This window comes from Haliotis rubra, unplaced genomic scaffold (genome assembly GCF_003918875.1).
Source record: "Haliotis rubra isolate DU_JTF1 unplaced genomic scaffold, ASM391887v1 Scf218, whole genome shotgun sequence".
NCBI lineage: Eukaryota > Metazoa > Mollusca > Gastropoda > Lepetellida > Haliotidae > Haliotis > Haliotis rubra.
Genome location: NW_025766203.1, coordinates 519,269 through 591,357, shown reverse-complemented (window position 1 = coordinate 591,357; position 72,089 = coordinate 519,269). Strand labels below are relative to the sequence as shown.

Here is a 72,089-nt window from a genome sequence, read left to right as displayed (position 1 = left end):
CGTCGTAAGATCCCCTAGTGATTTCCTGGGTTGACGTCAATCGTTGCAGATATTGTTCAGCGTTCGTGATACCTTTAACGGAGGTCCGTAGATGGCTACCGCTTATAGAGTTACTGCATCGTTTCGTCGTTTAACGTGTTGTATTCCGGATTCACCGGAGGCATTTTCTGTGTTGCGCGGTTTTAACATGTGGCTGGTATATTGTAATGATGCGAGATGAGCTCGAGGTGAGTGAGTTTAGTTTTACGGCATCGCTCAGCCGTATTCCGGCTAAGCATTGGCGGCGGTATGTAATCCGGTGATCGGCTGCGCATGAGGCATCGATCTGGCGCAATTGGGAATCGATGACATGTGTCAATCCAAGTCAGCGAGCCTGATCTGCCGATTCCGTTAGTCGTCTTTGCGACGAAGCTATGGTCTTTGTAAGCATGCATGTGTGAGCGAAATATGATGTTCACATTATTGGTGTTTTGGTGAACAGATGTTTACAGTCGGCAGGGACGACAGCATACCTTGGAGAAGTTGTTTGCGATATGATATTATCTCACAGTTCTTTCAATCTATTGTCAGATGATTCTTCCAATGTCAATATATTCAAAAATCTGCTTTACAGTTAGTCATATTGATGTATCGGTATCAGGGTATTGTGTATGACAAATAACCTTATGGTGCCAGTTGAAATCATTTGGTATAGTGTTGTAAATACAAATGCCATCAAATTGTGACGCTTTGTCACTGTACAGTGAAATAATTCTCTACTCACGGTGACATTTTGTAGCCTCTGTATCCTGTGTGCACCGCACAAACTGGCGTTGAATGCGATGTCTTAATACAGCGTCCATTGTCGCAGGGCATCGACCGACATATAAATGCTGTAAAGTCCATGATGATGCAAATTAAAACATTGAATTGTAAAATGCTAACCAACATTTCTTAATGACTTAAAATAGTGAAACGTTCGGATGAGCGTGATACAACAACTGCTGACAAATTGAAGGAAAACCAAGTTCTATGGATAGTCAACTTCTTTATTGCAATGAGTGCGACGTTTCGGCGTAGGTACTATTATGTGGTATGCAGTCTAGTAAAGGTTATGCGAGTTATGCCCTTTGACTGATGTGAACTACGACACAGTTGTTGTCCTCCGCCATGTCAATCAGGAGAAAGAAGCTCAAACGATAGAACATTGTTTTGTTCTATTGTACTGAAATAACTAGGTTGTGTCGAGGTACCATACACACATACAAACACGTAACTCGTACTAACACCGTTATCACTTGCTTGTACCTGCGCCGAAACGTCCACCCCATTGCAATAAAGAAGCTGACTATCCAAAGAACCTGGTTTTTCCTTAATCTTTACAACTTCTAAGATGCCTCTCAAGGAGTGAGTTAGTTAGTTTTACGCCGCACTAAAGCAATATTCAGCTTATGGCGGCGGTCTGTAAATAATCGAGTCCTGGACCAGACAATCCAGTGATCGACAGCATGAGCATCGATCAGCTCAATTGGGAACAAGATGGCAATAATGTCAACCAAGTCTGTGACCCCTGACCACCCCGGTCCCGTTAGTTGCCTGTTTCGACGAGCATTGGATTTACTGAAGGCCAATATTCTAGCGGACCTTCTGCGTGGGTCAGCCTCTCAAGGAAGGAACTTAGGGCGCTGACAAGTTGGTTGTCGAAAAAAATAGCTGGAATATAAACCGGAGTGCGGCGTAAAAGACTGCCCAACCGGTCGAATTAACCAACCAACATCCAGTGTCTACTTGGCATTTTCGGGACTGTCCCAACCAAGATTCGAAATTCTTATTTGTTCGCATTGATGAAGCATCAGCAGATAATACTTGACGTGTTTGTGGAAGTCACTTGACTAGTAAAGTCGCAATGCACAGTCTCCTCCATGTCTATTTATACTTTGTGACATTAATTCTAAACTCGCTCTCCTCACTCTATTTATGCTTTACAACAGGCATGAAAGTGGACGTAAAATAGGCCCCAAATGTTTCAATACGTCCATGTATGTATAAGGGTTTCTATTTTGTGATGGAACTTCCTGGAAGAATAAAAATATAGACAATATATAATATACAATATGGACAAATAATTTACAACTACAATGTACAACCAACCTTTACTAAATATGAGACAAATTCTCTTGTATATTACACGTTACTTTCATCATTGATAAAAGTATGACGTCTGCCAGGATTCACCGATATATATTTCATTTACTCTTGGTAATATACATTTCTCTTCCCACAGAGGTTACTTGTCATATCTTCGACGAACCTCTGTTTCTAATACGGCCCGCTTTCATGGTGCGAGTGTTCAGGATTCGTGATTGGTTGCAATCAGATTTAGTTATTGCAATCAGCGACGTTATTGCAAGGCCTCGGTAATTTCCGTATGCTTCTGAGAAAACTAAACCTCTTCCCTGCGCGATGCGCAAACGTTTCTAGACAGAACTCAGTCATGTTATAGCCGGATCGAGTGGCGTCCCTATAGCCCCTCGTTGACAACGGACAGAGCTAGACATTAAACGTCTTGTGTGTAACATCAACACAAGTCCCCGGCAGGTGGGGATATCTGTGGCCCCACATTTGCTTGTGTTAGTCAAAGTTGAATCTAAGTCGATGTAACACGTGTTCTGATTGGATAGAAAGAAGGGAGATAATTCGTGTTGCGATCTTTTTGCCGCTAGGGAGTTTTACGAGAACTAGGAAATATGGCCGTATTAGAACAGAGGTTCGTAGGAGAAGATATGACAAGTAACCTCTGTAGGAAGAAGGAATGGAGTAATATATTGTTTTCCAAAATTACTATGTATATGGCAAGAACATATCTCACCATAACTGAAGTTCGGCAGGGATTGAAATAGCGATAACGTGATGATGGCGACAGCCACATTCTGTTCAACAACAAACAAAGAAGAGGACATTACAGAAACAAATACTGAACAAAGCCATTGAATGAGATTAGATTAACAGAACGTTTGAAAGCAAATCAAATACTGCGTACTCCTAAGTCCCAAAGATCCCTAGTAATGTGATCTTGCCTTAGACATTGGTCTATTTATTGTAATTGCTATGCTAAACATGGTACCAATAAAAGTCGTGACCCGTGATGATCCAACTGTAAAGAGGAAAATCATCCTACAAGATATCACAAACTGTTGTTTTAGACAACTATTTCACGGGTGGCAGGTATCTAGAACTTTACCGAGGAAAATATGCAGCTCATTTCGAAGAAAATCGTTACAAGAGTTTATTTCTATTCCTGGTGATATTTATGCCATTGGGGAACATGATTTCTTTAAGAAGAATGTTCAAGAGGGAATCGATAAATGTCATTGCTGATAACCATCCACATGTATTAGTGGGGCAGCGACTTTTTCGAAAATTGGCTAAATTAAAGAGTTTAAATGCCCCTGTCTCTTGCAGTCTTTGGACAGATTGTAGCGGCTCATTGGAAAGGTTATTGTACCTACTTTATTATAGGTCCTGATGTGGTGATCAGATATGGTCCAGGTTTTAAAATGTCATGTCGCGCGACACCACCAAGTCCAAAAATATATAATTACGACGTTTAAAACTAGATATGAAACAAGATGGGATGGGTCCGGACTGTAGCGTCATACGGCGACGTGACTGACAGAGGGATGATCGTGTGATTGATGACGGCAGCCGGTTGTAAGAGGCGAGAGTTAAATTGGCCTGTTTGCCGTGGGTAGCGCCCTATGACAGTGAAAAGGGATGGAAGGTTGCCTAGTGGTAAAAGCGTTCGCTCATCACGCCGAAGACCCGGGTTCGATACTCACACATGGATTAATGAGCGAAGCTTCCATTTCTGTTGTCCCCTGCCCTCCTATTGCTATAATATTGTTAAAAGCGCCGTCACATCAAACTCAGTCAGCCCTGTGTCGGTGGGCGACGGAGGAGTCTGGTGGTTGAGGGCAAGAGAGGTTTTGGCGCAATAGTGCTTTAGCTCCAACACACGCAAGCTATAACGACCCTTACTAAAAATACAGGTTGGGGAAAGATGTTTTCATCATTCAGCTGGCCAGAATTTGTAGCCTTATTTGAATGTGTTGTTAAATTCTTTTGAAAACCGATTAATGGAATGCAAGGAAAGAAAACAAGCCATCTTAATGTTGATAACACTCGCACACATAGGACCCAAAAGGACACATGTATTGCATGTTCTGACTTCCTGTCAAAATGTGCATTCATTCTCTTTACACGTCATAATCTCATCAGCACAAGGACGCCCCCGAAACCAATAAGTGAAAAGTGACCTTTGCAGACTTCTACTTGTAAAGAAATATAAAGCAGTATGGGGAATTACAATGGCATTGTGCCTTTGAAGGATGGAAATTCCCTGAAATCAAATATATCTAAAAACGTCAAAAGACATGATTCAGAGTTTCAGTAACTGGTAATGAATGTTATCATCACCAGCTGCAATAGCATGAGCTTGCTTGAGGGCGATATGAAACTCATGTAATGATGAAAATACTTCGTTCTAGTCTTCACCGATATTACAGTCAAAAGTAATTTTCATCTTTTTCTTGTCAATTTTTATATTATTTTGAACTTTAAGGACATAATTTGATGATGAGGGGTTTTTGGAAAGCGTTTCACCAATTTTATTTGCAATATCACACTTACCAGATATCAATTTGTCACCTTCTTTAAGATGGTGAACACAAGATTTAAAACCTTTGCCTTTTTTCTGAACCCTATTCCACACATCATCCACACCTTTGACATGGCTTTGATCGAATTTATTGTGGAGACATATTTCCCCCAAGACTGGGGCTTGTTTTGTTCATAAGCACGTCGATGCCTTTGCACTCCAGTAATTTTAACATTCTTTATGTTTCTGCGGAAGTATTTTTCCGCTTTCTTCCCACCACACATTCTTGCTTGTTTGCGATTCAACATTGTAAACCATGGCTTACGAATATAAGCCATTACAGAGGACTTAGGAAATTACTGGTCAGCAATTTCATTCATCTCAACTGAAAAAACTCTATATGATCTAATACATGTTTAAAATTGTCCGGAATTATATTTCCACACACAAGGTTTCATACAAAGACCAATTTACCTTCGTAAAGTTCCACCGTTAGATTTGTATTTGTGATTGTTCTGGGATTGGATTTGTGACTGCGTGACTCTCTGCTTACACTGAGATGTTGAAGGTTATGACGATGTTTGACTCCGGTGAGATCGAGCTTTCGATGACAAGTTACCCATATGTCAACTCAAGTCTGACATGACACAGATGTAGTGGTAGTTGACCGCGTGACCTCCAGCGGAATAATTATGAGGATATCAAACGAGCTCGTGACAAAAGCAAAATTATTTCACTAGGGACATAAAACTTCATATGAAGAGAGGACGAGGTTTGTATCCTATTTATTACCCGTGTTCTGAAAGATTGAAATGTCGTTAAAATAAACTTTGAAACAATATTTTGATTCCCTATATAGAACCGCACAATGCGGATTACTACACATCATATTTATTGATTTGGACCGCTTCCTCTCCAGGAAAATGTATAACGCGTAGAAATGTAATGTTCCTATAACGAAGTCAAGAAAATAAATACATTAAGACAGGATGAGTCGAGGAATCAGATTTAATTCTTTTCAATTGAGGATTTGGTTTTCAAACGCAATAAATGTAATTCATCGAAATGTCAACTTGGAACTGAGGACCGATAGAGTTGCATTCCGGACGGCGTTGGTTGCAAGGTGAGTTTTAAGATGTAGTTGTTTCTGAGACAACATAAACACTCAATGTAGCTGGCTGTATAAAGGAAATAGTTGATGGAAAAGTACGTCATAATTTGCGCGCTCCTGTCCTCTATATTTTCACAGACATTGTTACTATTACCCAGTAGAGCCAAGTCATCTATTTCCCAGAGACGGAATGTTGGGTGTTTTGTTGTGTGAATGTGTGTTGGAGGGATTGGGATAAGGGTAGGCATAGACAAATGAGAACTTGCAACATATGAGTGCGGTGGTGAGGAGAGAGAACACAATTATTAAAACATAATAAAAAATAAGTCATATCAGATAATTATCCACCAGGGACTGGTCCCCCTACCAAGTTAAAATAGAATGTGAATTGTGTGTGTTTGCGTGTGTGTTTTGGGCATGATTAAAATGTTGAATCTCACTCTTTCGCTCTTTAAGGCAATGTACAATAAATAAAATGAAAATAACTGCTCTGCACTGGCATAAAACTAGGTATCTATGGACCCCTTTGTAGAAACATCATGGCAGCTGTATATATATAGGTAACTTTTTAACCCACTTTCAAAATGGGAAATCAGGGAAATATGTTCATTCAGATAACGTATTTCTTTGTGGGTTTGTTTTTGGCAAATGTAAAAATGCTACTTTTGATGCTATTTTTAGGATGTACATGGCAGCATTTCACATAAATGAAAACAACCTAAATACCCTAGAATTGACCAAGACTGGAGAACACAACTGGGCAATCAGCTGCTACCCTAAGCCCTAAACCAAGGGGAGGCCAAGCCAGTGAACGAAAGAAACCAACACATGGTAAATATAATTCCCACACAATCAATAATCTTTGGTTGAACTGATGCACTCCAGTTTGAAAAAACCCACACTGTTCCTATAACTGAATGTTTTTCCCAAGCTAATGAGTCAACACAAAGTCTTGTTTGCAAAGACACTGGTTTTTAATCATCATATCTATTTTCCCTCTCAGCATTTGTTAAAGACAAAAGTATTTACTTTTTTTAGTGCAGATTTCAAAGAAAATTATTATTATGGTTGCCAAAACAAAAATATACTGAAATTGTGTTACAAAATGTCTCTAATTCAATGTAAAATTTATTCACGGGAGTTTGTGGAATTCTACTCAGGGCCATTCTCGAGAGAAGAAACATGTTTCCTTCCACTACAACCTTGCAGGACACAACTTGGCCTATTTTTTTCTGGATATTCTTGGCCAGACCCACTTTCATTTATAACTAGTAAACAGGAACTGGTGGATTCACTGACATCAAGATAAAAATGAAATCGTAGTATATGATGTCTAGGGTGTGAACTGAAACCAGCTGTGCCTGATGTCTCTAAGGTCCCATTGTATTCGTCTGTTTGAATCCTGGGACTTGTTCAGATGGTAAATGTTTCCAAATTGCAGTCACCACTGTGTCACATGGTGTTATTGGAGATCAATCTTGTTTTCTTAGGCTTTACAAGTCCATCCAGTTAATTTACACGCAAGTCTTTGCCTTCATAATGTTGGTGTACACACTGTATTCATTAATTTGTCATAAACAGTTTGTATGCAAATAAATTATTTGGCTTTAATTTTTGTGTACTGGTTTCTTGAGTTTGATCGATGGAATTTTCTTTGGGACTGATCACACTTTACACATTACTACTAGAACAAAATGAAGAATTTTCTTTTTCACTAGCATGACGGTTAAAGAGATAGATAAGGGATTTGTCAGTTCGATTTTTTGCATCTATATTTATATATTATATCCATTATCAGCTGTTAAGGAGGTTACAGGTCTTTATCATTTTTGCATTTTATGTATATTTTGCAGATTTATATGACTAAGTATCACGATAAATAACCGATGCTTTACGTGTGTATGGAAATCGAAAATGTAATAAAACTAATGTTTGATGCACCACATCAGAGACGATACACCGACTTCTCCGAAAACATACACTAACGTACTTCTGTACTGTATACAGTAGTGAGGTCGAACTTATCGACTTCCGTAACGGTACGTATTTCATAGAAAAGATTATCACCATGCCAAACCTTTACACGGACAAATTTAGCAAAAGACGCATTTTTATGAAATGAAGCTGAAAGTACTTAATAACCTTCATGCAAATCATGAACCCTGAACGCAACTATTTCAGTGTTTACCTTCCCATACCGATGTATACCGGAAGACAGGCTCAACACATTGATCGAACATTGCCGTTATCATGAGCTGCAAATTTTACCCGTGACCGCTGAAACTTAATCCAGTATCTAAATTAGTTTTCCATGAACATGTGACTTGCAAGTGGCTTGCATACCAGTGATCTGAAGTAGGTCTATTCAAAACATAGTCATAGTCGGGATCGGGATCGTCCCACGGCCTCTACTTGTTGTCAACTGGTGTAATCGTCGTCAATATTCCTCTCGGTCTTGCCGCTAGAAATACTTTCAAATTGAAAATGTTACCATGTATGTGATATTATCTGTAATTAGTATGCCATCAAAATCCAGGTTTGACTTCTCAGATTGATTTATTTGCTAAACTAGAAGCAGACCTCACTAAGCTTGGAACAGGCTCTATTTTACCACTGTATTTTCCGTGTGTTGATGTAGCGACTCTCGGGTATGACGTCAAGTGACCAGATACCTCATTATCTTGCGTAATCGCGAAATGCTTTCGAGGAGGTGCGTTTTAGATTCCTAATACAAGCTGTATAATGAAATATTACCCTTTTTAACTGTATTTTATTGAATATAATATATACCCAGGGATTCATTAAGAGCGAAACTAAACAATGAAAAGTGACCTTTTAAAATCCTTTAAAAGGATTATTATTAAAGGATTGAAAACCTAGGCTTGCAACCAGACTATAAATAAATTTTATTTAATTTCATAGAAGTGTTCTCGTTTACAATCTCTCAGAAGGTGTGAAAACTTCTGAATGAAAATCATGAATGGCATGAGTGATGAAAGTAAGTACCGGTCATGTCAAAGTTCACGTATTAAATAATAAAAAAATAGCCAATCAAATCACTCAGAAGGTGTTATAACACATACTCTTTGTTATGGAAACCCCTTTTCGAACTACCATGTGGGTTATAATTAAGTATTGATGGAATTGCTGATTGAGAGATTAGGTAATGTTCTTTTCATACTTTAGTTTAGGAATGTTTTATTCTGTTGGCCATATGTTGGCCATCACAATTTACACATTACAATACTTGTTGACAATCAGGATTTTCATGGTTGTCACCACAGTGGTGGCAAAACCATAGAGCTGATTACAGTTTTTGGAGCCATGGCCAAATTTCTGACATCGAAAAGCATCGGGTGGATTGGAGACATACAGCTCCACTCTAATGTTGACATAATTAGCTTTGATATACTGTGGTAACTAAGATCGCGCTAACCCGATCAAGTAAGGTGTATTTTGGTTCAATAGTTCAATCCCGTTTTTCTCTTGAAACGTTTCACTAATGACATGCCTTTGTCAGTTTTAACATATTCTTTAACTCTGCTGCAAGTTCTTATTCGGACATGTCAGACAAGGAAGGGTCCTATCGCGAACAATCGCCAAAATTAAATGTCCGTGTTTAGGAAACAACAACCAAACATTGGCAAATTGACTGATGGATAACAGATTGTCAGATTTGTTGTTTCTTCAAACATTCTACAAAGCAGGGCGCCAGAACGAAGTCGGGTAACATTCCTTCAAAATGGCTGCTCCCCACCTACCATATGGATTATCAGCATGGACGATGTTTTAATTATCCGCGACGCAAACACCAGGGATAAAAGGTTGATATACTCCAAGCGAACATGACGCAAATAGAATTTGTACACCAAATTAAATGCCGGGCTGGTTCTGCCCATGACAGGATATAGTATACATGCACTGAATTTGGAGGTCACCATCACCAGATTGGCCACGAGCCACCGCCTTTTGGCATAGGACTCTAAGCTAAGAAATATATTGATAATTTGTACATTGAAAATTCAAATAACCAAGACCCAATAGTAAAAAAGTGCAATAATAGTAAACTCTATGCACAGAACCAGATTGATTGTGGAGAGATGATAGGGTAAAAATATTCAGCATCTCTGCTCCCCACCCGCCATCGAGAGTGTCAACAAGGACGGCGTTACAGCGGAAGCTAGGCTGTAACACCAGGGTTAGCAGAGTTGCCATACTCCAGTTAATAAAGACATGAATAGCTATGATATCCAAAAGAATTTGTGGCAGGATGGTTCGGCCTATGTCACATTTCTCAAGAAACAGAGTTCAGGGGTCAATATCACCAGATTGGCAAATGAGCCACCGCCTTCTGGCATAGGACTCTTGGCACTTATTATACTGATAACAGAATAAGCACAATATTCAGTGCCAACTACGAGGAAGTTGCGTTTCAGGGTGCCCCCAGAACCTTGACAAAAATCCAGACTTTAGCATTGCAGAAAACGCTGGGCGGAAGGGGAAATAATGTGATTCAGGACTGTGAAACAGGCTGCATGGTGTGATATTAAACTGAATCACATCTTGTTTAGAAGGGTGAGTGAGTTTATTTATTTTTTTTTACGGCGCACTCAGCAATATATGGCGGCGGTCTGTAAATAATCGAGTCTAGACCAGACAATCCAGTGATCAACAGCATGAGCATCTTTCTGCGCAATCAGGAACCGATGACATGTGTCAACAAAGTCAGCGAGCCTGACCACCAGATCCCGACAAGCATAGTCGACTTTTTGTGGCAAACATGGGTTGCTGAAGACTGTTTGCAAGAGTTGAAATAATCTTCTCTCTTTTTACCTACTAACAATTTCCTTGGCACTGTCCAAAATCATATAGTGTGACATACTTATGATTGAAGGAGGAAACAAGAATAAAGATGATGGTTAGCTAGTCATGTTGGAATCACTAGAATCCTCCGTCTTCTTAGTTGCAGTAGTTTTTGTTAATTTCAACTATTTTAACTCTGATAGTCAAGGTGATGTTTTACGTTCCAACTGGTACATGCAATTCGCACAATTGATATATAGGTGATTTATATTTAATTAGTTTTACTAACAATTTATTGCATACCGGTGTTAAATCTTAATTTATGATTTCTAGCTTTCTCGTCAGTCACAATGTGGCTGAAATACTGCCGATGGGACTTCAAATATTAACTCACATTTCTACACCATTTAGATGCTATCATAAGAATGGAATCTACTTTTTATCGTCAGTCACAACGTGTGTGGCTGAAGTACTGCCGATGGGACTTCAATTATTAACTCACATTTCTACACCATTTAGATACCATCATAAGAATGGAATCTACTTTTATCGTCAGTCACAACGTGGCTGAAGTACTGCCGATGGGACTTCAAATATTAACTCACATTTCTACATCATTTAGATGCTATCTTGGAATGGAATCTACTTTTATCGTCAGTCACAACGTGGCTGAAGCACTGCCGATGGGACTTCAAATATTAACTCACATTTCTACACCATCTAAAGTACTATCATTAGAAGTGCAGAAGGATGACACTGGATTTGTAATACACCCTTTGAATACTATATATTGTTATTCAAGCTCGTGATAGGAAGGGAATTATTGTTCGACCTTTGCAGAACCAAGGAGGAACATAACCTGTGTCCACGTGAAAACTCAAGCAGTGAAGTAATGGTCTTTAGAGACAAGGAACAGTTTCCAGAAGAGAATGTGGGTGGTCCTTGCATAGTCAGACTGGTTAGAAGCGATGTGATCCAGTTTAAAAACCGACCAAGAGATCAAGATGTACCCAACAAGGGCACTGAGAACAATGATCCTGACGACAGTGTACTTTGGATGTAAGCGAGAAATTTAAAAAGCTAGGTCCTCAAATATGCCATGCTTTTCCTGGCAAAGGGGATAGAAAATTCAGTTGTATAAATAATTTCACTGGCTTTATCTAAAAGGACAAAATCAGGATTGTTAGCAGGAATTTATCTTGGCTGTATATTGGCCTATATCAAATAAGTTTAAAAGCATCATTTCCCATGACGCCCTATTCATGTTCATGGTCGCGCCATGGATGGACCACGGCACCAAAGCGACAGGCATGTCGAGGACGGTAATAGAAGCAACGCGCCATGACAGCATGTCGTGCAAGATATGTTGTTTGTGCCAAGTACGGCCACCCAGTGACAAGGCGTTGACAGTGTCTGTGAAATCATTGCATAATGGACATTTCATGTTAATGTTTTCTTTAAGACTGACATTATAGAGATTGCAAAAGGGATTTGACTGATCTTGCGCAGCCAATATAAAGCTCTCAGTTTCACTTTTAAGGCAAGCCTCCCGATCTGATGGGAACATATAAATCGTTAAGAGAGGAACAGGGGTGGTGGGCTCTGTTGTCAGAAATGATTATTCTACCAAAGAGTAAAAATATTGCAAGACTCAATATAAAATATATAAAAACGCTACCATTCACTGCCTTTACACATGCACGAGATTTTGCTGGCTCTGTAGGGACACGACGTTCAGGTTTCGTGCACAGAATCTGTCCATGAACTGATGCCTCTTGTATTTAGGAATATCTTTTCAGTTTTCCCGTGTTTTCTCGGAATTTAAGGAAAGGTATTTTTTCGGAGGAAAACAACTTCTAAAATGCCTCTTAAAGAAAGTATTTTGTCGGTTTCCAACACAACAGCCTTCGTGAAGATCAGGTTTATCGTGTGTATGTCTCCAAAGCCCTTCTTCCATGAGCATGCGCGTAAATACCCGTGATAGTTTTAATTTTCAGCCATACACGGGGCATGCTGACTAAGGCGCCAGGCTAGTGATCCAGCTTGCTTATGGAGCCCGGATCGACCCCACCTGTGACCGGGTGTAAATAACCCTGCGCACTTAAAAGAACTCACGACTCCGTTGATAAGTGACCAGATGGTGGACACATGAATACGTGCAATCACCTTGGACAAAGTACTGTGACTATGTGTCCCAGTCCACCAAGCTCTGAATAGGTACCATGTAAGGATGGGAAAACCATATTAACTCGGTGCGCCTAGTGGCTGCAAGAGTTGTATGATCCCCAGGGCGTTGAGATTGAAAATACGATGCGCCTTTGAGATTGACAATGCGCCTTTGAGCAGCTGAGCTGGATATTGGCGCTATACAAATATTAGTACGTATATCGTGACAAAATGAGGTATATTCAACATATAGCAAATTATTGATCGCAAATCTGTAAAATATAAAAATCACAATCTATGTCTAAAACTTACAATTTTAACGAGTGATTTAAAAGTTAAAGTCACATCGGCAGTATTTCAACCATATCGTGATTTAAACAAGTTCTAAATATGTGATGAATATGTGATGAGGACAGTAACAAACATTAGCAAATCACAAGAAATCGAATTTATAACTTGCCTTTATCTCTAATAGTGTATTTTCATCAAAACAATATAATATAAAAGCGGGCCATACGTCATCAACAACTAAAGAAAGATCACAATACAAGGGACCATGGGGACTTTTGCCACGTGTGTGGAAAACAAATCCGGATTTTCATCATCACTTCAGCCGCTAACGATTGTACACAACTTAGCAAAAGATTTACAGAACATATATTCTCCCATACTCGACATTTCAAATATTAAAATATTCTATTTAACACAAACATTACATAGTACATTTAATATTATTACAATAAAGGATGTAGTTCGCCAGCCACTAAAGGTACATCACCATATTATGGGTCATGGGGACTACTTTTTTTTGCTAAGTGCATGGACCATAGCTGAATTTACATCATCGCTTCAGACGCTGGAGATTGTAGTCAAGGTTTTATCCATAATAAAATGTACCATATTTAAAGAATCAGGTAAACTTAATTTGCTTTGAATGTTTGGGATTTACCTACCCCTACAGAAGGACAATAATGACCATAATTTAAACTAAGTATAAAACATTTATCTATTTACAAAACCAAATTAACCTATTTCTATTAAAAATGCAATGATTAAATGAGAATTAACATTAAAAAGATATTCAAGAATACTACCATTGCTTTTCCAGTAGTCATCATCTTCTGATGTTCGAAGCGGTGTTTAATGGTGAGTTGAGGGTATTATCATATTTATAGTTTCCATGTAGCACGTGATGTACAGCTTGGATTGCTCAATATCCTTTCTAACACGTGATGTTCTTTTATGCGCTTAGCGCAATACAAAACGTTTATGGCCATGTTAGTGTGTATATGTATCCTTGGCGTTTGGCCTTGTCCCTGCGGCATATTTAGATCAGTTTCTGTCGAATCGTCAAGGACAATTTACATTTATTAGTGTCACTGAGAACTGAATGTGAGTTGTTGTCATGTGTCGTTGGTGCTGAAGCGAGGAAACATTTAGGTACAGAAAGGTGGAAAAGCGTTTACGAAATACAGTGAATGATTTGGTCGTGATTAGTGTGTTTGTGTGTGTGTGTGCGTGCGTGCGTGCGTGCGTGTGTGTCAGGGGTCAGGGTGGTTTCTATTTATAATAAACACGATCAGACTTAATTATAAATATATTGTAAAGACACCTTTCAACGATGTGTTTGTTTGGGATCATGATTCATTTATGAACGTCAAGTTTATGATATTCTGGGACAATGTTTTGTCTGTCTATCAGTTGGTCGGTTCCTACACAAGGACGTTTTTGTTGTCGTCAGACATTTGCATAAAAGGACTTAATACGGTCAAAATTCTTCACGTTTTATTTCATTTTGTTGCCTGTAACGATATTGATGAAATGCACTCTCATATCGTCTATAAAATTATCATCAAATGTTGTGGCGCATGTCAAATATGTGCTTATCCAAAATAATATGAATGCTATACATTGCCATGAACTAAACATATTTTCATTAATTTGATTAGGTTAATTTGATGCGGCGTTAAACACAAACAAATCCAACCAACAAAAACCGTTTACTACAAAATCGTATCAATTAAATGGCAAATAAATATGCATCCGAAAGCTACAAATCGTCATAAATTGCTGGCTTCTAACATCTGTTCCTGTACAAGCTATATTCGGTCAGTTGTTCAAACCAAATCGTCACTATAATTTCAGACATTTGTCATGATGAAGGAGAAAGTTGTTTAACAAATGATCATGTACATGTTTGTGTTTTAAAGACTGTTGTAACAAGGGGCTATGCAGTGTATGTAGAACAGACCATCGCAAGTGACAGTCGCATATGTATTGTCAACCCGCTTTTCTGCAATAAAAGTCTGTCTGAAGGGGAAAAGTTGTTTAACAAATGATCATGTACATGTTTGTGTTTTAAAGACTGTTGTAACAAGGGGCTATGCAGTGTATGTAGAACAGACCATCGCAAGTGACAGTCGCACATGTATTGTCAACCCGCTTTTCTGCAATAAAAGTCTGTCAAAAGAAATGTCCATAAGAGCATACTCTTTCTGCAGTAGTTATTTAGCGGAATATACAAAGCGAGTATGTAAATTGTTCTCAAAGCAATGCTGGGAATGTTCTTGGTCTTGTTATTCAGATAATTATACTACTGGAATAAAGTAACCGTGCATTATTTGATGTTATGCCGTTTGAAATGCATCTTTGCATGACATGATCTGTGGTGTTTTTCCTTAATCATTTCTTTGAATGGCATTCTAGAGTGAGTGAGTGAGTTTAGTTTTACGCCGCACTCAGCAATATTCCAGCTATATGGCGGCGGTCTGTAAATAATCGAGTCTGAACCAGACAATCCAGTGATCAACAGCATGAGCATCGATCTGCGCAATTGGGAACCGATGACATGTGGCAACCAAGTCAGCGAGCCTGACCACCCGATCCCGTTAGTCGCCTTTTACGACAAGCATAGTCACCTTTTATGACAAGAATGGGTTGATGAAGACCTATTCTACCCCGGATTTTCACGGGTCGGCATTCTAGAAGTTAGGGAGATGAAGAATGAGGACAATTTTTATGGATATACAACTTCTTTATTGTGTATATACGACGTTTTGAATCTATCAACGACACCAGAATCTATGTTGAAACAGAATAATTAATTATATAAAAAATTACTCATTGCTCCTTAATCACTGTTTAACTGTTGACAGAGTAATACCGAAATAGGTATGATATGACACTAGGCATCGTGATACGCCCTTGAAGAGATGCGGTGTCATGAGCACTCCAAACATTCAAACCACTGCAAAGCGATTGAAGAAAGCTTAGCTAATGTTGTTCATTGTCTGACCCAGTGCTTGTCCAAATTCAGCTAACGTCAATGGCTGATTCTGGGCTTGACGTAAACGTTGCTCCATTTCATACCAAACGTACTCGATGGGGGACAGGTCCGGAAAAGCAGTTGGCCAGGGGAGTACCGGAATATTCTGCTGTCTCGGGAAATCTGTCACAACACGAAGTTACGTCTCTGTCCTTGAGTGAGTGAGTGAGTTAATATTTAACGTCACATCGGCAATATATCAGCCATCTCGTGACGAAAACAATTTATACAATAAAAGTGAAAATATTTTGAAGATTAAAAACCTGTCGACGATGGACAGTAAAAATACTAGATAATCACAGATATAATATAACACTAACGAACGAAGCTAAAACAGTCCAATTAAAGAAGACAATACAATATAAATCACGGGCTACAGATCGTCAACAACTGAATCTCTGTCCTGCACATGAGACTCAACGATCTCATCCCTGTATCGCAGACCTGTCACAGTGACATTGACAATGACAAGTAGTGCCTGACCATGAGGTGTGATGTCTCCCCATGCCATAACGGTCTCGCCACCAAACTGTCAACGTTGAACAACGCACACGTCAGCATACCTTTCACCTCGCTGCCTGTACACCCTTTACCTGCCATCTGAACTGTCCAGATAAAATCACCGTCCCAAACCCGTCTTCTGTACGGTAGATGTTGTCCGCAGTAGGCGAGACGTTCATGTTGCTGACGTTGGAGCAAAACTGGACGTACTGCACGTCGTCGGGGCCGGATGTTGTGTTTCCTCAGTGGGTTCCGTACAGGGTGGAACTGATTGGACGTAGGCCAGGAGTGGTACAAGCAGTCAAACTAGTAGTCTGGAATCGAATCCGTATATGGGTCAGCCGAATGTGGTTGTCTTGCTGACGTGACGTCACGCCTGGACGGCCGGTTCTCCCATGTTTCCAGTTCATGTGCACAATGGGACATATCAGCAAGAAGAGCATACTTGGTGCTTCTTCCTTGCCAACACGTCCTTTCCCGAACACACCACACACACGCACGCGCGCGCAAGTAGGCAGATTCGCAAATCGCGTACTTTCAAAACAATTGTCGAAATGATAGTTTTCATTTGGAACACACTTACTCCAAACTCTAACTGATAGGATTTATAGTATTGCTCAATAATTGCCTTCAATTCCAATAGGTTGGGAGCATCGTAGTGGTTCCAAAGGCTATAGAGTTCACTCGTTATGTCGAAGGCCACTGTTCATGTCTCACCATGGGCACAAAGGATATTATCATGGTTGGTGTAGCTAACCGTGATATTGTTGGACATTTGCTCAAAAAGAGCAACTATGGTCCGTTTGCTGCAAATTCGTACCAATGAAATGTCAAATATATATGCATTCAAAAGTAACAAATCGTCTTAAATGGCTGACTTTAAACATCTCTTCCTATGCAAGCTCTATTCGAGTGAACAATCAGTAGAATACACATATAGAAACACGATATTTAACCTTCAGCCCAATCCAGTGGTGCAACCGCCATTAATAAATCATTTCTGGATTTTGGTCAGCTTCATAAGTTCCGATCACACTGGGGTTGATTTACTGGAATAATTCGATTCAATCGAAATTGTATACTTTGTGAGACCACTTAAGATACACTACTCATGAATACCAGTAAAGATAAAGATCTTTATCCTTATCTAAAATTAAGCCCCATGGATCCGGGGTAGAATGTGTCCACAGCACCCCATTGCTGGTCATAATATGCGATCGAATTGGGCAACCTGTTTGCCGTGGGTTGCACGCGCACCCTGTGTCGGTGGAGGGAGATGGTCTGGTGGTTGAGGGCAGTGGTTCCAGGAATAGCGCTCCTTTGCCCAACACACCACTTCACGCCTTACTTCACCAAGACGGGTGGTAGAATTGGCCCGATTCTATCAATCGGCTGGTCAGCCAGGCCCTGAGCATGGAAGTGTTTTTGTTGACATTATTTTGCTTATATTGTACGTCGACACTGAATATTGTGCTTATTCTATTATCAGTATAATAAGTGCCTAGAGTCCTATGCCAGAAGGCGGTGGCTCAGGTCCTGAGTATGGAAATGTTCATGCTGACATTATCTTTCTTATATTGTACGTTTACACTGAATATTGTGCTTATCTTGTTATCAGTATAATAAGTGCCAGAAGGTGGTGGCTCATGGGCCAATCTGATGATATTGACCTCTGAATTCTATGGTTCTTGAAAAATGTGACATGGGCCGAACTAGCCTGCCACATGTTCTTTTGGATATCATAGCTATTCATGTCTTTATTTACTGGAGTATGGCAACTCTGTAACCCTGGTGTTACAGCGTAGCTTCCGCTGTAACGCCGTCCTTGTTGACACTCGATGGCGGTGGGGAGCAGAGATGCTGAATATATTTATCCTATCATCTCTCCACAATCAATCTGGTTCTTCAAAACCAAACAAACGTCGACATGTTGACTCTGATGATGAAATATCACCAGTGTGATCTGATTCTTGGCCCAGGTTTATCGTTGTTGCTTCTGCTGACGGTATTCCATTGAAACTCAACCCTTGTGCTATCTCCAAGGGCATTGAAGGTGCCTGCGTAGAAGTAAAAAAATACCACCTGCCTCCGAAATGGTTCACTGTTATTTGAATGTGCACGGAAACAACAATTTGTCAATCTGCTTGGTCTTAAGCAGTTTGTTAATACTCAGGTTGTTGTCTTGGTACACGGAACTCAAGTAGAGGAATTGTTAAAGATCGGGCGAAGTGTCTTTCGCTCATGAGTGGAGGGGAAATTGTAGCTGAACTGAGAAGTCATGGTGTTACAGCTGTAAAGCGTGTCACAAAAAAGCAAGAAAACAATCAAATCAAATCAAATACGTACATGTTTACATTTAACTATCCAGCCATTCCAAAGTCTGATGAAGCCGGCTATGTCCACATTGCAGTGGACGTATACATACCTAATCTACTCAGATGTTACAAATGCCAAAGATTTGGACATGGCGCTAAGTCTTGTCATGCAAAGACTACTGTTTGCTACCGTTGCGGTGGCACTCATGAGAGTTCCTATAGTCCGTTTGATTTCATTTTCGACCGATGAATTGCTCACTAACACATATTCTAATAATTGCAACAAAACCAAATTGTGCACAGTCCCATGAAATCGACAGACTCTGATGATTAGTATCATAATTTTGGACACCCGAATAACAAACGATCATTATTTTGTTGTCACTTTTCACTATTTCTTACGAGTGGGACCACTTGCGGGTAGGACAGACAGGTAATCAACAAGCGTGTGTAGTGAAATTTCAATTTCACACTTGCACCTCGCTCACCTAGCTGTCTTTTTTATAATGTTAATTGCCATTGAATATTTAAAAGAGACAGAATTGACAAATTTTAATTAATATATTTTGTAAAAAGATGTTCTTTAATAACTGGTAGTTTGGATTAGTAACTGAAATTGTTAGTGGCTGTATCCACGAAGGGGTTAAAGTACTGTACAATTATTGTCCTCCGGAGAGGATCAGTCCCAAAACAGTCCAAACAGTAAATTCAAACCTACCACATTCTTTAATCGTGGAATACATGTTATTTCAATGTATGGCTAGATTTGTCTACAAACGCTAACAGGGATGGTGTAAATCCAACTAGGGTCCATGCAAGTAGCAAAAGCACTGGAAGTCCCCATGGTCCCTAGTATGTAGTACAACAGGCTATGTATCACAGCAACTGAAGGTAGATCACCATACTATGGACCATGGGGACATTTGCTCCCTGCATGCACCCTAGCTGGATTTACACCATCAATTCAGCTGTTGCATTAAACGGGCAAAAATCAATAAGTACATGAAACAGGAAGGTCAGTCCTGCATTTAAAACCACTAACTTCAAACTCACAATACAACACCTGTGGATCTCGCATTCTTCTACAAGATGACATGCCCATTAAACTGCCTAGGTTTTATCAATATCTGGTACACATTTCTCATAAAGACATCCTACCACCATGTCACCATGTAGTTTTCCATGGTGCCATTGTAGACGTTGTGATACTGCAAGGTGAAGGTCTTAATGAAAGTAACTGGCAGCTCTCAGTAGTGTTGTACATTCGGCTGTTGAATATACATTAGAATGGCCACCAGGTGGGGCTTGGAATGTCGTACCTCGCAACAAGGCTTGGTATCGTTGGCAGCAAGACACCAGGCACCATTCGTTTCACCTGAAGGAGAAAATATATAAAACTTGCCTTTGTGTTAAATAAGTGATAAAGGTATTTGCTGTGCATTTATGCTTCTCTTTTCGCGAAGACATTGTGCCCTCGCTTATTTTCTCTGATCTATTCATAATATTGTCACTGCTGTTTCAGCGGTTAATCAAGGCTGATTAGTCATCCGTCTAACCCACTCAGCCACCTCGGCTTCCATAAAAATAGAAGTCGGACAACTGGTAAACTAGACCAAATGTAAATTGGCACGGCACGACCGAAAACTATGAATGCACAATGCCATTCAGAAAGTGGCCAAAAGTCACACGTTATATTTGGGGTTACACTTTTCCAGTATGGGAGCCGTAATTGGGAGCACTGCCAATTTACACTTATCAGAAGGGTGCACACAGTCTGTGGTCTAAACCACCATTCGACCCACTTCCATCTTTCGGAAAATGCGATGGCTGAGTGGGTTTGACGGCTGAGATTTTGTGCTTGCTCGTGAGCGAGTGTCAGTGAGTGAGTAAGATTCAGCCATATCAATACTAAAACAAGTGATATATTCATAATACATAAAGTTGAAATATATAACCCTGCCATCAAAGCACAGTTCAAAGAACTAGAATATCACTAATACAAATTTAAAACTTGTATAAACATCTAAAACATTTTAACAATCGAAGTCAATATAATAACAGTCTAGACATTGCAACAAGTTAAAATAGAGGGACCATACTAAGGACCATAGGACGTACAGTACTACGTACGGGAAATGTCTTTTGTTTTACAATACACTGAAAGAAATGATGTTGAAAATCACTAATATATCAGTTAAGTATCACATTCAAGAGTACAAAACGCGCTTTTTTCATGGCGTGGCTGTATGTTGATGCATTTTGGAATTAAGAGTCATACTGTGGACAGGAATTTGTTTCTAAAGCACTTTTTTCAACTGGACATGCACTTCGACTTCATGTTAGTTATATTCATTGATTATTGTCATGCTGAAATCCATCTTGATGAAAATATGGACAATTTTAGACTGGTGCGTTTTCAATGATGTTCAGTATATATAAAACATGCCTTTGTGTTAAAGAAGTGATAAAGATATTTGTTGTGCATTTATGCTTCTCTTTTCGTGAACACATTCTGCACTCACTGATTGTCTCCGATCCTTTCATAATATTGTCACTACTGTTTCAGCAGTTAATCAAGACTAATTAGTCACCCATCTAACCCTCTCAGCCTCCTCTGCTTCTATAAAAATGGAAGTCGGACAACTGGTAGTCTGGACCAAGTGTAAATTGGCACGGCACGACCAAAAGCTATGACTACACAATGCCTTTCAGTGGTCAAAAATCACACATGTTATATTTGGGATTACACTTTCTCAGTAGGGAGCCGTAATTGAGAGCCATGCCAATTTATTCTTATCAGAAGGGTGCACAAAGTCCGTAGTCTAAACTACCATTTGACCGAATTCCATCTTGCGGAATCCGCGTTGGCTGAGTTGGTTAGACGGCTGACAGTTTGCGCTAGCGATTGGTGCCAGATTCGTGAGCGAGTGTCAGTGAGTGAGTGAGATTCAGCCATATCGTGACTATAACAAGTTATAGATTCATAATACATAGAGTTAAATTATAAAACCCTGTCAACAAAGCATATTACAAAGAACTAGAATATCAGTAAAGAGGAATGTGTATACGAAATCGTGTAATCACAACCTCATTCCCAGCGACATTGCAGTTACGGATATAAGTACCGTTGGTTTGCAAAAAAGATTAAATTTACAATCAGAAATTTGTCATAAATGGATCTCTCAATCAATATTGCTCGAGTAAAGTTGTGGTCTTTCGCAACGGCGATAAATTACGCTCATGTGAAAGGGTTTGGTTGAGTGGCTCTCTTTAAACGTTCAGTCATTATAATTCCGTTATGGTTTGGGTGAAGTATGGCTACAACAAGGTATAGGAAATAGTGTTCTATTTATTTCTCAGTTTAAGGAAAGATGTATCGATATTTAGCAGCAATGCTGGAGTGCAGATGAAGAGCCTTTAGCGAAGTTGGATTTCTATAGAACTCTTAATAATCAGTTTAGTTACTCAAATATACTTGAAACTGTAACAGGAACAGTTTTTATTACTAATTTCATCCGATTTTGTTGTTCACATCATGAGCTATTGGGGTGGTTGGGTAGCCTAGTGGTTAAAGCGTTGGCTCGTCACGCCGAAGACTCGGGTTCGATTCCCCACATGGGCACAATGTGTCCCCCGCCGTGATATTGCTGGAATATTGCTAAAAGCGGCGTAAAACTAAACTCAGTCAGTCAGTCAGTCATGAGCTATTAATAGAATATTCCTAGATCAGAAGGATTGTGTCAATTCTGTATTGTCCCAAACATTGAATCCGAGTACCATTTTTGTTTAAAGGGCCCATTTTATCATAATTTAAGATATACTTCTTCAAAAATATTACTTGGAATATCCAACTTCGGACAAGATGCGAGCATGATTTTTCTCAAAAGGTGTATTCTTAAGAAATGTCAGTAAATTCCTTTTTTAGCAGCCTAGAAAAGACAAATGTTCTCTAAAGATGTCCCTCTTAGATAAGATTTCTAATACATGTATTTTGGAAACGTTGTTATTCTTGTATGCGTACATTATTATAATTGTTAGCCATTATTTCAAACTCTTTGTATGTCACACATACCTGTAATGCAATATCTGTATCATGGGCATGTGGCCCCATTGCGAATTAAACACATTGTATCACAATCACAACCTCATCTTGACGATTTAGTCCGAGAAATGGATTCCGTCCAATATTTGGATTAATGGAATGAAGCTTATTCGAAGCTTATCAATCCAAACCCTGCTGCCAGTGATCTGTTACATATTGTCGAATAGCAGGTTTAAGGTCAGTGAAAGGGAATTTAGTGTTGGACCCCAGACCCCTGCAAAACGTATTCGGACACTTGACGTGATTTCCATATTCTTACATGCTATTTCAGTGTAGCATAAATAATTTTCATGATGTGAGTTTGGGATGGATCTTTGTAAAATTTGACAGGAAAATTTGAAATCATCTCTGCTCTGCGCACATAATTTCGGTTCAATTTTCCGTCCACTATTTCACTAATCACATCACATTTATCAACTTATGTATGGTTCCACAATGCACAAACTCATAGGCCGCCTCATTAAAGGAGTTCACGGCACTGTACACTGTTGATTAAATTGGCGCCATTCGATAAATAAGCAACGGAAAATTAAACAGAAATTATGTGATTGTAGGTAAGATGGTTCCTCACAAGTGCGCAAAATTTGACTTGGATCTTACAAAAATTAAATTCATGAAAATTATTTATGCTATACCAAATTAACATTTAAGTCTATGGAAATTACGTCAAGTGTCCGAATACTTTTTGCACACACTATCGGTAAATGATCCGACTCTGTGTACTGTGTAACTCACATATCTAAAATAGTTGGAAACAACTCGGTAGGCACAATGCAATAATCAACACTACTGCATCCGGTGCTGGAGATAAAGGTAAAATCACCATAATTATTCATCTTGGAGCTCCCACTGAGAATAAATATCCCATATAGATCACAGATGTCCAAACTAAAGTTCAACTAAAGTCCCATGGTCCCTAGTATGGTGATCTACCTTCAGCAGTTGGCAATCTATTACCTGTTTTTATATTGTGTTGTCATATATACAGTGAATACATGACACTTTTATGGATAACAACTTCTTTTTTTATTCTTTACACGACGTTCCAGATCTAATTCTTGCTCCTTCACCTGATCCATAAAAGTGTCATGTATTCATGTTCGTCAAACTTCTAAAAACATTTCAAAAACTTCATATATACATTTAGTTAAAATGTTTTATAGTTCATTACTAGTTTTAATTTGAAATCAGTGATAAACTAGTTATTTTACTGTCCTTGGTTGACAGGGTTTTATAATTTACCTGTTTTTATTATGAAATTATAACTTGTTTTTAGTCACGATATGGCTGAAATATTGCCGATGTGACTTAAAATTTCACTCACTCACTTCAACTAAAGTTAAAACTAAACTAAAATCACCCGTTTGTAAATAACCAACACCATCATTTAAAATACAGTCCTGTTTACACCCAGTTCTACCATTAAAGTCACCACATATGATAGATTTACGTGTTTCCCCGTAGTCATGAATGAGGTGCATCAGCAGTTGTTCTAAATACTCAACACCATTTTCTTCACGAAGAACTGTATATGTAAAAGAAACACCAGCGAGATGGTAAAAGGAGACAACTTATCCTTTAGAGTGAAACATATGTTGGTAGAAGACTCATTGGAAAAAATGCGCCAATGAATTCCGTATACAAACTGCTAGTCCTCCAAAATATCTCCCACGACTGGAATAAAAACGCCAACGAAAGTATCAAAGGTACCAAACATTTCGTTTAAATTACATTGTATCTTGGCTACATTACGTACACGTACACGAGAAAATAACACAGAATTACCACTGGAAACTTAAGTATTTTGGCGCACAAGTTACCAATACTCATTGGAAAGAAAACACTTGCAGACACCAGTGTAATCACTGTTGGCATCGTCCACAATGCTACCGTTTGAAATTAAGTCAAGCATTGCATATTCTGGTACAGTGTTTGCATGGCGGTTGTGATCAGCCACATGCAAAAAGGATTTAACACATTCAAAATTCTGTAAACATTTATTTCATTTTGTTGCCAATAACAAAATTGATGAAATGTACACTCAGAGCGTCTATAGCATCATCATCAAATGTTGTGTAACATAAATGTTATAAATTGCCATCAACTACAATATATTTTTGTGAATTTGATTAGATGGAGCTTATCAAAGCATAACAGGCTATTGACGGATCATCTTGTCTTTGCCAAGTGCTTTTCACATGACAACGTGTCTCAGTTTGCAGGTGGTCTCTTTAGGCTGTACCTAATTTCTCTTCTTTTCCTGCCAAGTACATTTGAATCGGGAAGAACAGCTCCTGCCGGACCCTCTGAAACACGACACACAAAACAACATGGAAGAGTGGTAATTATTTGTATATTTTTTAACATATTAACTGATAGATACATTTTTCATGTTTGAGTAGATCCTTGTAAGGAAACGGAACCGTTAAGAATGAATCTTATACATGTTACAGTCAATGTCTAAACTGTCCAGGCATTGTGTACATTGCCTGATTAATTAACCCAATTATGGTACAGATTGACTGATAGTTGAACAGGTATTATTGAGAAGACAAGATTAGCATGGGTTTCGTTCTGTTTGATGTACACAAGAATGGGAATTTCAAGTCCGAGTGGGTTCTACCCTGTCTGATCATTATAATCAGGATCAGGGTGTCCCGCAAGGCAGTATTTTGTCTGTCACTTTATTTAGTATCAAGATCAACAGTTTATCCAAGGTTTTAAACGATTCAATTGATGGATCACTTCTTGTGGATGATTTTAATATTTCTTGTCGTGGTAAAAATATGCATACTATTGAACGGTAACTACAGTTGTGTTTAAACAAGATAAATAAATGGTGTCTTGAAAACGGCTTTAAATTTTCACAGTGGGGAACACCAGAAATAGGCTTCACACAATGTACCCATGGCATATTGCTGAGGGCGATGTCACAATGGGTAACACCAGAAATAGGCTTCACACAATGTACCCATGGCATATTGCTGAGGGCGATGTCACAATGGGTAACACCAGAAAAAGGCTCCACACAATGTACCCATGGCATATTGCTGAGGGCGATGTCACAATGGGTAACACCAGAAATAGGCTTCACACAATGTACCCATGGTATATTGCTGAGGGCGATGTCACAATGGGGAACACCAGAAATAGGCTTCACACAATGTACCCATGGCATATTGCTGAGGGCGATGTCACAATGGGTAACACCAGAAATAGGCTTCACACAATGTACCCATGGCATATTGCTGAGGGCGATGTCACAATGGGGAACACCAGAAATAGGCTTCACACAATGTACCCATGGCATATTGCTGAGGGCGATGTCACAATGGGTAACACCAGAAATAGGCTTCACACAATGTACCCATGGCATATTGCTGAGGGCGATGTCACAATGGGGAACACCAGAAATAGGCTTCACACAGTGTACCCATGGCATATTGCTGAGGGCCAATGTACACAATGGGGAACACCAGATATAGGCTTCACACAATGTACCCATGGCATATTGCTGAGGGCGATGTCACAATGGGTAACACCAGAAATAGGCTTCTCACAATGTACCCATGGCATACTGCTGAGGGCGATGTCACAATGGGTAACACCAGAAATAGGCTTCACACAATGTACCCATGGCATATTGCTGAGGGCAATGTCACAATGGGGAACACCAGAAATAGGCTTCACACAATGACCCATGGCATATTGCTGAGGGCAATGTTAAACAACAAGCAAGAACAGTTTGCTTTGCAGTTCAGTTAATGCATGAACATGTGTTATATACTACCCATCAAAAGTTTAGACTCACTTAAAGCACTCACTATATGTTATGTATATGTATGTGGTTACATCGAAGATGAATTTCTCCACCAACTTGGGGGAACCAACTGAAAACCTTATGCAGATGAATTGCACAAGGATGATGCTTCAAATTGCGAAAGGCATGAGCAAATGTCGTGCATGTGAACAGATTCGTTTTGGTGTAAAGTTTTGTTAAGAATTCGCCAATTTTCACAGATTTTAATCATTTACTGAACTCATGACAATAATCTTTTCAATGTTACGAATATGTTTTACAATACACCAGTTCATAACTAAACAGTACCTTTAAACAGTATGGAATATTTTGCAAAAAGCTAGTTTAGAACAGTGGACAAGTAAGTGGCTACATTTACACTAGTGAGTCTAAACTTTTGATGGGTAGTATATAAACACAATGTCAAGAAAAGTAAAATATTAGTAAAGAGCCAGTACAGACTGGAAATTTCTTTAATTCTCCTTCAAATGTGTGAAAAGATCACAGAAAATATACTCCAGCAATTTCAAGTTTGTACCTTTGTACAGGGTGTGATGATCTCACTCTCCGCCTTCCCTAAGAGTGAGTGAGTTAGTTTAGTTTTATGCCGCACTCAGCAATATTCCAGCTGTATGGCGGCGGTCTGTAAATATTGAGTCTGGACCAGACAATCCAGTGATCAACAGCATGAGCATCGATCTGCGCAATTGGGAACCGATGACATGTGTCAACCAAGTCAGCGAGCCTGACCACCCGATCCCGTTAGTCGCCTTTTACGACAAGCATAGTCGCCTTTTATGACAAGAATGGGTTGCTGAAGACCTATTCTACCCGGATCTTCACGGGTCTCCATACCTCAGAAATGATACAAAAATAAGAATAAGATAAAAGCTAGATGAACAACTTCTTTATTGCAATAGGAAATGTTTGATCACGTGGCCTACCCTATAACTTCCTTCAGTGTAGGTTTCAACACTGTTGTTAACCAAGTGATGAACAGAGTATCGTTGTCTCTCAAAGAAGCAATCTAAACAACATGAAGGCCATATAATGAATATGAAAAAGGCCATCCTTTGCATTCAGAGAGAGCAATATTCTATTGTAATATGTATAACAATTGGTAGTAAAGAAATGTAGGCTAAATAGATGGACATGTAAATAGTATTAATTACAGCAGAGCAAATTTACACACTCCAAATAAACACAGTTCTGAGTTTATACTTTTGGTATGGTCTAAGTTTTCTATCATAATTCATATCAGAGATGATATTATAATATTGTCATTTGGTTTCTGTTTCATATTCAAGAGATTCTTCTTATGGTTAAATTGTAATGAAAGCACCACTTCACTGTTGCGTTTTCATAAGTCAAGAAAAGTACAATTATGTATGTGTAGATGGGCGTGGTAGGTAAGTGTCAAGCCACTTTACCGCTGGTCATAACATAGGATGTTCTTTGATGAAGGCTGAATTTTATTGTGGTGTCATAGTTTGGAGGAAGGCTGGAAAAGAGAACCTCCCTCATATAAGAGTTCATGCAGAATGCACGAGGAGGGCTGGTGAGAAAGGAAGTTTAGAGAAGAGGACCAAAAGGCCAATCAGAATACAGGTAGCATCTGACAGGTGTAAAAGGAAGTCAGATGCTTGACAGTTGTATTTGGTGGTGGAAGTGGCAAAAATTATTATAGTAAAAATAGAGAGGGGAAGTTCAGGTGAAGCTGAAAAAATCAGGGTATTTAAGATTTAAGATGTTAGTGAGTTGATATTCAACTGCAGACAATGAACACAGCATGAAATCATGATGATAGATTGCAATGTGTATATATGTTAGCATCAATAAGGAAACTGTCAGTAGTGTTACTGCCTAGCCAATAAGGTACTGCCTAGTCAGTAGCGCTACTGACTAAAACGACTAGACAGTAAGTTTTCTGACTGAATTATATTTTTAATTTTTCCGCTTATTGCCTATCTCTTTATTTCTCCATTGATGGTATAAGAGTGAAATACAGTGAACAAAAGCATTGTAAAAAGTTAGTACCAACATTCAATGTCACAATGCACAGCACATAGGTTGTTAATTGATAGCTGAATCACTATTTACTCATGATGAGTCAGCTGGTGATTGTCAGTTATGGCCCCTTGAATCCCAATGTGGTGCAAAAGTCGCAAAGAATTTACTGGAAATTTACAGTATTTTTTTAGCCAAGAGGCAGGTTGTAACAAGAAGTACACAAATGGCAAAGCATAGAAAGGTATTTTTAGGGTTACCACAAGCTGGAGATGCAGTGTACATTAAAATTCCAGAGTTCAATCGAGGTAAGGGATGAGAAACTTGATTGGGTACATTCTAGACGTGAACGATGATGATTCATGTAGTATCGCGACTAGACATGGTCAGTTTGAAGGACGATACCAGAGAAATCAGTTTGGTATTGCCAAACAACCGCTTCTTAGTGAATCATGTCTTGAAGTTTTCATGTAATATGAATATGTAATCAATCAATTTACTCTTCTGTGTATGTGAGAGGAGGCAATAAATTTCAACTTCTTAATGTGTATTCTTTGTTGTTTTAAATGTATTAGGGAGTAACGCTACTGCCTACTATAAATTTCAGGCAGTATCCTTACTGACTAGGCAGTACCATATTGACTAGGCTGGTAACGCTACTGACGGATTTTCCTTACTGAAGCTAACATATCTATATAGATTTGTATGATATAACTGTGTGGGTTATGAGAGGGTGGCACTTAGATGGGTTATAACATGCATTAGTGATAACAAATGCAATGCAGACGTTTGAGGGAAAGACATCCTGACATCGCCGGTTGTGGTTTGTTGATATGTGAAGCACATGGTTTAGCCTCACAACATCCGCGAAGTGGCATCCGGTTTTGGAGGAAAATAAACCGTTACTGCAGAAGCAAACACTCAATACCATATGTGATATATGTGATAATTTTACACGGTCTTAGTAAGAATAGTTGATTTATAATAAGACTGTAACAGGGACATACGTGTATATAGCGAAATTTGCAAACGTGACAATATCCTTACTACGCTAATGCACTACTTTCATCATGGCGACTATTGACGACGAAGATATTGTCGATGATGATCAACTGGAGTCTCTGCTGTCTTTTCCAGCAGATGTCCAGGAAGCTATAGATCAAGTTAGACTGAGTTCTTTTTTTTGCTTGATTAAAACACGTTTGAATGACAGTGGAACCCCCTATCGGACTATACTCACAAATATTATTTATCGTGACGGAGAGGGGAGATAACTCTGAATTAGTAATTTCAGTTTCGTGTGGTGGGCGTGACGATTGCTCGTAATTGTTTGTGTTGTTATATGATTAAATACTTGTAACTCTAAAGACCAATTTCATAACACTAAGAACAAAAATAAACGGTATCGCCGCCTTCTGTCTTCCAATCATTATGTACAGCCATTGAAACTTTTCATTAAAAATCAAATATAATTTTTCCAGTAATCATAACCTGTTGTTACGTTAAATCCGTAAAAAGTGGAGATATAATTATTTCATGACGCGAACACTTACTTGTTTGCTATCAGTTGTGTTAGGCTATTACCTACAGATACCATGTTGACATGGAAGGTGTCCAAAATTGATATGTCATGTTCAGGAGGTTTGAAGTCTTTGATGTCAGACAATATCCTCGTGTTATGAGTTGGGAGCATACAGTGTTGTTCTCTTTATCACATGAATAATTGTAAAACATGTCACTAGATCATAAAAGCTATGATTAACACAAGCCATTATGTCTGTTTTGGATTTAAGGTGCTTCCAAGTAATGACCCCCTTGACAGGCCTGACTTCAACCCAGTGGACTATATCAACTCGCTGTTTCCGACTGAACAGTCTCTGGCAAACATAGATGATGTTGTTAATAAAATTAGGTTCAAAATAAGGTTTGTTACACTTTACAACATTGTATAATCTGTTACTATCTATATATGCATATAATTAGTTCTATTGATATTTTCCCATGATGGTCCGGGTTAGAATGAACCTTCAGTAACCCATATTTGTCGTAAGAGGCGACTAACAGGATTGGGTGGTCAGGCTCGCTGGCTTGGTTGACACATGACATCGGTTCCCAATGTGTGGATTGATGCTCATGCTGGTGATCACTGGATTGTCTGGTCCAGACTCGATTATTTACAGACCGCCGCCATATAGCTGGAATATTGCTGAGTGTGGCGTAAAACTAAACTCGCTCACTCTATTGATATTTTGATTACCTCGCTTCATTGACCACCTCCATGGTCCAGTGGATAGGGCATCTTCCTGCAGAGAAGAACGTCAGTAGTTTTATCCCTGGCAACATCATATTAAAACATTAAAAGTTGGTACATATATGCTTCTTGTTACCCTGTCGGGCATTTAGGGTTAAGCAGATAAAACAAGGACTTGGTGGTTTGGAGCCAGTATCATGTGCTTGAGTGGAGTCTCCATGATAAACTCAAGCATGGTATCTCAATGGGCTAGCGCTAGTGCTATAAGGACAGGAAAAGTCAGATCTGGTAGACACAAGTGCTCATATACAAGCATGGTCATTGCAACACAGGGCGGTGGGGTAGCCTAGTGGTTAAAGCATTTGCTGAAGGATGTTTTAAAAATAGAGCATTAGACAAAGACAAATATCTAAACGAAATTTGAAAAACGATCGAAGTATCTGAGGTTTTCGGCAATGGTATTTTAGTTATTAACCCAATGATCTTTATCATGTTACATTACCAAAAACTGTAATATTAACAAGGACCTGTTGACTCACTGTGTTTTACACAGTTAACAACTAATAAGACTTAGTAAGGAAGCTACTGCAAATTTCAGACGCCTTGATGATGAAGTTCGGACAGTTGTCCGAGGTCAGACAAATGTGGGTGAGGAAGGGAGACAGGCTTTGGAAGAGGCACAGAAAGCTATCCAGGATCTGTTCACCAAGATCAAGGATATCAAAGACAAGGCAGAGAAGTCCGAGGAAATGGTCAGTTGGTCATCATGGTTGTCAGTCCTCCCATATTGACAGTATGAAAATTAACTTATTCTGGAACACAATCTGTGACTATAGCAACTGGTATGAAGTCTTTTAAAAACGGTAGTACTGTTTAGTATTCTTGGTAATAGTGCTGGAGCAAGTGATCGAATAATTACGATCAATGTGGAAATTCGAAACCAGTATTGATCTCCTGAAAGGGATGTAATGCACCTGTTCCAAGGTGGCAGCATGGATAATTTCGGCAGGGATTTATCTAGGATTAAACGCAAAGTGTCCTTGACAGGCAAATAGGGATAAAACTATTATTTGTTCTTAAGATCTGAAATGTAGTTAAGAAATACAGTTCGCTCTGGTTTGTCTGGTCCTCGTACTTTAACTATAATAGTTCAGGGCGAAAGTGTGTTTTATTACACTATACATGGTGGTAGAGCGAACTGTATTTCTTTTCTAAGATGCCAAATTTAATACTTTCTAGGGATAATTACGATTAATGTAAGGCAGAAAACAAACGGTGGTGTCGGTGACCTAAATTAAGAATCCTCGCACAGGGCTAACTGGCGAGCTGTTCTATTGATGTGTCTGCCCCCTTACGTTAAGACGAACGTTACCAGAAAAACAAATGATAAACAGTTTGATGACGGTTTACGTTCGGATTAAATATCTTCTCTAAATAATTTTAATTACATTGTGACGTAATGTAAAATGGTTCGATACGAGGGGACACACTAGAATGGAGCAATGACGGGATAACATCATTCAATTGTTACGTCATCACAAAACTATACCTTTATTGTCTGATAATGTATTTTTTTATCGATTGTTCTTACCGCTAGGCATCTTAGAAAGATATTTAATATTGTATTTTAGCATTGCATTTGACACACAAATGGAGATTAAAAGTGACTGCCTATTTCTTTTCATTGCTCCTGTTCACAAAGAAACAGAAGTCATTCACAAAGCCATATTAACTTGATCAGGGACATTTTTTATTTTAATCTGGAAACATTTGCCATGTTTACTGAAATATTTTACAAACTTTGAGCCAAGTACCAGCCACTCAGCATGTTCAGATAAATCACTGTTTTGTGTTAATGTGTGTATGAGCTGCTATCAAAAAGTTTTGAGCCTAAAATACTTCTGATATGTGTATGATAACAATAACTGGATGATATTGAAGAATGGTTTATATCATTCACATAAACATAATACTGACATGCACGTCATGTCGCTAGTTTCTGGTCACGTGACATCTAATCACATGTACACCTATTGAAATGGCAGAAATGGATAAGCTTGAGTACAGAGCAGTCATAAAGTGTTTGGTCCTCGAGGGCCACTAGGAGAAGCACATTGAAGAGCGATTGACAGCAGTACAAGTACCCCATCATAGCTGTCATAGCTTTTCACATGCACATATCAGAAGTATTTTAGGCTCAAAACCTTTTCTTAGCCACATATGTTATATTTGGGATTACACTTTCCCAGTAAAGCACAGATTCTAGTACTTTTTGTGGGGGTTGAGTCCCATCTGGGATTCGAACCCACACCCTCAGAGTCAGGCACCTAATCACCAGCACACAAAGTCAGACGCAGAGACCGCTCAGCCACCCTCGGCATCCCGATGGGACTCAACACGCGCACGCGCACGCGACGCGACGCGACGCGACGCGACGCGACGCGACGCGCGACGCGACGCGACGCACGCACGCACGCACGCACACACACACACACACACACACAAAGTACTAGAATCTGTGCTTCATTGAGAAAGTGTAATCCCAAATATAACATGTGACATTTGACCACTTTCTAAAATGGCATTGTGTATTTCATAACTATTCTTAGCCCCTCATATTTCTGTTTAACCATGACAGTGACTCCATTCTGATCAAGCTGATGGCACTATACTAGACCACTGGAAACAGATAAGTTTGTAGACTTATTAATTATGCTGCAGGTTGGTACTTGTTATGTACTTCTATGGTTTCCATGGTGACAGGTGAAGGAGATAACGCGAGACATCAAACAGCTCGACCATGCCAAGCGACATCTGACCTCTTCAATCACTACACTGAATCATCTTCACATGCTTGTAGGAGGAGTCGATTCACTGACGTAAGTGACGCATACTTTACTAATTACAGGTACAAATTTACTACCAGGACTTTGTTAGACTTAGCCTTTTCTCTGAAGATAGAATAATCATAGAAACAAATAAATCCATTTGAAATGAAAACCAGCCTTAGTGAGGGGATGTGGTTGGTTGGTTGTTGTGTATGCCGCACTCAGCAGTATTCCAGTTATGTCGTAGCAGTCTGTAAATAATCGAGTCAGGACTAGACAATGCAGTGATCAACATACTTGAGCATCGATCTACGCAGTTAGGTGATGGGAGATGGGGACCTGAAAAGCTGAAAACCGAGGAACATCTAGACTTGCTTCATAAAGAGCTTTACTTGACAGTAAAGGTTGTCGTGGTTAAAATGATGTAGTTCAGGGACTGTGAGACAGACTAGGATTTTGTCTAAAGAACGAAATTAAATCCTGACTCTTGAAGCGGTTCTTAGTTCAAATCAATTTTGAAAATACTTTCTCAAAAGTTTCATGTATGTTTTTTTGTCTCATTGCTTATGTTGTCTAAATTCATTAAAAATCTCAGGAAATTTAGAATTATGTTTGTATTGTTTGAGGTAATTCCTGTAATTAGAGGTATGCCTCTTTAGTATGAACAAAATAGAGATTGCTCAAGCCTTTGTCAGCTGAAGAACTGTGAATGAAATAAAGTGTATTTCAACAGTTATATTTATCTTTGTACCATACTCCATGAAGTGGAATGGAATATAATACCAAATAATATTTATGACATGGCCCCTTAATGACATATCCATTGTCAGTACCTAACATGTTTGTACACTCTGAGAGACCCGACTGTCAGGTTGAAGCCATTGATCAGTGCCCCTTTAGCCAATGGGTGTTTAGATTTTACTGCACAAATACCAGTGTTTCCTTTTGTAATGTAATCAGACATGTTATCTTCACATTATAGTCACTGTGTCCGAAGTAAATTTTCTTTCGAAAAATTCAAAATGGCTGCTCATTTTCTTAAATGAGATGGTCTTCGTCCCCTCATATTCTCTCAGGAACTATTAGCCCTAATGTTTTTAAAGGATATTACAGGTGGTGGGGTGCCAAGTGGTTAAATCATCCACTCGTCACACTGAAGACCCGGGTTTGATTGCCCACATGGGTAAAATGTGTGAAGCCCGTTTCTGGTGTCCCCTGCTGTATTGCTGGAATATTGCTAAAAGCAGCACAAAACCATACCCATCCCCTCACTCACTCAAAGGATATTAGTGAAATCATTCTTTATGTGTTTTATGTCCTATATTTATGGTGATTTTACTTTTTAGATCATTAACGCGAAGACGTCAGTACGGAGAGGTGGCTAACTTACTGCAAGGTGTACTCAATGTGCTGGAGCACTTCGACAAATATATGTCCATCCCACAGATCAAACTGCTGGCTGACAAGTAGGTTGGAAGTTTTGTCTTCAGTGTTTCCAAGATTTGCAAATGCATCCAGTAATTTCAAAATAATTGCATGGGTGGATCCAGGAATTTTGAATTTCGAACCCCCTGAACCCCCCACTGGCTCAGCCAACGCAAAAACAAATCTTCAATGTGGTCTTAAGTCATTTTGAAAAGGGATGGGTTCGAATCCCCTGAACTACCCCTCTGGATCCGCCAATGAATTGGTGTTTTAAGGATTAGTCTGAATATAGAACCATGTGATAAAAAGCAAAAGGATATATGTATGAAAAAATATATTATATGCTTTTTCAGTATTGGTTTGATCTTGCATACAGAGTCATTCAAATGCCCTGATAGAATTCTGAGTAAAGTTAACTGTTAAGCTTTTTCTACACTTGTAAATGTTTGTAGATTTTATTTGTCATTTCTAAAGTATGACAAGTATCTTTCCAGTATGTATGTTATGTCAAACTTGTTATACAAAGTATAGTTTTGAATCACACACGTTTAGACATAGACAGTAGTCCACATTTTTGGTTTGTCCCCAAATCTGAGTGTGAGTGTGTTTAGTTTTACGCCACACTCAGCAAAATTTGAGCTATTGGTCTGACCAGACAATCCAGTGATCCATCTAGTTAGTCACCAACCAAGTCAGCGAGCCTGATCACCGATCCCGTTGTACAAGCAGGAGTTACTGAAGATCAATTCTAACCCAGATCTGCACGAGTCTCTCTCCAAATCTACTATGTTCCATTAACTCCCCATACTATGTTCCATTAGCCACTAGTCCCCAGTACTGAAGTGTGAAGACTTTGACAGTGCTGTTGTCTTTGTTCAAGGGTGAAACAAATTCAGTCAGAACTCGGAACACAAATCATTGCAGACTTTGAAGAAGCTTTCCAGGGAGCTGGCGCAAAGGTAGGTTTCATTGTGATCTATATGAGGGATTGGTGTCAGGGACCGTTCATAATTTATGGCTGGGGGTGTGATGATGATTTAAAGGTGGGGTCACCCATTTTGTTCTGGGGAGCTAGGGGGGGTCATCAATTTTGTACACATGTACTAGGGGGATCAGCAATTTGGTACATGAAAATATTTAAAATTATGCTTAGAAATTATGGGAAGGGAGGTGGGGTGTGTCATTGATTTTGTACATGACATGCAGGTGGGGTCACTTATTTTGTACATAAATTTTAAGGGAGGTCATTCACATTGTACATGCTTCTCCATAAAAATCATCATCACCACCGCTAGCCATAAATTATGAACAGTCCCTAAATACTGGCATTATGATGTAGTCATTATAGTAAGGACTGCAATAGCTTCTGAATGCTGTTATATTCTAAACCCTGTCACTGTGTTCAAATACTGGAATTATATTTGTAATACTGGTGTTTTATTCCAAAACTGGTATTATATTCTTGGCACTGGTATTATTTTCGAAATACTGGTATTTTACAAATACATTGTATTGTATTATTCATATTGGTATCATATTCTAAATACTGGTGTTCTAAATACTATTCTAAAACCCTGTTACTGGATTCAAAATACTTTAACTATATTCAAAATTGTAGTGTTACAGAGATGCCAACCACTCCGATTTTGGCGGAGTTACTCCTATTTTCAAATACAAAATCTGCTCTCCGATTTTTCAGAAAAAATTCTGAAGTTATTTTTACGGTATACAATTTTGTAAGTCACGGGTGATTTATTTGAGTGAACGCTGGTAAAAGCATTCGGAAGCTTAGCGTGTGATCCTTTGGGTGTCAATTGTGTATATTGTGTGTGATTGATGATGAAGTTTCTCAAAGTTTTGTCAAATGCATGTCATCGTCCATATGAAAGTGAAACAAAAGGGCAGAGCCAACCATGCACTCACGTTTGGTGCTCAGGCCTGGATTTCAGCCAGTCATGACTCCGTTTTCCTTAGTTTGAGGGTTGGCATCTCTTGTGTTATATTCTGAATATACGCACTGTATGCTTGACGCAAGTATTATTTTTTAAATGCTGGCATTATATTCTGCATATTGATATCATATTCTAAATACCGGTATTATGCTCTAAGTAAAGTTCATGTAAGTAAAGTAATCATTAAACATCACAGTACAGACTACTACATCATTTCATCACTTTAAAGGACCCACATATTTCATGTAAGGACCCTTGAAATTAGTAAGTGAGGGTCCTGGGGACCCCTAATTTGTAGTCAAGGTGAACTTAAGTTTGATGTTGAAGTGAGGGTCCAGAACACCCCCAATTATGGAGGTGTGGTGTGTGGTCCTGTGCATAGAGCTCAGGTCACAATTTAGGTGAAGTTAAGCAACTTTGGGCGCTCGGACAGTCCTTGGATGGGTGACCGTGTTCGGCAGCTTGACTCCTGAGAATTTCTAGGACTTAAGTCCTGTTCCACAACGAAGCACCTTAGGCAAATGAGTTTGTTCAAAATTGCCTCTGTTCACCCAGAAGAAAATGGGTACCCAGTGGGATAAGTCATATGACTATTAACCTTCTAGCGCCTCACAGGCAGCTTGGGTTTTATGGGGCAATATTGTAGCTTTCCTGTTAGCACTTTGAGCATGCAATGCATGGAGTATAAGCACAATACAAGCAGATAATAATATGCTTTGTGCTTCATATGTGTCCTCTACAGGGTTTAACCTGAATGTCTGTCCAGCAAACACAAATGTATAGAATGGATTGCAGAAAATATATACATATACTTGTATAGTGTGTCCCAAGAAATGTACCACATTCACAACAAGAAATATATGGTTCCTGTAATTAAAAAAGTTACTCAATCTTCCATTTCTGCACATTACACCATTTTATTACTTTACAGGACCCTCATATTTCCTGTAATAATCCAGTGAATTCGATTTTAAATTTGCAGTCTAAACTCTATGTTGTTAACTTTGTACCTTTGTCTAAAGTACTGAACTCCAAATAATGATGGTCGATGCATTTTTTTTCTTTCTCCATTTTCCATCAGTACGGGCCAAGCAATCAGAAACAGCTCAGGGAAGCATGCTATGTGGTGAATGTCCTTGACCCCAAAGTGAAGCGGGACCTCCTCAGCTGGTTTGTGAAGCTGCAGCTGTCCGAGTATCTTGTACTGTTTGCCCAGGACCAGGATGTGAGTATCATGTTAACATTAGTCAAGAAAACAAATCAACAATCAAAAGTTGTCTTCTCAAATCTGTAACTGTGATGATGACTGTGTTATGTGTTGGTGACATTACTTGAGATTACTGTTACTTGCTCCTGACAATGCTTGAGATTACTGTGTTACTTGCTGCTGACAATGCTTGAGATGACTGTGTTACTTGCTGCTGACAATGCTTGAGATTACTGTGTTACTTGCTGCTGACAATGCTTGAGATTACTGTGTTACTTGCTGCTGACAATGCTTGAAATTACTGTGTTACTTGCTGCTGACAATGCTTGAGATTACTGTGTTACTTGTTGTGACATTACTTGAGATTACTGTGCTGCTGACAAAGCTTGAGATTACTGTGTTACTTGCTGCTGACAATGCTTGAGATTACTGTGTTACTTGCTGCTGACAAAGCTTGAGATTACTGTGTTACTTGTTGGTGACATTACTTGAGACTACTGTTACTTGTTGGTGACATTACTTGTGATTACTGTTTACATAGTTGGTGACATTACTTGAGACTGCTGTTACTTGTTGGTGACATTACTTGAGACTACTGTTACTTGTTGGTGACATTACTTGTGATTACTGTGTTACTTGTTGGTGACATTACTTGAGACTGCTGTTACTTGTTGGTGACATCACTTGATTACTGTGTTACTTGTTGGTGACATTACTTGAGACTACTGTTACTTGTTGGTGACATTACTTGTGACTTACTGTTGTTACTTGTTGGTGACTTGTTGGTGACATTACTTGTGATTACTGTGTTACTTGTTGGTGACATTACTTGAGACTACTGTTACTTGTTGGTGACATTACTTGTGATTACTGTGTTACTTGTTGGTGACATTACTTGTGATTACTGTGTTACTTGTTGGTGACATTACTTGAGACTACTGTTACTTGTTGGTGACATTACTTGAGACTACTGTTACTACTGTTACTTGTTGGTGACATTACTTGCTTGAGACTTACTGTTACTTGTTGGTGACATTACTTGAGACTGCTGTTACTTGTTGGTGACATTACTTGAGATTACTGTTACTTGTTGGTGACATTACTTGTGATTACTGTGTTACTTGTTGGTGACATTACTTGAGACTACTGTTACTTGTTGGTGACATTACTTGAGACTACTGTTACTTGTTGGTGACATTACTTGTGATTACTGTGTTACTTGTTGGTGACATTACTTGACTACTGTTACTTGTTGGTTGTGACTGTGTTATTGTTGGTGACATTACTTGTGATTACTGTGTTACTTGTTGGTGACATTACTTGAGACTACTGTTACTTGTTGGTGACATTACTACTTGTTGGTGACATACTTGTACTGTTACTTGTTGGTGACATTACTTGAGACTACTGTGGTACTTGTTGGTGACATTACTTGTGACTACTGTTACTTGTTGGTGACATTACTTGAGACTACTGTTACTTGTTGGTGTGATTACTGTGTTACTTGTTGGTGACATTACTTGAGACTACTGTTACTTGTTGGTGACATTACTTGAGACTACTGTTACTTGTTGGTGACATTACTTGAGATTACTGTGTTACTTGTTGGTGACATTACTTGAGATTACTGTTTACTTGTTGGTGACATGACTTGTGATTACTGTGTTACTTGTTGGTGACATTACTTGAGATTTCTGTGTAACTTGCTGCTGACAATGCTTGAGATTACTGTTACTTGTTGGTGACAATGCTTGAGATTTCTGTGTTACTTGTTGGTGACATTACTTGAGATTACTGTGTTACTTGTTGGTGACATGACTTGTGATTACTGTGTTACTTGTTGGTGACATTACTTGAGATTACTGTGTTACTTGTTGGTGACATTACTTGAGATTACTGTGTTACTTGTTGGTGACATTACTTGAGATTACTGTGTTACTTGTTGGTGACATTACTTGAGATTACTGTGTTACTTGATGGTGACATTACTTGAGATTACTGTGTTACTTGTTGGTGACATTACTTGAGATTACTGTGTTACTTGTTGGTGTCATTACTAGAGATTACTGTGTTACTTGTTGGTGACATGACTTGTGATTACTGTGTTACTTGTTGGTGACATTACTTGTGATTACTGTGTTACTTGTTGGTGACATTACTTGAGATTTCTGTGTAACTTGCTGCTGACATTGCTTGAGATTACTGTTACTTGTTGGTGACAATGCTTGAGATTACTGTGCTACTTGTTGGTGACATGACTTGAGGTTAATTATGTGCATCTTCAGGTTGCCTGGCTTGACAAGATAGACCGGCGGTATGCCTGGATCAAGAGGACCCTGGTTGACTTTGAGGAGAAGTTCGGTCACCTGTTCCCCCCTGACTGGGAGGTCAGCGAGAGGATTTGTGTGGAGTTTTGCGATATAACCAGGTGCCTAAACTTGCCCCTCCATTCAGTGTTTTGTTTGTTGTTTGCTACGTCACTATGCCACTGAGACAAGCTCATAATATCAACCATTGGTTTGTCTGGTCCAGACTTTAATGTCTACAGGCTGGAGAGATTGTAAACTACAAACCAAATGTTAGAATGATCATCACACCTTCAAGAGCACATAGAAAACACACATGGGTAATCAATATCAGGAGCAACAAACGAGTGTTACATTAGATTTAATCTGATCATCTTAATATCGTTTCAAGTGCCTCCTGAAAAAATGAGCACAACGTTAAACCCAATTTCACCTCACCTGAAAAAATGTCCCCTAATGTTTGACCTATGTCATACCAGCCTGTGTAGCCATGAAGATCCGGGTTAGAACTGGTCTTCAGCACCCCTTTCTTGTAAGAGGAGACTAACCGGATCGGATGGTCAGGCATGCTGACTTGGCTGACACATGTCATCGTATCCCAGTTGCATAGATTGATGCTCATGCTGTTGATCACTAGATTGTCTGGTCCAGACTCCAATATTTACAGACTGCCACCATTTAGCTGGAACATTGCTAAGTGAGGGGTAATACAACAACCAAACATACCAACCAGTGCCAATAACTATAGTACTGTCGGGAAATGCTAGAAAAATGCTTTTTAGCCTTAATATCTTTATAAAGGTGATACATTTACTATGTTGTCAATATATCAACTCGTCTATTGTCTACCTAATTTTTATTTCAACCGATTTAACATTCCCATGCATTTAAAGGGCAGTTTACAGGAGAGAATTTGGTACCAAAACAGCAACTTAAGATTTTTTCAGAGTTCAACAACAGAATTCTGAAATAGTCTTTACATTTATGCTAATAATACAGGTGGTGTAAAAATATGAATTAACGTTTTTCCTAAACAAATAAACGTTGAATGTTTGTGTTACTTTACTTAATTATCGTTTCTTTATTGAAGAAATATTAATATAAATGTTAAGTCTTGATAAATAAGTTTCCCGTCATGCATGCACATCTTTATCACAGCGTCCACTATGGCCAACGATTTGCAGTCAATTGTTGCAAAGGTTTATAGTTTTTTTCTGTTTAAAAAAGACAGAGGTAAACCTTTCATTAGTTTAGGAAGGGTTTATTACAGAACTTGTAGAGCTGTTGGCATGTCTTACCAACAAGTTTACAATATTGTAAACAAATCAGACAAGAGAGGGACCGTCTCAAATGCAAAACCGGGACGTAAAACCATCCTTGACAACTTTGACAAGGGAGTGCTTAGACGGGCGGTCTACAAACTTTATGAGAAGAAAAATATATATATGCTAAAGAAGCTACACCAATGACTTTGTTAAATCTTTGGCCAATGTTCACAACTAGATGAAACTGACCGAATTATATCCATATTTTTTCAATGAAATATACTGTTGACTTGCAAAACATTTATTAAAACATTGAACATTTCTACGATCAATCGATAAGATAACACAAGTGATGGGATTCTTTCCAGTGTACAGTAATTCGTATGTTTATTTCAAAACAAATACACATACACAAATGATCCCTTACATAACCGATAATGCATACTATATGCACACACACATATTCAACATTTTGCAGAAAACATATATTGAGATGACCCCCGAAGCCCGGCGTGTGCTCAGGGTGTCAATTTCACCTGTCGATACCGTGCATGCTGATGACGTAACACAGGCAGTTAATGTTTGTATCAAATAACGTCCCACTACCCCTTATTTGTCTAAGTTTTTGGTATTTTCATCAGTAAAATCACATTTTAGAGCATGTCTCAAAATTTATTCCCTCGGTCTACATTAGGTAGATGTTTCTTGAAGTGATATTTGTTATTTAAGTAACTGTAATACCTCTGAATTTTAAATAACAGTCAAAAAGCATTTTTCTAGCATTTCCGACAGTACTATAGTGACTAGCTTGAACTAAGCTATCAGCATCCCTTTTAGTTGAATTAGATTTTATTTGATAGTGTGGACTATTGTATGCTGAGCTGTTAGATAGAGACAGTCTCTGTGTCTAGTTTGTTGGTTGTATGCATAATAATCTGTTGTTTTCAGGAAAGAGTTATCTCGCATCATGGGCCTCAGAGCAGTGGAGATTGACGTCAAGTTGCTGTTGTTTGCAATACAACGTACCACCAACTTTGAGACTCTTATATCAAAACGTTTCATGGGCGTGACACTGAATGAGACACAGGTATGACTAAGTACATCATGATTTGGCATGCTTAGATATCTTAGGACTTATAAGAAAGGAAAGATAAGATATATGGATGAACAACTTCTTTATTACAAGAGCAGCAATGTTTCCATGTAGATCTTAACACTGTTATCACTTGCTTAGTTCCCAAGTACCTTATTTCCTAGACCCTATCCGCTAGTCTCCCAAAGACAATTTATTTGTATGGCTGTGTATTGGCTGACATGTAATTGAAATTTGCGGAAATATTCCTGTTTCTTCTTCCACCATCCATGTTTGTGGGTTTCACTAAACTAATAAAATCTGAGGGTGAGTGAGAGAGAATGGTTTTACACATGGGCTTCACACATTGTATCAGGTAGAGAATCGAACATCTTTGGCGTGCCGAGCGAACGCTTCAACCACTAAGCTACCCTACCGCCCTATTAAGATCTGAAGGTCTGCATCATTACATGCTCTCCTACCGTATCAAGCCATAGCTGAAATACTGTAATACACTAGGGGCGGTGGGGTAGCCTAATGGTTAAAGCGTTTGTTCATCACACCGAAGACCCAGGTTCGATTCCTCACATTAATACAGTGTGTGAAGCCAATTTCTGTTGTCCCCCGCCGTGATATTGCTGGAATATTGCTAAAAGCGGTGTAAAGCCATACTCACTCACACACTCACTCACAGAAGACTAAAATCCAACTCATTCACTCTATTCCCCCAGCAATCATGAGATTTGATCATGGAATATTGTACATGTCTCATGTAAAGTTTCTCCATCCCAGGGGAAACCTCCCACTCCAGCCCCAGCAGCTACAACAAACCCATTTGAAGAATCAACAAACCCGTTTGAAAATGAGAGTGATCAGGAAGTCACGTCCCCAGCAGGAGAGGAGTCCAAGGTAGATAACTCTCATGGATTATGACGCTTTTCATTCTGACTTGTCTTGAGGTCGTTCAGAGTATATAACATTTAATCAGAATTTATAAATGTGATTTCCTAATACTATGTTTTGTGACCGCCTCCGTGGTGTAGTGGTTAGAGCATTCTCCTGGAGAGCGGAAGGTCGCGGGTTCGATCCCCGACTGCGTCATACCAAAAGACGTTAAAATATGGTACTTGTTGGTCCCTGCCTGGCGCTCGGCATTAATGGGTACAATAGGGACTGGTCGGCTCGGAGTCAGTATAATGTGTCTGAGTGGGGTATTCATGCTTCACTGTGGCATGTCATCTCAGTGGGCTAGCACTATAAAACCAGCTTAAGTCTGGGCTAGTACAAGCAGCCGCATATACACATACACGTGCATGCACGTCGTCATATGAGCGAAATATTATCAAGCACGACGCTAAACCCAATTTCACCTCACCTCACCTCACCTATGTTTTGTATTTTAGTCAGCTGCAAAGTCTCAAGCTACTCCTTTCACTGGAATCATCTCTCGATGTTTTGAAGCTCATCTCAATATATACATTGATTCACAAGATAGGTAAGCATTCATTTTAAGACAACCGTTATTTGAATGTTTGGGTTAGAATTTGTCTTTAGTCACCTGTCCTGGTCATAGAAGGAGATGGAATGGTTCTGGTTGTCAGACTGTCGCTATGGTAACTGTGTGTCAAGGTATCCTGATGAGGAAGGTACTTTTTCTTGTGTCAATGAGAGGAATGTTTGGCCCAGACTCATTTTTTACCCCAGCGCCTTGCGATTGTAAATGATTGACAAAGCAGGCTAGGGAGACGTAGAGAGATGTATGTGACCAGTGTGCGAAATAGACACTGGCCTGCTAGCCTGTAGCAAGTAATAATCCAGTCAGGCCAGTAATTCTCCAGAGTCAGTGGCCCGACTGGGTAGTGAATTTTCATGGGGTCATTTTGTAAATATATCACTCTCTCCAACTTGTTTAGTTATAATGGACTTTTTTAAATTGTGCAAGATTATGGCCTGATAAAAATGTTCATCATATTAGCAGCTTAATGATGAAACCTGTGTGTACATTCAAATTTCTGGCTAGTGAATTATTTTGTGAGCAAGTAACTTTCAGGTTAGCTAGTCTGACTGGCTAGCAAAATTTGGATAGTATTTTACACATTGTATGTGACTAAAGCGCTGTTACCAGTAAAACAATGACCACGATGACTCGACTACAGCTTGGATGTGTTCAGGTGAAGTGTTTCTTGAAGGTGGAACAAGGTAACGTGTTTTCACTCAGTGATCACAGAAGGAGTAAATCACAGTGAGAAACAGCATAAGAATTTATAAATGTAAAATTTATTGTAAACGTTTCAATATGTATTTGTAATTGGCTGTATTCAGGAATCTGGCTGAGCTTATTGGGCGCTTCCTGGAGGATCTGCGACAGCACGGCACACCCCGTATGGAGACTGACGAGGGAAGCAACGTGCTGCCCAGCTGTGCGGACCTGTTTGTGTTCTACAAGAAGTGTATGGTCCAGTGTTCTCAGCTGTCCACTGGTCAGCCCATGCAGGACCTAACAAAAACATTCCAGAAGTATCTCAAGGAGTACGCCATCAGAGTCCTGCTCAACAATCTGCCCAAGTAAGTTCCTCAACCCTAGGGGTTGTTCATAATTTATGGCAAGGGGGGGTTGATGATGATTTTTATGGAGAAGCGTGTACAATGTCAATACCCCCCCTAAAATTTATGTACAAAGTATGTGACCCCCCTGCATGTCATGTACAAAATCAGTGCCTCCCCCTCCCATAAGTTTTAAGCATAATTATTTAATATTCTTATGCACAAAATTGCTTTCTCCTCCCCCTCCCCCTCCTCCTAGTACATGTGTACAAAATTGATGCCCCCTACCTCCCTGAACAAAATGGGACACCCCCTCCCCTTTAAAATCGGCATCATCATCACCCCCCCATTCCCAACCCTCACCACCCCTAGCTATAAATTATGAACGGTCCCTTATGCGTTCAGACCCATGTATTTCATGTGTACCCTTAAGTTCCAAGTACCTAATTTGTTGCTTTTCATGTTCCTTCTTCCACATATGCCTGTGGTCTAACAGTGAATGGGTACCCGGTGGGATGAGGTGGTAGTGTGACAGGCAGTTTAGATTGTATTCTCCCCAGGAAGCTGAGCTGCGGTAATAATGGGACTATCAATTGTCTCCAGCTTGTATTATCATTGTAAATGACAACTGCTACCTCTGATTCAGACTGAGCAGTCAAAGTAACAGTATCAGCTCAGCGACGGGATTGATCCAGAGCATCCTGAAGGAGGGGGAGGTGACGAAGCTGACGGAGGAGGAACAGTGTCGGACGTGCAGCATCCTGTGTACTGCGGAGTACTGCATGGAGACGACGCAGCAGCTGGAGGAGAAGCTGCGGGAGAAGGTGGACGACCATCTGGCAGCAAACATTGATCTCAATGCAGAGCAGGATATGTTCCACAAGTGAGTACCAGTGGAGAACATTGTGTCAGGGGTGGAAATAACTTTTAAATTGTTCCTGAACTCTGGTACAGTGGCACATGTAAAATCACTTGCCCTGATAATTTTTCCACTATACTGGCCGATTTTCTTGTTGATTTTTTAAATAAACAACATAACTAACATTGGAAAGTCAACCGGACACCGGTACAGTGTGTTATACAAATTTGCTTGCCCGACTGAAAAAAACACTGGACTGGGGCGTCGGGCAATGGATTATTTCCACCCCTGTGTGTCAAAGTATCCAAGTATATATCGGTAGTATGTTCTGATTTCCCATGTTGTATGTGATATCCAGACATGTTTCAGTGTTTTATTATATGACGGGTAGATTTCCGCCCTTCTGATTGGCCCATTTGGTCACATGACAGCTGTGACGCTTCAAGGTTGATATAACAATCCAAGCACCTCCCGTGGTTAAAGATAGATTTGGGATATTCCAGCTGTGAACTCCGCACTGCTGAAATTGAGACTTGAAATATTTCAACTGTGATATCTTAAAGATGTTGAAATGTTATTGACTGTTGAAAGATATCTGAAAGGGTTGTGATAATAAACAAGTTAAAATTTTAAAAAATTGCTTTCATTTACTAATACTGCCTCTGAAAGCTGTAAGCCTATTCCAGCTTATATTGAATCTCTCCTATGTCACAGAAGAACAGGTATTCAGTACTTTTGTCACATAATTAAACAGTTATTGACTTCAGTTCGGTTGATCCAATGATTTATCAGCCTTGGACATGTGATATTTACCTCGGCTTCGCCTCGGTGAATATGACATGTCCAAGGTCGATAAATCTTTGGATCAACCTCACTAGAAGTCAATAATTGTATAATATCAGTGCATTATATATTGATGTTGTATCCAAATATTATGTTTCAGTGTAAAATCCAGGCATAGTATCCACCTGTTTCAATGTTGTATCCAGACATCATGTTTCACTGCTATACCCATACATTGTGTATTAGTGTTATATCCAGACTTATCTTGCCTCACACATAAATGTCGTTTTCTGATTGGCTGAGCACTCTTCTATTATTTTCAATGTACCCCGTTTACAAGCGAGTAACATTATCTATGTACCCCGCTGGGAATGCCGAACTCATTTGGTACTTCATGGTAGTAATTCTTTATCTCGAATAACATTGCATCACGTATGATGTACAGAAATTACCGATGTTTTGCGAATGGAAATCGCTGGAAGGGAGATAACTCTAAATTTGTTTTTCTTGTCGTCTTGTCGTCTGGTACTCCATACTGTGATCTGATACCTATGCTTCAAACAGTTCAAAATTACCATTGAGGTGTTCGGTAAGATAAATACGTTGTTTACTGGTCCCTCGGGGCCCATGGGTTGATGTACCCCTCGAGACCAGTGAACAACTTATAATGTTTCAGTGTTATAACCTAATGTTTCAGTGTTATAACCTAATGTTTCAGTGTTATTACCTAATGTTTCAGTGTTATAACCTCATGTTTCAGTGTTATAACCTCATGTTTCAGTGTTATAACCTCATGTTTCAGTGTTATAACCTCATGTTTCAGTGTTATTACCTAATGTTTCAGTGTTATAACCTCATGTTTCAGTGTTATTACCTAATGTTTCAGTGTTATAACCTCATGTTTCAGTGTTATAACCTCATGTTTCAGTGTTATAACCTAATGTTTCAGTGTTATTACCTAATGTTTCAGTGTTATAACCTCATGTTTCAGTGTTATAACCTCATGTTTCATGTTTATAACCTCATGTTTCAGTGTTATATCCAACTGCATCCAGCTGCTGGTACAGGACCTGGAGACTGCATGTGAGCCGCACTGACAGCCATGAGTAAGGTAAGGCCAAAGATCGTGTCTTGTTTTCTCAGAATTTGACAGTCTTGCTGACACTTTAACTCTTAACTCAGTCAAGAAGCAGTTACCAGACAATTCCAGTTCAGATTAGCCACCATATTGAAAGAAGTACTTACCCCAGGAAATATATTGTTCAATGGATATGCTGGATGTTTAAAAAATGTGTTGTGGGTCAAATAGAACTGTTTGGCTCCCTCCTTCAGAGAAGAAGAGGTACTTATTGAAATGTCACCTGTAAACATAATGCATCTTAATAAAAAGCCCAGTTCCTCCAGACACACCACTCCCTGAATACGAAAAGGGGAGACCCTTAGATGTGCTTGCAGGTTTGTGTAGGTAGACAAAGGACACCCACTTCATCTGCCAGTCTTGTACAACAGTCAGTGAAGCATACTCTGAGAAGTTTTAGCCTGGAACCTAACACACCTGGATCCATCATGGGAATACGAACCTTTCTGCATGTTATTTAATGATAATTGTTTTTTCCTTCATTTTTGGAAATTGATTCATTGCAGAAGAAATGAACTCTCCCAGTATCTAAACATTAATGGTCATGAATACTGATGGTTACTTGGTCAGCCTCTACTGAAGTCATACCTTGTACAACAGTGTTCACGAATGGTGTTTCAAAGTAACAGGACATTGGGTCCTGTAAGTTTCAGATGTCTGTCTGACCCATTGAAAATTCACAGGACCCATAGAATAAAATTAAACACACATTTCAGATTTAACATTTCTTATAATTGGCATTGAAATTATTAACAAACATAAGATTTATAAACAGGAAACAAGTGTCACATGTCACATATAACAACGTCAGTCAAAGTCATTGTGAAATATACAGTCAGACACTGGGGCTGGCAGGTTGTAGACTTCTATCGGACCGTTGGCAAATCTGCCGTATTTGTCAGAGGGTCAGACGCTATTCGTGAACACTGGTACAAATGATATTAGAATGTATTAGATTGTTGTTTTGACTTGTAGATGCCATGGTCCACCATCGAAGCTGTGGGAGACCAGAGCGGCTACGTGACGGCCATCTCGTCCCACCTGAAGACCAACCTGCCGATCATCAGGGACAACCTGGCAGCATCCAGGAAGTACTTCACTCAGTTCTGTGTCAAGTTTGCCAAGTAAGTGTCACACTGGTCTATACTCCGGTATGGTATTCATTGTGTGTCTGATGATGTAACCTTGGCAGTGTGTTCACTTGGATTATGTACTGTGATATTATGTTATATTTGGAGGGGCGGTTGGGTAGACTAGGGGTAAAAGCTGACTGACTCGGATTGTCTTGTGAGGGGGCCATTTGAAAACATTCTGGTGTTATTGGGTGAAGAACCTTGTATACATTATCAGTTTTAACATCTCCTGCTTCCATGATCAAACGGGGCAGTGGGTAGCCTAGAGGTTAAAGCGTTGGCTCGTCACGCCGAAGACCCGGGTTCGAATCCCCACATGGGTACAATGTGTAAAGCCCTTTTCTGGTGTCCCCTGCCGTGATGTTGCTGGAATATTGCCAAAAGCGGCGTAAAACCAAACAGTCAGTCAGTCAGTCAGTCAGTCAGCCAGTCAGTGTCTGATGATGTAACCTTGGCAGTGTGTTCACTTGGATTATGTACTGTGATATTATGCTATATTTGGAGGGGCGGTTGGGTAGACTAGGGGTAAAAGTGTTTGCTCATCCAAGGATTGGGATAGAGAACTTTGACAATGGGCCATTTTCAGGATTTTTAGCCATTTTCTGCATTTAGAATGGGCCACTGCCCTTTGTATTGATAGTAAACTTCAAAATTTTAATGGCCCATTTTTATTCTAATCTGCAAAATGGCCCATGGCCCCTGCCTTTCCCAATCTCTGCTCATCACACCAAAGACCCTGGTTCGATTCCCCACATGGGTACAATGTGTGAAGCCCATTTCTGGTATTCTCCGCTGTGATATTGCTGGAATATTGTCAAAAGCGGCGTAAACCTGAACTCACTCACTCTATTTGGGATTAGACTTTCTCTGTAAAGTACGGATTCTATTACTTTTAGTTTTTTAATCCCATCTGTGATTTGAACCCACACTCTCAAAGTGGGGCAACTAATTACCAGCTCACAGAGCCAGCAGTTGTTTACAGGCCACCATTATGTAGCTATATTTCTGAGAGGTGACTTTACAAAACAAACTGTAAATGGCAAGACACTATTATCATCACAATATTATCTGTTTCTCTTTCAGCTCCTTCATTCCAAAGTTCATCAACCAGTTGTGTAGGTGCAAACCCAGCAGCACAGTGGCAGCAGAACAGGTGAGGTTGGCTGGCTGGTTGCTTGGTTGGTTGGTTTGGTGGGTTGGCTGGTTTGGTGGGTTGGTGGGTTGGGTTGGGTTGGGTTGGTGGGTGGATGGGTTGGTTGGTGGGTGGGTGGGTTGTTTGGTTGGTTGGTTGCTGAAGACCAATTCTAACCTAGATCCTCACGGGTCTTTGTGACCCAGTCATGTATATCATCGCACATAATATCAATAACTAGATAGTCTGGTACAGAGTGGATTATGTGCAGGACAAAACATTATTATGATTATTTTCAACAAAGTATAAAGCATATATAATTAGGAAATAAAGTTCGCTCTACCCCAATGTGTTTTGTAATAAAGTATAGTTTTGCCCTGAACTATTATAATTAAAGCACGAGGACGGTTAATTAATCGTAATTATCCTTAGAAAGTATTAAATTTAGCATCTTAGAAAAGATGTAAAGTTTGCTCTACCCCAATGTGTTTTGTAATAAAGTATAGTTTTGCCCTGAACTATTATAATTAAAGCACGAGGGGCGGTAGTCCGAGTGCTTTGATGTTATAATAGTTCAGGGCAAAACTATACTTTTAAACACATTGGGGTAGAGCAAACTTTACATCTTTTCTCAAGATGCTAAATTTAATACTTTCTAAGGATAATTACGATTAATTTAAGGCAGAAAACAAACGACGTTGTCGGTGTCCTAAATTAAGAATGCTCGCATTAGGGCTAACTGGCGCTGTTCTATTGATATGTCTGCCCCCTACGTTAAGACTAACGTTACCAGAAAAAAACAAATGATAACAGTTTGATGACGGTTTACGTTCGGGATTAAATATCTTCTCTGAATTATTTTAATTACATCTGTCATTAACGTGAACCATATGGGGCAATATGAGCGTCGCATTTCTACTACCAACGTAAGTTTAGATCAGTACATCCAGATGAAGCTGAGTAGTCAGGCTACATTCCACGATTGCATTGTGGGAATGTAAACATTGCTTGAACGCTTACCGTGTCGCTGAAAACTTGTGAGTCGAATTGACACATTTTAACGGGCCGTAAAACATAAACGTAATGTTTCCACCAGTGATGTTAGCTGCGTGAAGCAACTGCAAACCAAGAAACAGGATGCAACAGAGTAGTTTACTGTAGGAGGCCGTACGAGGCGATGACAACTGACATGCATCGTGACGTCGCTTACATTGTGACGTAATGTAAAATGGTTCGATTACGAGGGGGCACACTAGAATGGCGCAGTGACGGGATAACGTCATTCAATTGTTACGTCATCAAAAAACTATACCTTTATTGTCTGATAATGTATTTTTTTTTCGATTGTTCTAACCGCTAGGCATCTTAGAATCACACTCATTACTGCTGGCTTTGACAAAATATCTGACATATAATTCAAACATCTGAAATCAACCATGAACTCATGAACGTCAATGCATGCCTCTCATGGGGATGTAGGACATTCCTCAGAGTGTTTCAAAGGTTGGTAGTAACTCTCCTGTGTAATATCTGTGTGTTTGTTGGACAGTTGCTGTTGGACACTCACAGCCTGAAGACTGTGCTGCTGGATCTCCCATCTCTTGGCTCCCAGCTCAACAGGAAGGCCCCTGCCAGGTGAGACATTTAGAGTCTTGTCTGGTGAGATGCCATACAGCCCACTATTTAAAACACTACTCAATCCACCATGTGAGACACTGTACACCTTATTATGTGAGACACTATTCACCTTACTATGTGAGACACTATGCACCTTACTTTCTGAGACACTGTACACCTTACTATGTGAGTCAACGTACACCTTATTATGTAAGACACTGTACACCTTATTATGTGAGTCAATGTAAACCTTTTCATGTGAGACACTATACACCATACTCTGTGAGACGTGTACACCTTACTATGTGAGATGCTGTACACCTTACTATGTGAGACACGGTACACCTTACCACGTGAGACAATGTCAATCTCAACTCCCCAGGGAGTATAAAAACTCTTGCAGCCACTAGTCGCACGAGTTATTGCAGCTTTCTCACCCTTACGAGGTACCCATTCACAGCTAGGTGGGCTGGGACACATAGTCACAGTACCTTGTTCAAAGTTTACTGCACATCACTGTACATGCAACTACAGTAGAACATGGATATAGCGAACACAGATATAGCATACAAATGAATATAGCGAACAAATTTAAAAGTCCCGTCAATAGTCCTTTATAGTATCATTAAAATTATACGTGAATAACGAACTCGTGAGTAGCGAATTAACGGCTATACAGAACTGATTTACTACCCACAAGACCCAATTAACGACGTGATTAGCGAACTCACTCAGTGTCAGCTCAGCCACTTAGCAGTATACATCAACCTTGTTGGCGGCGAATCAACATTGTTTGATGGTCATTAATTAATTAACAAAACAAACATATCGTGTTTAAAAGCTTGACTGGTATACAGGTCTTCAGTTCACTCTCGTCACTATGGCAGGCAAACGTAAAGCTATCACCTTTGACACCAAGCTCCAGATAATTCAGGCTGTAGATTCAGGTGTAAAATCTAAGACAAACATCGCTTTCGACTTTGGCATTCCAAAATCCACTCTCAGTTCCATTATTAAGAATCGCGAATCTATTCTTGCAAATTCTGTGTCTACTGATTTAAGCCCCGCCCGCTAAAAGTTAAGAGCTGCCAATCACCAAGATGTAGAAGATGCTCTCTACAAATGGTTTCAAGGGGCTAGAAGTGAGAACATTCACTTAAATGGTCCGACGTTGCAGACTAAGGCAAATGAATTGGCATCTAAGTTAGGTCATTTAGATTTTAATTGCAGTAGTGCTTGGATGGACAGATTCAAACAGAGGCGTGGCATCGTATGTAAACGGGGAAAGTGCATCTGTTGACCCTGACCTCGTCAATGATTGGCTGTAAACTCTCCTGCCTGGCTATCTTGAAGAGTACAAGCCTGATAACTTTTTCAATGCTGACGAAACTGGCCTCTTCTACAAAATGAAACCAAACAGAACTCTTCACTTTAAATCTGAAAAATGCAGTGGGGGTAAAAATTCTAAAGAGAGAATAACATTGTTGGTTGCGGCAAACATGACTGGGAGTGAAAAACTTAAGTTGTTAGTCGTAGGGAAGTCAGAAAAGCCTAGATGCTTAAAAAATGTACTCAGTTTGCCAGTAACATACAGATCAAATGCCAAGTCCTGGATGACTGGTGAATTATTCACAGAGTGGATCAAAAACCTGGATAAGAGTATGACAAGACAAAACCGTAAGATCCTGATGTTTGTAGACAATTGTCCTGCCCATCCTGTTGTGAAGCACCTGACACACGTCAAACTGGTCTTCCTTCCACCGAACACTACGTGTAAGATTCAACCCATGGACCATGGTATTATCGCAAACCTGAAACAACTGTACAAGGGCCAGGTAATGAGGAACATACTGACTCCCTATGATCAGAAGAAAGAACATCAGATCACTCTCCTTGATGCCATCCAGATGATTCATGCCGCTTGGAGACAGGTCACATCTAACTGCTACTGGAAGGGAGGCTTTGTCCTTCCTCAGCGAGATGAAGATTCATCAGACGATGAGACAGACAACATGGTTCTTTCCGACCTCAGAGTTAAGAACTGTTATGAACTGTCAGATAAAGCAGAAGAAATCCCGGCAGCTGTCACGTTGGACGACTTCATCAACGCTGACAATGAAGTTGTTTTAGCCGAACGCCCTACTGAAGACGAGATTGTGATGTCAGTAGCCCAGCAGCTTGCCACGCCCACTGTCACATCCACTCCCGACTCTGACAGTGAAGATGATGAACCTCGCCCGAAGCCATCCTTTGCTGAGGCCAATGCAGCATTAGAGACACTATGTCATCTACTTGTTTGTGAAGGTTCAAATAGTCCTACCTTCGACTCTCAGATGCAGTTGACAAAATGAAGTCGGCAAGACGTGGTGTGCAGAGCAAAATTGTGGACTTTGTTAAATGCAGTTAAGTTATATATTGTTGAGATTGTTGTGATTGTTAAACATGTCAATGTACAAGAATAAAGATTCAATACCTCAGTGTTGCCAGATTTTACACAGCATTGCATCTCTTTATCTCTACTGTTTCAGTTTTACGAAGATTGTGGTCAAAGGGATGACTAAAGCTGAGATGATATTGAAGGTATGTAACTTCAATATTGACTGTCTAATATACTTTAATAATCTAAAGTCATCTTAGTCATCACTCAGGTATGCATGATATGTAATTGTTACTGCACAGTCACAAGGACTGTTGCCGTGACGACTGTCTGTTCTGGCTACATGAACATTCATGACAGCTCACAGCTGTTATAATGACACAGCACTTTTTATGAGTCGCTGTTGACGTGCTGTTGTAGCAATGACTCATTCTTGTTGTAATCACTCACTGTTGCAATGACTCTCACTTGTAATGACCCACTGTTGTAATGACTCTCACTTGTAATGACCCACTGTTGTAATGACTCTCACTTGTAATGACTCTCACTTGTAATGACCCACTGTTGTAATGACTCTCACTTGTAATGACTCTCACTTGTAATGACCCACTGTTGTAATGACTCTCACTTGTAATGACCCACTGTTGTAATGACTCTCACTTGTAATGACTCTCACTTGTAATGACCCACTGTTGTAATGACTCTCACTTGTAATGACCCACTGTTGTAATGACTCTCATTATCATCCGCAACACGTTTTGCGGGGGGTATTAAAATCGACTCCGTCCGTCAGTCCGTCCGTCCGTCCGTGCACATTTGTCTTTTCCGGAGCAGAACTCTAAAACCGTTCAATGTTTCTTCACCAAACTTGGCACATACATGGATCTGGTGGTGTACTGGTGCCTTTTGGTAGTTTGGGAATTCTGAATTAAATATTTTTGGCGTTTCCATGGCAACAAGTTCGACTTTGACTGAAATTGGTGGTAGTGCTCTTTTCCAGAGCAGAACTCTAAAACCGTTCACTATTTCATCACAAAACTTGGCACATAGATAGATCTGGTGGTGTACTGGTGCCTTTTGGTAGTATTGGAATTCTGAATAAAATATTTTTGGCGTTTCCATGGCAACAAGTTCGACTTTGACTGAAATTGGTGGTAGTGTCCTTTTCCGGAGCAGAACTCTAAAACCGTTCAATATTTCTTCACCAAACTTGCACATAGATAGATCTGGTGGTGTACTGGTGCCTTTTGGTAGTTTTGGAATTCTGAATAAAATATTTTTGGCATTTCCATGGCAACAAGTTTGACTTAGCCTGAAATTGTGGTAGTGCTCTTTTCCGGAGCAGAACTCTAAAACCGTTCACTATTTCATCACAAAACTTGGCACATAGATAGATATGGTGGTGTACTTGTGCCTTTTGGTAGTATTGGAATTCTGAACAAAATATTTTTGGCGTTTCCATGGCAACAAGTTTGACTTAGACTGAAATTGGTGGTAGTGTCCTTTTCCGGAGCAGAACTCTAAAACCGTTCAATATTTCTTCACCAAACTTGCACATAGATAGATCTGGTGGTGTACTGGTGCCTTTTGGTAGTTTTGAATTCTGAATAAGATATTTTTAGCATTTCCATGGCAACAAGTTTGACTTAGCCTGAAATTGGTGGTAGTGCTCTTTTCAGAGCAGAACTCTAAAACTGTTCACTATTTCTTCACCAAACTGGCACATAGATAGATCTGGTGGTGTACTCATGGTGTGCAGATTTTGGTAGTGATCATTGGAATTTGAATAAAATATTTTTGGCGTTTCCATGGCAACAAGTTTGACTTAAAACTGAAATTAGTGGTAGTGTCTTTTTCGGAGAGCAGAACTCTAAAACCGTTCAATATTCTTCTTCACCAAACTTGGCATATACAGATAGATCTGGTGGTGTACTGGTGCCTTTGGTAGTTTTGGAATTCTGAATAAAATATTTTGGCGTTTCCATGGCAACAAGTTTGACTTAGCCTGAAATTGTGGTAGTGCTCTTTTCGGAGCAGAACTCTAAAACCGTTCACTATTTCTTCACCAAACTTGGCACATAGATAGATCTGGTGGTGTACTGGTGCCTTTTGGTAGTTTTGGAATTCTGAATAAAATATTTTGGCGTTTCCATGGCAACAAGTTTGACTTAAGACTGAAATTGGTGGTAGTGCTCTTTTCGAGCAGAACTCTAAAACCGTTCAATATTTCTTCACCAAACTTGCACATAGATAGATCTGGTGGTGTACTGGTGCCTTTTGGTAGTTTTGGAATTCTGAATAAGATATTTTTGGCATTTCCATGGCAACAAGTTTGACTTAGCCTGAAATTGTGGTAGTGCTCTTTTCCGGAGCAGAACTCTAAAACTGTTCACTATTTCTTCACCAAACTTGGCACATAGATAGATCTGGTGGTGTACTTGTGCCTTTTGGTAGTTTTGGAATTCTGAACAAAATATTTTTGGCGTTTCCATGGCAACAAGTTTGACTTAGACTGAAATTGCTGATAGTGCTCCTTTCTGGAGCAGAACTTTCAAAACCTTTCAATACTCTCCTTCCACTTTTCTATATACACACCTAAATATTTGACATAATCATAACTCATAGACATAATCATGAAGAGTATTTTTGCCATTGCGGGGGATATTGATGACTTTGTCCTCTTGTTTGTAATGACTCACTGTTGTAATGACTCTCACTTGTAATGACCCGCTGTTGTAATGACTCTCATTTGTAATGACTCACTGTTGTAATGACCCACTGTTGTAATGACTCTCACTTGTAATGACCCACTGTTGTAATGACTCTCATTTGTAATGACTCACTGTTGTAATGACTCTCACTTGTAATGACCCACTGTTGTAATGACTCTCACTTGTAATGACCCACTGTTGTAATGACTCTCACTTGTAATGACCCACTGTTGTAATGACTCTCACTTGTAATGACTCACTGTTGTAATGACTCTCACACTTTCACTTGTAATGACCCACTGTTGTAATGACTCTCACTTGTAATGACCCACTGTTGTAATGACTCTCACTTGTAATGACCCACTGTTGTAATGACTCTCATTTGTAATGACTCACTCTCGCTGTATTGACTGTTCTAATGACCCTCTGTTGTATGGACTCACTGATGTAATGACTCACTGTGTTAATGACCCTCTGTTGTATGGACTCACTGATGTAATGACTCACTGTGTTAATGACACGATGTTGCAAGGACTCACTGATGTAATGACTCACTGTGTTAATGACACGATGTTGCAAGGACTCACTGTGTTAATGACACGATGTTGCAAGGACTCACTGTTGCCATCTCCTGCTGCAGGTCGTCATGTCACCCCATGATCCTCCCCAGGGCTTTGTGGACAACTTCATCCGCCTCCTCACAGACTCCGACATCAATGACTTTCAGAAGGTCCTTGATATGAAGGTATGCTTGAATTGCTAGTGTCAGTATATAAATCTGCTTGGGTATTACATAATTTCATTAACTTAATCCCCCTATGAGGATACTGGTTAGAATCAGTCACCACCAATGAATGCTTTTTGTAAGAGAGTACCACAATAAGATGTCGTCATCAAGTTAGTGACTTGGTTGACACATGTCATCATATCCCATTTGCGTAGATCGATGCTCATGATGTTGATCACTGGATTGTCTGGTCCAGACCAGTGCCATATTGCTGAGTGCACCATTAAACAACAAACAAACAAAAGAAAATTGGTCAATAAGGTGTCCCTGTTCCTTGTCTGGGTGAATGTTTGCTCACTATATCAATCACTGGATTGTTTGGTCCAAACTCAAATATTGACCTGATGCAGACTGAATATAGCTGACTGTGATGTTAAACAATAAACAAACAGGCAAATATTCATTTGATCAGGGGGCGGTGGGGTAGCCTAGTGGTTAAAGCGTTGGCTCGTCACTCCGAAGACCCGGGTTCGAATCCCCACATGGGTACAATGAGTGAAGCCCATTTCTGGTGTCCCCCGCCATGATATTGCTGGAATATTGCTAAAAGCGGCGTAAAACCAAACTCAGTCAGTCAGTCAGTCATTTGATCAGACCTTTAGATTCCTGATTCCAACAGTCCTTGAGAAGGCTGTTGATAACCAGCAAGATGATGATAGTGAGTTGAGGTATTATCCTGTCTATTCCCCAGGGCCTGCGTCGCAGCGAACAGAGTCATCTGATTGAAATGTATCGAGTCAGAAACCCAGCAGGCTCCAGCTCCAATCTAGGGGAGGGAACTGCTGTTGGGTCTCACACACAAGGATCATCACCAGAACCAGAATCAAGTCGAATTAAAAAATTAGAAAGGCTTATAAAAAAGCGGTTATAAGTATCTGTTTCATTTAATGCTGTTTGTTTGGTTGTATGTGATGTTGTAAATGTAAGCTATGTTATGTTTGAATAGTTTGTATGTTCATTGTACATATAAGAAATTTGTAAATACATGGTTGTGTGTTAGGAATGGTCAAACATTATTGCAGTTTCACCATCATTGTATTATATCCAAATATTTATTAGTGTCTATATCTTGCTGAGCTCTTAGAGTTTCTACCTGAAATTCTATACTGACTAGGTCATAACTGTACCCTTTTAAGGGATCAGTCATCTTTTTTTAAAGGGTTGGGTTGTGATAGAATGTTCTGGAGATTTTGTTGCACTAATGTACTATTAATAATGGCCCTCCATTACTGCTTGTCATATAAGTAGAGAAACAAATAAAGGAACACAGGAAAATTCCAGCGTTCCTTCAATATTTTCTAGTTTTCATCACCAGCTTTGAATAGAGCCCTGGTGATGAAAACTGGAAAATAATAAAGGAACGCTTGCATTTTCCTGTGTTCCTTTATTTGTTTCTCTACATATATTTTTAGGATGACCCACCTGATGTCCCTGGTCGTGTTGGGAATTGGTTGAAATCTCATAATTGATGATTGCTTCATTACCAACGAACAATCATCGATATAAATTGGTTAGCGTCAATTTTGAGATTTTCCTATCCAGGTTGTTATTGCAGATATGTATAACATGATGCACCTTGCTACTTTAAAGTGATGTTGATATATCATGAACATAAACCTTCTGGGGTCGTCAAGAAATATTCAATCATGACTTTTCAGTTAGTGAAGTGAGTTTTCTAAGAATTAAACAAGTTTTCAGGCCCTGACAACTTCGAAGATATGTTCCATCGTCAAGTGTTTCAAAGACTAAAACAGCCATTCCAAAATCGTTTGTGTTCGATTATGAGAAAATGTGATCGACTGCTTGGTCGTTTGGTCACTTCGACCAATCTTCGATTATTTCAATTAATCGGAACACCACTAGTCCCTTGACATTGTTTTATTAGGGAGGGTCAATAAAACAAAATGCAAAAGCACTTTGTATCTTATTATAAATTTTCTACGGTACTGCAGTTTGAGTGCAATACTTATCAGCGCATCTTTAAGCTTTTAAAAGTTGTATCCTGGTATGTCGTGCACTTTCAAAATCTGGGGGCAAGGGTGGGGTAGTGTAGTAGCATTGTTTTATTGTGTGATGTAGCTGAAACATGTCATCGTGTCCCAATTGCGTAGATCGATGCTCATGCTGTTGATCACTGGATTGTCTGGTCCAGACTCAACTATTTACAGACCACCACCATATAGCTGGAATAGTGCGGCCTTAAACAACCAACCAACCAACCATTTACTACTGTAGAAAAACATGATGTGTACTGTCCATACTGTCAGCATTGCACTCTGATCAGCTTGTGAAGGACTTCCAGATCTGAGATATGTTTGTGTCAGTGCAATATTTATGTCAGGTGTTCTGCTGTTCAGTTGCAACATTCCAATGGCTGTGTTAAAATATCTAATAAGATGGAATAAACGAAATATAGAATTTGTTTTTATTATTTTTATTTGACAGATCTGGTTGTCCCATTTGGTTTCTTGGTTGGAGGGGCGGTGGGGAAGCCTATACTAGTGGTTAAAGCGTTCGCTCGTCATACAGAAGACCAGGGTACGATTCCCACATGGATAAAATGTGTGAAGCCCATTTCTGCTGTCACCCATCGTGATATTGCTGGAATATTGCTAAAAGCAGCTCAAAACTAAATTTATTCACATACTTTTGGTTGAAATTGGTCCCCTATGGACATTTTCTCATATCTGTCTTAGCAGAAACAAATCTCAGCAACTTTCGAAAAAAATAATCAGAGGAACTACATATTTGGGCATTAACGATATATCCTTATTGAGTTTTATATTCGAACTATATTTTCATCTGTACAGAACAAGGGTTATATTGCACACAATGTTGTAAAGGTGGATTGGAAACAATTCACTACGTTTCCCAACATTTCATCAGGTCCGTTGGCTCTATAACACTCTGGTTTCTGAAAATGACGTTAACTAGTTTTGTCAGTTGGGCAATATCCGTTTTTTATCATTCATGTAGACAGTAACTCTTCCAGTGGCATGCCTTGCTCATGGATAACGTGTTATCCAACCTCTAACACAGTTAATGCCTTTCAAGGAAATGATCAGAGCTGGGGATATTCTTGGGGACGAAATTCCAGTGGAGGTCACGAGATCTGATTATGTCAAAACCATCCGCATTGAAAGAAGGTTCATTAGTCTGTTCAAATGGCGCACTTGAGCAAAGCATATGTGTGGGTGGAATTTCTTTCTAATCTATTTATGTTCCACATAGACTATTATCATAGTATACTAATGGAAAAAAGTAACAGTATTACTTTGTATAACACAAAATTGCATAAAATAAAAGTTATTTGAAAAGTTATAAGAATAACCCTAAATAAATATATAGCAAAGCACTTTGCACTGGATTTTATGTAACGTATCGCGCCTGGCACGTGCACTTTGTGCACAATGAACTTATTCACTTTTTGCATGCTTTTTGACACCTGAAGTTCAAACACCTGATATTGAAAATTGAAGAACGATTGCTTATTATCTAACCTTTGAATTGTGTGGAAAACACGTTAATTTTAACCTAAACTGCGTGTACGTTATGCCACGGGTTACAGAAAACCAGCGTCTCCGCGCCGTGGGTATGCTGGAGACTGGAATGGTTCAAAATGAAGTGGCCAGAGATTTTGGTGTCCATAGAAACACGATCTCATCTCTATGGAGATGTTTTCAACATTATGGCAGCACGAGAGATTTTCCTCGGACCGGCCGTCCACGCGTGACGTCACGTCGGCAAGACAACCACATTCTGCTGACTCATCAAAGGAATCGATTACTGACTGCCAGTTTGACTGCTCGGACCATTCCTGGCTTGCGTCCAGTCAGTTCCAGGACTGTACGGAAGCGATTGAGGGAGCACAACATCGGCCTGCAATTTTGTTCCAACGTCACCGACAGGCACGTCTTGCCTGGTGCAGACAGCATCTACGGCACATGACAAACCAAAACAGAGTCTCATGAACCAATTCAGACAATGGCCTACTTTTCAGCCGATCCGAATCTTCTCGTGTGAAAGTGAAAAGAGACACTACAAACAACTATGGTTACACTAAATTCCAATTCCTTGTTTCATAAGAAAATGGTATTTACAAATTAATTTTAATCTTAAAGTTGCTGATCGTTGTGCTGACGCGTGCGTTTTTCAACTTCGACGGTTTGGTAGCGAAAGCGTTATGGTATGGGGCAACATCACATCTCATGGTCCGACACAACTTGTCATTGTCAGTGGCAATCTGACTGTGATACAGAGATGAGATTATTGGGCCTCATGTACAGCAAGCACGTAACTTCACCCTTCAGCAAGATAATGACCATCCACATGTCGTTTGTGTTGTGACAGATTTCCTGAGACAGAAGAACATTCCTGTGTGCGTCGTCGTTGTCAAACCTGAATCAACACCAATGGTGTACACACCAGAGGCCCTCGTGTCTTTGTGAAGATTAAAGATTAAAAAATTTGAGATGACCCCCGACTCGAAATGCTACACAGTAAATGTCTTGCATTGTGAAGCATTTCGAGTCCGGGGTCATCTCAAATTTTTTTTAAAATGTTCTTAACATCTTAATCCTCGCAAAGACACGAGGGCCTGTGGTACACACATGATACTGAATTTGTGAAATGACTTTTGACACCACATCTCTTCAAGGGCGTGTCACGATGCCTAAATAATGTCGCAAATAGAAAAAACTGGGGGGGTTTCACATTTATATCAACAATTTATGTAGTTAACATGTGAAAGTGTGGAATATCTGTTAAACTAAGTTCGGCCTAACTACAGTCTCAGTGGTAGGGAGATAGGAAACGTAAAAAAGGACTTTACAGAGGAGAGATTAGTGCAGAAATGAGCAATGCGGTTTTTGGAACTTATTTGGAACAGACCATGGCTTTATGCAAATTAGTATGCGATGATATTGTATTGCAAAGGACACTTTTTAAATGCACATTTTGAAATTAGACTTAGCTTTATTATAAACGATAGCTGACGTAAAAAATGATAACTTTAATGCTGAAACCATTAAGGACGTAGCTACCTTGGAGTCTCACTATCACTATAAAAACAAACAGGTAGAAGGGGGCGTCTCAAAAGCAAAACCAGGACGGGTGGTGGTTGGGGTCAGGCTAGGGGGTAGATATAGCAGCTAAGATAAGACTGATAATCCTTTAGGGAAATTAAACTGCGGAAGTAAACGGCATGTCATTTCAGTATGAAATAAAGATTGACAATTTACAAATAATATCCAGTCCGTGACGAGAAAAAATTCTACAATTATATCAATATATTCAAACTGTATAAAATCCGTCAAATGACAGTATAACAACTAAATTATCACATTTTATTAAAAACTATTTTGAGAGCATTTAAAATAGGAAACTGTCAAATAACAACGCAATATTAGAATAGGGACCGTGGGACTTGCAATATTTATTTCTAATACCGACTTATGCATACATTATATTGGTATAGTGTTTGGGTACATATGCACGCCCAGTTATCCCACGGACTGTGGTCCAATTACAATGACATGTGAATCGCCCTATGTTGACCTCAAGGTTATCGCACAATGATTCACACTCTATTGTGCTTGTTGGAGACAGGTCGGGATGATGTATCTTGCAACGGGAATCATTGGTGTCATCACATGTCACTGAAATGTGATACGAAAAGGAGATTTGATACGTGAAGTAGTTCTGGTTTGTGAGCCAGGTTTGAACGTGAATCATCAGTGATACGTGATAGCAGGTGCGATAAGTGGAGCTGCTGAACTACGTGAAGGAGTTTTGATAAGTGAGGCAGTTGTGATACTTACGTTTGAATTTCTGATAGAGGAACCCTATAATGTTTGGCATCCAAATATTTGTAACAGTGACGTATGTGAACTAGGGTGACGTTTAAATACAGCCTTTATTTTCAGCAATAATAAAAAATCGAAAACAATGATATCAAAGTATGTTTAGGAATGTTTGTTCCTGTGTTTTGTAACCGCCTCCGTGGTGTAGTGGTTAGAGCGTCCGCCCGGAGAGTGGAATGTCGCGGGTTCGATCCCCGACCGCGTCATACCAAAAGACGTTAAAATATGGTACTTGTTGGTCCCTGCCTGGCGCTCGGCATTAATGGGTACAACAAGAACTGGTCGGCTTGGAGTCAGTATAATGTGTCTGAGTGTGATATTCATGCTTCACTGCGGCATGGTATCTCAGTGGGCTAGCACTATAAAACCAGCTTCAGTCTGGGCTAGTACAAGCAGCCGCACATACACATACACATGCATGCACGTCGTCATATGAGCGAAATATTCTCAAGCACGACGTTCAACCCAATTTCACCTCACCTCCTGTGTTTGCACTCACAATATTCCAGCTATATAAAACAAAACCATGTAAGTCATTCATGTGATAACTGTCTTTGGAAATGGTCTTTATAAATATTGTTGTATAGAGAAGGTACATTTACTTGCATTAAAACATGTTATTGGTGTAAAAAGATCAACACCAACTAATATTGTTTGAGGGGAATGCGGCAGATTTCCCATACATGTTTATATAGTTAAACGTTCTATTTCTTATCGGTTAAAAGCTTTATACATGCAATCATGTCGCTACCCATTAAACACATATTTTTTATTATTTTTTTAAAATGCTATATAACCCTGACCAAAAATGCTGGTAAATCTAGAAAACAAAAATAATTGGGCTACTCTGTTAAAACTCACACTTTATTAATTAGGACTTGGTTCTGCATGGATTGAACAAAGGGTCGGAAACTTATCTTATTGGAAGCGTGTATTTCCGCCTCTGCGGAAAAATTAAGTAAAGAAATCATGTCATCATTTTACGTCGGAATGAAAATTTAGGGCGGAAACAGAAATAGGACATCTTTAAGCCTCACTTCTTTCTCTTGCTGGCGACAAATAGCACGTTGATTATTCTACTGTGGAACTGAAAGATTGTTTGTTTATGACTGGTTGAAATGGTGGTGCAATTGTCTGATTAAAACCTCTTATGTTAGTCTTGTCAAAAACACTCTGTGCGTACGAATACACAACAGCCTCATCCTTTTTTGTCTGCTGATAAACCTTCTGAACTGCAGACGTCCCATATAGGAACGTCCTTGACCTCGACGTCCTTGACCTCAACTTGACAACTTGAATGATATGATGATGGCACTTGAGGAAGGTGTGTCGCTAACATGCAACAGATAACATAGATAGGACATTTTTTATAAAAATATTTAGATAAAACACACGATGTTAATATCAAACACATTAAGAACGTGTAAAGCAAAACTACTATTTTCATGTCAGCTAACCTTGTTGTAACCATTGTAACATATGTTATATTTGGAATTACACCTTCACAGGAAAATACAGATTCTAGATGTTTTGGGGGATTTGAATCCCATCCAGGAGTCGAACCCATGCTCTCAGTGAGTGAGTGTGGTTTAACGCCGCTTTTAGCAATATCACGGCGGGGGACACCAGAAATGGGCTTCACACATTGTACCCATGTGGGCAATCGAACCCGGGCCTTGGTCGTGACGAGCGTGCTCTGTCTGTACCGGTCATCAGGGGAATTTTGGCTTAATTTTGACACTTGGGACTCCCAAAGAAGTTCGCAACAACCGGGAATTCGACATATCCAGTGCGACACAACCGATATGTGAATGACCCTATCCTGTGTCATTATATGCCATCATGTGGATGCAACGTGAATCACTGGTCCATTGTGTGCGCAGTTGCGATACGTGAAACAGATTAGACACGTGACCTGATATGTGAAGCTGGTGCGATGTGAGAAGCTGGCGTGATACGTGATGCTGTTCAGACCATAGGCCCCCACTGCGGGTCAGGAAATCGATAAACTAGGCCCCGGTTTAGTATCCACACCGGGGCCTAGTTCATCGATTTTCTGACCCGCAGTGGGGGCCTATATGGTTCAGACATATGGGTTTAAACTGTCAATAGTAGGGGTTGTGGATATTAAACCGGGGCCTAGTTTATCGATTTTCTGACCCGCAGTGGGGGCCTATGGTTCAGACATATGGATTTAAACTGTCAATAGTAGGGGTTGTGGATATTAAACCGGGGCCTAGTTTATCGATTTTCTGACCCGCAGTGGGGGCCTACGGTTCAGACATATGGGTTTAAACTGTCAATCCCGTAATGCGTGTGAAACCTTGATAATAAGGTGAACATGATAGCGAAATAATTGCACCTTTGTAATAAAACCGCACCCGTATCACACTGGGATGTTTTTTTAATGAAAGGTTTGGGGTTGTTTTCATTTGAGACACAAAGCAACATGCAGTGTGTGTGTGCGTGTGCTTGTAATTGTCCAAATTCATGCTCGAGATACAATGCCACAGTTCAACAATGGCTACCAACTCAAACACAGTACAAGTGTTCACAACCTGTCAGTCCCTGCTTTCTCCTCAAACAGGGTACCTGTGAAGATCCGGGTTAGAATGAACCTTCAGTAACCCATGCTTGTCGTAAGAGGCGACTAACGGGATCCGGTGGTCAGGCTAGCTGACTTGGTTGACACATGTCATCGGTTCCCAATTGCACAGATCGATGCCCATGCTGTTAATCACTGGATTGTTTGGTCCACACTCAATTATTTACAGATTGCCGCCATACAGCGGGAATATTGCTGAGTGCGGCGTAAAACAAAACTCACTCACTCCTCACACAGGGTAAAAACATTTGTTGTTATTCAATATTATTATACGATATTTATATTGCGCACATATCCACGCAGCTAGTACATGCTCAAGGCACTGGTATTTTCCCCTCGATCATTGGATGTCAATCTCAACGGCACATCGTATTATCAATCTCAACTCCCCGGGGATCATACAACTCTTGCAGCCACTAGGCGCACCGAGTTAGTGTGACTTTCCCATCCTTACGAGGTACCCATTTACAGCTGGGTGGACTGGGACACATAGTCACAGTGCTTTGTCCATGTTCACTGCACGTTGCTGTACCCGCAACTAGGTGTTTGCACGTATTCATGTACCCACCATCTGGTCATATACCAACGGATTCGTGGATTCTTTTAAGTGCACAGGGTTGTGTACTGTACACTACAAAAAGAGTCTGCACACAAAGTTTCACACCCGGTCACAGGTGGGCTGCATCCCGACAACTCAAGCTCGCTGGATCACTAGCCTGGCGCCTTAGCCAGCTCGCCCACCTCGCCTATGGGCACTATATGGATAACCGCTGCATCATGCAAGTCTGCTATATTAGAAAATCTCCATGGTGATCCCAGCAATGTTGGTTGTTGGTTTGTTGTTTAACTCCACACTCCGCAATATTCCAGCTATATAGTGCCGGTCTATAAATAATCGAAGTCTGGACCAGACAATCCAGTGATCAACAGCATGAGCATCGTTCTACGCATTTGGGATACGATGACATGCGTCAAGCAAGTCAGCGAGTCTGACCACCCGATCCGTTAGTCGCCAAGCATTGGTTCCAGAAGACCAATTCTCACCAGGATCTTCACAAGGAATATCATGAGTCAACAGAACAACAGAAACAATAGTTACAAAAACTAGGAGTGTTTTTACTACCATTTGAATAGTACAATGACAATCAATTTTTCTAGAATTGAAGCTGAGATTATTTCTACACTATTTGCAAACACTGAGAAAGTGTTCCAGAAACTATGAAGTTCCAAACTTTTAAACTTTATACACCCTGTTCTGTAGGATTAAAAATATATATGTGAAAACAATCAAAAGCAGCCAATTATCCATCCAGTAGTGTCAAAATATACCATAGGTTGCTGCAGCCTGAAAATGACATATTTTAAACTCTACATACATTCATAATCCAGGACCAAGTTCTTCGATATAAAAGAAAAATAATAGAGAACATCATTTTCCGCAACAGAACACTGTTGCTATGGAGAACACTGTTGCTATGGCTACACAAACATCAAGAGAAATCATCATTTGTACAGATTCTAAATCTCATGGTGAATTCCATGTAACAGCAGGATAAAGGTATATGTCAATTGCTGCCTCCAGTTTGTCTCAATTATCCAGAATATTACATGTCTGAAATTAAATAGAAACATTTACCACTCCCAAGACATAGGGTACAAGTCACACAAAGACTTATCAATGCTTTGGCTAGAACCTGGACTGACCACTGGACTGACCACTTGACATTCCAGAGGGAGAAACCCGGATTTGGTTCATGAAATGCTGAAAATATAATTTGGACAAAGGTTTTACAAACACAAAATGTATAGAAAGGTTGTCATGAAATAAATACAGTTGTGAGAAAAAATCCTGGATTGGACTCAACCAAACAAAAGTACTACAATCTGTCCTTTACACAGTGACATCCCAAATATTAGATAAGTTACGTCTTGTGTAAGGTCACACAAAATCCCTGTCCACACAGCCAAGACCAGTGAAACATTGTCAGGTGCTTGAGCTTCCTTCTGAAATAAAGCTATGTTCCATAATAATCAACGAATTTGAATTACTGTGTACACATGTGGTGATAATGTATTATTTGCACCTTTATTGTAAAAATACCAATACAGAGATCAAGGTCAACATGAATGACACAAAACCAAAAGTCAAGGTCGATTTCAACTTCAAGGTCATCAAAAAGGTCATGGTTTCGAAGCAATGACAAGGTCAAGGTTTCCCAGGAATGTCAAGGTCAAAGTCTAGACTAAAGCATTGATAGTTCCCACAATCTACATGACATTTATAGGGAGACAGACAAACAATTCAGACAATTCACAACATGACAGACTTCCAGACATTACAGCCGACAACTGCGAAACACCCACGTACAACCAGGAGAACAAAATGTTGAACATTCACTCCAGTATTTAGAGCTAACTAAACTGACACTGAGAAGAAAGGGATTACAGGGAATATGTGAGAGGCAAGAAAATTGGAAATATTTTCTCTACAGTACCATTCACAACTACTCTTCCGAACTAGTAAAATTGTCACGAGTTTCTGTACATGTGAAAATGAGGACTGACTGTATAATTCAGCCATGAAATTCGTCCTCAGATATTTGTGTGCACTGAGTATATTGTACACCACCATGTCATCGATTCAGAGCGAGAGGGGTTAAAGCTGCGTTGAACAGTTTTTCAGCTGTATCAGGGGATGTCAACTTGATGACGAGGGGGATGTCAACTTGATGACGAGGGGATCCAAAGGTCCGTACCACTTGGGTCCACAGCACTAGGGTAATCATTATGTTCAGATTTCATGAAGACCTAACACTGTCGTAGTGCTATGAAAAACTGTTAAAATACATTAACTGGAATAAAACCATAGCCAGATTAGACCATTTTGATTCGACACTGAGGATGACGTTGTACATCATGTACATCCAACTATTCATGAAATAAATTTTGATGAAGGGGCTAACACTGGTCTGATGTCACAGGTCCATGTTGTCGTCCTCCATGAACTCACAATGCTGTGTCACGGCTGTGTGGGGAAAGCGGCGGCGGTCAGTTGCGGTCGTGCTTGAGGTCAGAACTGTCGAAGGAAACCTGGAGACAGAGAATGGTGTTCAATGTCAGATTTGTTTCATATCTCTGATATGTGTGTTTCTTTCTAGCTATATGGCAACAACATGAGAACAAACAAGTCTAGACCAGACAATCCGGTGATTGATACCATGAACATTATCCATGGTGTCCAGACTCCCCATAGAGGGTGAACTTTGTATGCTACAGACCCATGAACATAAAACAACCTGGACAGACAGAGAATGGTGTTCAATGAAATCAGATTTGTTTCATATCTCTGATATGTGTGGGGAATCGAACCTGGGTCTTCTTGATGAGCTAGCTACCCCACGCCCCTGTTACATACAAATATTCATAAACATGCATATATTTGTCTTAGGACACAGTACAATGAAAGTGTATTGATATGTTGTTTGAGGAACTGTTATTGTGAAGTTTTTATCACCTGTTTATGGAAATGGTGAAGTCACTGTATCTATGTAAAAATTGTGAAGAATGATGATGTTTCTAACAATACTCACCTGTCTCTATGTAATGATGGTGAAGGCACTGTTATGGTGATGTTTCTGACAATTCTCGCCTGTCTTTATGTAATGATGGTGAAGACACTGTTATGGTGATGTTTCTAACAATACTCACCTGTCTCTATGTAATGATGGTGAAGGCACTGTTATGGTGATGTCAGACTTCTCACCCAGTAATGATGGTGAACTTATGGTGATGTTTCTGACAATACTCGCCCATCTTTATGTAAAGATGGTGAAGGCAATGTTATGGTGATGTTTCTGACAACTCACCTGTCTTTATGTAATGATGGTGAAGGCACTGTTATGGTGATGTTTCTGACAACTCACCTGTCTTTATGTAATGATGGTGAAGGCACTGTTATGTTGATGTTTCTGACAACTTACCTGTCTTTATGTAATGATGGTGAAGGCACCGTCATGGTGATGTTTCTGACAACTCACCTGTCTTTATGTAATGATGGTGAAGGCACTGTTATGGTGATGTTTCTGACAACTCACCTGTCTTTATGTAAAGATGGTGAAGACATTGTTATGGTGATGTTTCTGACAACTTACCTGTCTTTATGTAATTATCGATGGTGAAGGCACTGTCTATGGTGATGTTTCTGACAACTTACCTGTGTAAAGATAGTGAAGGCACTTATGGTAATGTTGTTTGACAACTTACCTGTCTTTATGTAAAGATGGTGAATGGTGATGTTTCTGACAACTTACCTGTCTTTATGTAAAGATGGTGAAGGCACTGTTATGGTGATGTTTCTGACAACTTACCTGTCTTTATGTAAAGATGGTGAAGACACTGTTATGGTGATGTTTCTGACAACTTACCTGTCTTTACCACTGTCTGACTTATGTAATGATGGTGAAGACACTGTTATGGTGATGTTTCTGACAACTCACCTGTCTTCTATGTAATGATGGTGAAGGCACTGTCTATGATGATGTTTCTGACAACTCACCTGTCTCTATGTAATGATGGTGAAGGCACTGTTATGGTGATGTTTCTGACAATTCTCGCCTGTCTTTATGTAATGATGGTGAAGGCACTGTTATGGTGATGTTTCTGACAATTCTCACCTGTCTTTATGTAATGATGGTGAAGGCACTGTTATGGTGATGTTTCTGACAATTCTCGCCTGTCTTTATGTAATGATGGTGAAGAGCACTGTTATGGTGATGTTTCTGACAACTCACCTGTCTTTATGTAATGATGGTGAAGGCACTGTTATGGTGATGTTTCTGACAACTCACCTGTCTTTATGTAATGATGGTGAAGGCACTGTTATGGTGATGTTTCTGACAACTCACCTGTCTTTATGTAATGATGGTGAAGGCACTGTTATGGTGATGTTTCTGACAACTCACCTGTCTTTATGTAATGATGGTGAAGGCACTGTTATGGTGATGTTTCTGTTACCCTGTCTTTATGGATGATGTTTCTGACAACTTACCTGTCTTTATGTAAAGATGGTGAAGACACTGTTATGGTGATGTTTCTGACAACTTACCTGTCTTTATGTAATTATGGCGAAGACACTGTTATGGTGATGTTTCTGACAACTCACCTGTCTTTATGTAATGATGGTGAAGGCACTGTTATGGTGATGTTTCTGACAACTCACCTGTCTTTATGTAATGATGGTGAAGGCACTGTTATGGTGATGTTTCTGACAACTTACCTGTCTTTATGTAATGATGGTGAAGGCACTGTTATGGTGATGTTTCTGACAACTTACCACTGTTATGGTGATGTTTCTAACAACTTTGTCTTTATGTAATGATGGTGAAGGCACTGTTATGGTGATGTTTCTGACAACTCACCTGTCTTTATGTAATGATGGTGAAGGCACTGTTATGGTGATGTTTCTGACAACT

At 39.6% G+C, this 72,089-nt stretch overlaps 2 protein-coding genes and 2 long non-coding RNA genes across 4 annotated transcripts in view; 2 read left to right on the top strand and 2 right to left on the bottom strand.

The window, feature by feature from the left end:
• Positions 1–24,941: 24,941 nt before the first annotated feature.
• Positions 24,942–29,660, bottom strand: LOC124277076. The gene is made up of 3 exons (XR_006898739.1): positions 29,553–29,660; positions 27,703–27,785; positions 24,942–25,265 (listed from the first exon to the last, which is right to left on the bottom strand). It is a non-coding gene; the product is annotated as an uncharacterized LOC124277076 (long non-coding RNA).
• Positions 29,661–29,827: 167 nt separating this feature from the next.
• Positions 29,828–59,584, top strand: LOC124277093 (vacuolar protein sorting-associated protein 53 homolog). Its single transcript, XM_046712747.1, is given in 21 exon segments — positions 29,828–29,928; positions 30,559–30,689; positions 31,615–31,768; positions 33,780–33,895; positions 35,191–35,310; positions 36,150–36,228; positions 38,303–38,446; positions 40,714–40,856; positions 42,948–43,086; positions 43,864–43,980; positions 44,475–44,566; positions 45,394–45,636; positions 46,262–46,498; positions 48,291–48,346; positions 48,349–48,368; positions 49,371–49,519; positions 50,612–50,681; positions 52,210–52,295; positions 54,806–54,857; positions 58,006–58,110; positions 58,844–59,584. Coding segments are annotated over 21 exon segments (2,526 nt in total). The 5' UTR covers positions 29,828–29,835; the 3' UTR covers positions 59,024–59,584.
• Positions 33,233–33,399, top strand: LOC124277095. Its single transcript, XR_006898745.1, has 2 exons — positions 33,233–33,264; positions 33,303–33,399. It is a non-coding gene; the product is annotated as an uncharacterized LOC124277095 (long non-coding RNA).
• An 8,129-nt stretch (positions 59,585–67,713) lies between the features above and the next one.
• The window catches only part of LOC124277092, a 12,735-nt gene continuing 8,359 nt past the window's right edge, over positions 67,714–72,089 (bottom strand). The window contains exon 6 of the mRNA XM_046712746.1: positions 67,714–69,708. Coding sequence (XP_046568702.1) covers positions 69,594–69,708 — 115 coding nt within the window. The 3' untranslated portion in view covers positions 67,714–69,593. The remainder of the gene's footprint in view (positions 69,709–72,089) is intronic.